Here is a 72,089-nt window from a genome sequence, read left to right as displayed (position 1 = left end):
TCACACATGCTCCTGTCTTTGTGCTTACATAGATCCCAATATGATGTGGCTAGCTCTTTCGTATCATTCCAACTACAGGCTGCTGGTCACATGTCACTTCTTTCAGGGAAAATTTCTGTGAGTGTTGGATCACAGGGAATAAACTCTATCCCATTATTGTGTTTTATTTTTCATACCTGACATTTTATTTTGTTTGCTTACTTAATTTCTTTCGACTTACTAGAATATAGGCTCCATTAGGGTAGAATATAGACTCCATTGGTTACTTCATCATCCTATCTCTAGCATCTAGAACAGAATCTTAAATGTGTACTTGGTGCTTGCTAAATGCATACTGAATAAATGAATTGATGAATGAATGTATAAATGTAAAAAGAGGGATGTCAGGTTAAGGGAGCAATATGAGTAATGGTATGGAAACAAGAACAAGTAGCTAGTTTGGGAGAAGACCACATTTGGATGAAGGATACTTAGAGTGGAGTGGCAAGAGATGGTTCTAGAAAGAAAAATATAACCCGGGATGTGGAGAACCCTTAATGACACATGGAATTATGAAATTAGAAGCCACTGAATATTTTTATGTGGGTTGTTCATTTTATTGAAATAAGGTTAAAAATCAAATGATTTTATAGCTTAATAAATGTAATGGGTAAGGGAATGGAAACAATGAAATATGATTCTCAAATATTAGGCCTGTGTAACTGAAGGACTGTAAATGGCATTAATAAAGATAAAGAAGAGAGAATAGTGGGACATTTTTGTTTTGATACTGCTTATTGTAACTGGTAGATTTGAATTTTGAAAACAAAATCATTTATTACAGATTTTAAATGTAATGTGGTTGTAAAACACTGATGTGGAGATGATGAAGAATCAGCTGCACATGAAGACATGGAACTGGGGAGAGAAGTCAGGGCTAAGCTTTAGGGTTTGAAAATTCTGTCCTGAAGGGATACAATGATATTTTGGGAGTGGATAGGATTATCAAATAGGACACTGTGAGGTAAGAAGTGAGAGCTTATTGTTAAATTTTCAGAACTGCAACTTTAAAGGGTGGTATGGGGACTAAACATGTAGAGAAACCAAGGAGTAGTCAGAGAAATAGGAGGAAATTTCCATGACAGGCAACATTATGAAAGCCAAAGCAATAAAGAGAAAAACAGAGAAGTTAAGCATCAGTTTATGTACTGTAGAGAGTTTGAGGAGAGTGAAGAGATGAGCTCATGATTAATTACTCCACTGGTGTGACTGTGGAGGTCTGGATTGACAGCTTAGCAGAATTTAGGAGAAAGTAGAAAGATAGTATCTTTACAGGGTAGCATGGTTGAGGAAAGGAGAGAAAAAACTGAAGGAGAAAAAAATACTTAAGGAGAGAAAAAACTGAATCATACCTCAAATCAAGCAAAAGAAGTTTTAAAGAGATAGAAAAATCAAGAAGAGAGTGTTGGTTCATCCATAGACTAACACCCTGCACATCTAAGATGGCTATGTTGGCCCTAGAAAGAAGTACAGGTGTATCCTCTTCTGACTCAGGAAAGAAAAGGAAAGAGAAAGAGAGGGAGAGAGATATGAATGGATGAGTAGCTCTGAGAAAGCATATGTTAGTTAGACTCTAAGTTGGAAATAAAATAATCTTTCAAGGTTAGGTCTTGAGTGGTATTGGAGAGGAGTTGGATAACATAGGCGAAAAGATTACGATTAACTGTGTTGATGCCTTTTCATCCTGACCTACCTTTTCCCCCGCATCAGCCCCCCAAGACAGAGCCTTGCTCTGTTGCCCAGAGCTGGAGAGCAATGGCATGATCTTGGCTCACTGCTATCTCCGCCTCCCGGGTTCAAGCGATTCTCTCACCTCAGCCTCCTGAGCAGCTGGGATTACAGGCGCACACCACCACACCTGGCTAATTTTTGTATTTTTTTTTTTTTTTTTTTTGAGATGGAGTTTCGCTTTTGTTACCCAGGCTGGAGTGCAATGGCGCGATCTCGGCTCACCGCAACCTCCGCCTCCTGGGTTCAGGCAATTCTCCTGCCTCAGCCTCCTGAGTAGCTGGGATTACAGGCACACGCCACCATGCCCAGCTAACTTTTTGTATTTTTAGTAGAGATGGGGTTTCACCATGTTGACCAGGATGGTCTCAAACTCCTGACCTCATGTGATCCACCCTCCTTTGCCTCCCAAAGTGCTGGGATTACAGTCGTGAGCCACTGCTCCCAGCTCTGACCTACCTCTTGATAAGTTATGTGGATATAGTTAGATTTATAAAAATGCACAAATAAAAATCACATGTAAATATAAAGTCTACCACTGTTGTAATTTATAAAAATGTTTTTTCTTTGCCATATAAGAGAAATATAATATCAGTTTAGGTATTTCTTGGATAAAAATATTTTTCTGAATGAAAATGAACATTTATCTACTATGATGATATTAATGATCATACCAAGGAGTCTTCAATTCCAGATACAGCTAGCTGTTAAGTATCTGCTCATAAATATTTAATGGTCTTCCTTTCTTGCAAAGGAGCATCGCCATCATTTTCTTAATTGTATATAAGTTAGGCAGAGAATTCTAGAATTATTTCTCATAAATGAGTTGAGTTGCAGAAAGTACCTAGAGTTTAGAACAATTGCTGGAACATAGTAGCTAGTCAGTGTATATGAACTATACTTCATTATCACCATCATCTTCATCATCATCATCTTCTTCATTGTCATCATTGTTATTGTTAGAAAGGGGCATATGAATTTGGATTACTAAATTATATAGAATATTGATATATCCCATGTATACTAATATTATGGGTTTTTAATAATTTGAAACATAATGCGAAGTCTTGTTATCAACTTTTTGATACTTGATTAGAAAACATTTTAAGTGTTTATATTTATGGTCAAGGCACTGATCAGTATTAACATATTTGATATCATGTGACTATCATATTTAGTCAGGAGAATTTCACTATAGTTCATGATTGATTAAACATACTATTAAATTGAGGTTAGCCTTGTGAAGCTAATTAACATTCATCAAAATAATGTCAATCATAATGGAGTCATTTGACATTAATGTAAATGTTATATATATTTCTACAAAAATTTTATTATAGTTGTTACTAATGCATTGTTATAATAAAGAATATAAAAGGCAGAAAGTACATGGTTAATCTATCTAATAACTTTTTATATAATAATTTTATCCTATTAGAAAAGAAAAATTTATTTTTACTTTATATTTAACTTAGAATTCCTTTTATATAATAAAGATAAGATTTGAAGGGTACTCAAATGTGAAAGGGAAAAATAACACAATAAGTGATTCTAGAGTTATCAATTTCTAAACAATCAAAAATCTATTCTAAAAGAGTTCACTTATATGAGTCTGACATTTGTGCTGTGATTTGCTTTAGGCATAAAGTGGGAATGATCATTCTCTGTTGTTAGTAAATGACACCAGCATTTTAATATATAAATACTGACACTTGTACTAAAATGTGAACCTCATAAGTACGTTTCAAATCAGAATAGCTTATGTACCCATTTTAACATCGTTTATTATAAACTTAAAATACAATAGGGCTGACATATTTATTCCCTCCCTCAAGTATCTTACTATACTGAATTGAAAAATATGGACTACCATTTTAATGCAATTTTATTGTTTCTATTTATAATATTTTCTAAAGCCCACACAGATTTTTTGCTGGCTTAATTACTAAAAATTACCTCAAAAACAATGCTGGACTAAAGATGAGCATGAGATGTTAAAAGTTAGTATGTGAGGTTAGCAATAGAGAAGCATGATCTTTTCTCAGTGTGTAGTAGTTTCTGTTAGAGGTATCAGTAGGACACTTGTTAATGTACCATGAAAATATTTAAGTTCTTTTGTTTCTTGCTTTTTTTTGTTTTTCAAACCAGAATCAAAGCCTATCTCCAGGTTTAGCAATAGAACTGGCATACTTAAATAAATAAACAAATATCTTAACACAAGTAAACTCTGAGTATTCAATATAGCTAACTTATCTTCACAATCTAATACACATTTGGCTATCCCAGAATAAAGACTTATGCCTGGAAATAATATTGTCTAATTTTTAATTTACCTTTATCATGTTATATATCAATTTCATGACTTTAAAAAAACGTGACACAGTTATCTATGGGTAATAGAGCTATCATATTTCATTGCTTAGATATATCCTGAATAGACTAGCCCATAATCATTTTTACCAACTGATTCCTTTGGACAACCAAGCACAGACCTAAATTTTATGAGTGGTTGCAAATCATTGGCCATTTTCTTCAAGATAAAGGATACAAAGTGCCACATCAAATTTGGAAAATAATAAACGGATACAGATCTTCATTCCTTGAGGGCAATGGAGCTATAACATGATTCATTTAGATTTAAAACTAATGTGCCTTTATATAGTCAGAGGAGATTTTTAGTAAAAAGGATTTATCTATCCACTAACTAAATTTGCTTTACCTCATAATTGCAAACGATGAAGGATATGACAACTGCAAAGCCTGGGCCCCTAGTTCACGAATTTAAGGACAGGGTGCATAATTTTTACACCAAATTTGATTTTATAGTCCTCCTATGCTATGGGAAGCACATGTTCTTTTCTACCATAAAAAGCCTAGGGTTTTCCAATAAACAGAGACCCACAAGCTAGCACCTAAAAACCGTGGTAGACTAGAAAAACAGAACATCATATAAATATTTCTGAAATAATGCTCGATTCTATTAGTTGTGCCACCTAACTTCTAGACTATATAAGGCCCTTATTCTCATGTACTATACAATACTATACAAGCAAGGGAAAAGTTATATCGGGTTCTCACACGTTTTGTCCACAGAGTGAAAATTAAAATAAAAATTTAACTAGAGTAATTAGCCAAAAACAGTATGTGTCTTAACAGCTGAAACCTTTACTTCTCTCCTTCCTGAAACACAATTCCATATTAAGCTGGCTTTTTGTAAAATGAATACAGTGGTAGATTTATTATTATCATTTTTAAACTATTCAGTGGTATCCACACTTTCATTTTAAACTTAAAGCCTAATTTCCTTTACACTGATACAGAACAATCAATAATGCAACCTAGATTCCCTTAATATGTTTTCTCATTATTATGTCCAGTGAAGTTATTTTACAGTTTACCATAATAGTTCTAAAAACATGACTAAAAGATTCCTGCCTCTTGCCTTTTTCTCTTTGAATTGTCTGTCTGCTTACCTGCATGTTCAGCTATTGTGCACTTTTGCTTCCGTGACAAAAAAAAAAAAAAATGCCTGGAGACAGATAGGGAAAGGAAGGGTCCATTTTAAGAACTAATTTTTCAATTGTCTCCATGTAAACTTCTCTAGTTTACCATCAAGTTACTTTCCTCAATGCAGCACTGCAAAAGTGTCTACTATAGTTCTTTCAAAATATATCATGGCAGCAAAGATATAAATTTTGGGATTTTTCTTCTAGTGTTATGATTTAGATTGTTCCCAGAGCAATAAAATGCACTGTGTGTGAGACTTATAATACAACACAGAGAACAAAGTTTAAACTCTGGAGATGCTAAACTACAGCAGGTCACAGAGAACTACAAAGGGGAGTAGAACATCAGAATATGTTTTCAAAACTGGAATAAGAAAGACTATTATTATTTGCAAACACTGAGTACTTAACAATGTGCAATGTACTTTAGTAAGGTCAGTGGGCCATAGAGAATTCAGAAAGATGCGGTTCCTGTGCTTGAGGAATTTATAATCCACAGACTGGAGTTCATGTCAGAAGCTCTCCCAGACTGGTGTTGCAGTCTATTGGACTGGAGTCTTAGGTGAAACCCTGTCCCCTCGGCTCCAGTAAGCATTGGCCTAGTGAGGGCACTCCATGGTGGTCCTGACCCCACAACTGTGCTGGGCATTGCCCTAGTGGGGGCTCTCTTTGGGAAAACTTTCTGCCTGGGCTCCAAGGCTGTCTGATACACACTTTGAAATCTAGGTAGAGGCAGCTGTGCTTCCACAGCTCTTGCACTCTGTGAGCCTGAAGAATTAGCACAATGTGTATGATGCAAAGGCTCACTGCTTGCACCCTCCAGAGTGCCAGTCTGAGTTACTCCTGGGCTTGCCTAAGCCACAGGTGGTGTATCCAAGGAGCACTGTGCTGGAATGCAGGAAGCAAAGACCTGACATGACCCTGGGTAGTGAGCTCTGAAATCCCACAGGTGTCCTGGGTCCTCCCTTTAGACTGCTTTTCCCTTAAGGGCCTATTACTCTGAGTTTGTGATGTGCATGGTAGCCCCAAAGATCTCTGAAATGTGTTCCTGGTCACTCTCCCAGTGTCTTATTTTAAATTTAATTTCTAATCGGCTCTACTTCTAATTCTAGTTCTCCTGCAATCCACATCTGCAGCTACTTCCTCAACTATAGTCCTGAACCCCTGAAATACATCCACGACAGTTGGAATTAACTTCTTCCAAACTTCAGTACAACTTGATATTTTGACCTCCTCCCATGAATTATAACTTTTCTTAAGGGTATCCATTAATCGAATGGTGACTCCTCTCCAGAAGGTTTTCAGTTTACTTTGCCCAGATCCATCAGAAGAATCACTATCACAGAAATAGCCTCAAAACACATTTGTATCACAAAATACATTTCTTAAGTAGTAAGATTTGAAAGTCAAAATTATTTCTTGATCCACGGGCTGCAGAATGGATGTTATATTAGCAGGCATGAAAACAACATTAACCTCCCTTTACATCCCCTTCAGAGCTCTTGGATGACCAGGTGCATTGTCAATAAACAGTAACATTTTGAATGTAATCTTTTATTCTGAATGGTAGGTCTGAACAGTAGGCTTAAAATATCCACTAAACCATACTGTCAACAGATGTGCTGTCATCTAAGCTTTGTTTTTCCATTTAGAGAGCACAGGCAGAGTAGATTGAGCATAATTCTTAAGAACTCTAGAATTTTCTGAATGGTAAATGAGCATTGGTCTTAACTTAGTCACCAGCTGGATTTGCCCCTTGCAAGAAAGTAAGCCTGCCCTATTAAGCTTTGAAACCAGTCATTGACTTCACCTCTCTAGCTATGAAAGCCGTTGATAGCATCTTCTTCCAATAGAAGATTATTTTGTGTCCACTGAAAATCTATCATTTAGTTTAGCTACTAAATTTCATCAATTATCTTAGCTTGATCTTTTAGATAACTTGCTGCAACTTCTGTTATAGAGACAGCTTATTTCCCTGAACCTCATGAACTGACTTCTGCTAGCTTCAGACTTTTCTTTCGTATCTTCCTCACCTCTCTCAGCCTTCATAGATTGAAGAGAGTTAGAGTCTTGGTCTGGATTATGCTTTGGCTTAAAGTAATGTGGCTGGTTTGACACTCTATCCAAACAAATAAAGCTTTCTTCATTTCAGCAATAAAGCTATTTCACTGTCTTGTAATTCATGTGTTCAGTGGAGTAGCACTTTTAGTTTCCTTCAATATATTTTCCTTTGCATTCACAACTTGGCTAACTGGCACAAGAGGCCTAGCTTTAGCCTATCTCTCCTTTCAACATACCTTACTCACTAAGCTTAATCATTCCTAGCTTTTGATTTGTAGTGATAGATGTGTGCCTCTTTTTTTTTTTTTTTTGAGACAGAGTTTTGCTCTTGTTGCCCAGGCTGGAGCACAACGGCATGATCTCAGCTCACTGCAATCTCCACCTCCCAGGTTCAAGGGATTCTCCTGCTTCAGTCTCCTAAGTAGCTGGGATTACAGGTGTGCACCACCATGATCAGCTAATTTTTTTGTATTTTTAGTAGAGACAGGATTTCACGATGTTCATCAGGCTAGTCTCAAATTCCTGACCTCAAGTGATCCACCTGCCTTGGCCTCCCAAAGTGCTGTGATTACAGGTGTGAACCACCGTGCCTGGCTGTTATGTGCCTCTTTCTTACACTTGAACACTTAGAGGCCATTGTGGTGTTACCAATCGGCCTAATTTCAATATTTTTGTGTCTCAGAGAATAGGGAGGCCCAAAGAGAGAGAGAGAGAGATAGAAGAATAGCTAGTTGGTGAGGCAGTGCGAACACATACATTTATTAATTTTTTCCTCTTACATCGGTGCAGTTTGTGGCACCCCAAGACCATTATAATAGTAACATCAAAGATCATAGATCACTATAACAGATTTAATGATAATGAAAAAGTTTTAAATACTGTGAGAATTACCAAAATGTGACTCAGAGACAAAGAGTGAGCACGTACTGCTGAAAAAATGGTGCCCAAAGTATCTGTAAAGCACAATAAAGACAAACACAAAAAAGTGAAGTATGCTTGTGTCTTGTTCCTCCTTTCCACTTGAAACCTTATCTGAATACTATTTACTGTTCATATTTCCATGAGTATTCTGGTCTTGAACACTTAAGTAATATCTTAGCAGCCAGAGGTTTTCGCTACAGTTATTCTCTTCTTCCAAGTTCTCACCAGAATCATCCTTACTGCTTCATTAATTGTAATGCAAGCTTTATCTAGCATTGACTTCAAAACTCTTCCAACCTCTACCTATTAGCCAATTCCAAAGAAGACTCCACATTTTTAGTTATTTGCTATAGCAGCCACCTTACTCCTCTGGTACTAATTTCTATCTTAGTCAGTGATATGGTTTGGATTTGGGTCCCTGCCCAAATCTCATATTGAATTGTAATACCCAATGTTGGAGGATGGGCCTGGTGAGAGGTCAATGGATCACGGAGGAGCAATTCCCCCTTGCTGTACTGATGACAGTGAGTGAGATCTCACAAGATCTGGTTGTTTAAAAGTGTGTAGCATCACCCACTCCTCTCTCTTCCTCCTGCTCCAGCCATGTAGGATGTACCTGCTTCCCCTTCACCTTCTGTTATGATTGTAAGTTTCCTGAGGGCTCCCCAGCCATGCTTCCAGTACAGCCTGCAGAACTGTAGTCAGTTAAACTGAAGTCAGTTAAACTTCTTGATTTATAAATTACCCAGTCTCAGATAGTTCTTTATAGAAATGCAAGAATGGACTAATACAGTCAGGGTTCTCCAGAGAGATTGAATAAATAGGTAATAGATAGAGATTAGGGGAATTGGCTGACATAATTTTGGAGACTGAGAAGGGACACATTAGGCTGTCTATAACCTGGAGATCCAAGGAAGCTCGTAGTGAGGTTCATTCCAAATTCAAAAGCCTCAAAACCAGTGAAGTCAATGCTGTAACTCTCAGTCAGAAGCTGAAGGCTTGGGAGCCTGAAGCTTCTGCTGGTTCAAGTTCCAGAGTTCAAAAGCCAGAGGATCTGAAGTTCTGGTGTTCAAGGGCAGGAGAAGAAGAGTGTCCCAGCTCCAGAAAAGAGAGTAAGAATTTGCGCTTTCTGTGTCTTTTTGTTTCATCTGGGACCCCAGCCAATTTGGATTATCCCCACCTACATTGAGGGTAGATATTCCCCATTTAGCCCACTGACTCACATGTCAATGTCCTCCAGAAATACCCTCAGAGATGTTTTACCAGCTACCTAGGTAGTCATTAATCCAGTTGTGTTGACATCTAAAATTATCCATCACAGAGCATAAAGGTACAATTTAGAATTTTTAAAAAACACTCAGCACGGAGCTCCCTAAAAATAATGTCACTAATAAGGTCTCATATGAGCAAAAATGTGAAGGACATAAAAGACTTAGTAATGTGTTTATCTGAGAGCAGAGAGTTTCAGAGAGTGAGGTTTGCCAGTGTAAGTGCCCTGAGGTTGAAGCTTTCCTGCAAAATTTCCAAGAATAGCAAGGAATCCATTGAAGTTGGAGTAGACTGAGTGAGGAGAAGATTGAAAAGGTCAGAGAACTAAAATATCAGGGAACTAATGATAGGGATCATGAGGATGGGGTGGGGATGCCTATAGTGTAGGGAGGCACACCATAACTTTCAACATTTTCACAGACCATTGAAGTCTCATTGTTCTCTAGCAGATGTTACTTAAATAATGTGAATTTTTTTGCCCATTATTTGCTAAGGCTTTGCTAAGGACTTGGCATCTTACTCCTAAGGAAATGTGAAGCCAATTGAAGGATTTTGATTGGAGGAAAGAGATAATCTAATTTATGTTGAAGAGGTTTTATACATGTACGTGTGTGTACATATTTGTCATATGCCTTCAAGCTAGTGAAATCACTGAGAAATGCATCTGTGTTTGATTTAATTTTTTGCATTGTCTTCATAACCTAGCCCTCTGCGTTTTATAGCATTGTGGCTGAATAGTTAGCAATTGATTATTAATTGATTTTGAAACATATTTATATATAAGAAATGTATTTTGACATATAAAACTTGACCATGCTCAAAATGTAAGAATTTTAGTTTTAAGTACCAAAGCTACCTATTCACTTTTACAGAGGGAATGACTTTCAATACTTTTATAGACCTTTAAAATGTCTTGTTTTATGGCAGGTGTTACTTAAATAATATGCCTTTTTGGACTTAAAAACAATTATGTATAATCTGATCTGCTGTGCAGACAAAGTCAGGCTGCTGGGTGTCTTAAATGTCCCAATAGCAATTTACTTCCCTTCCATGTGATGACAATTGGAGCGTAATATTCTCCAACTAATGGAGAAAAATAAAATGATTCTTGTTCCTATACAGTGATCAGAACCCCGTAAAACCTGTCATCATATGCCTGAAGAGGAATTAGCTGGTGATGATCTTCCTTACCTCAGGTGTACTCATTTCACTGTTGTCCACTCAGTAGCATGGAGATGTTCACTCAGTAGCAGGTATTCACTGAAATACAAATTTATGCATCATGTAAATTATTTAATATTTATTATTATTTAATATTTAATATTATTTAATTTTAAATTATTTAATATTTAATATTATTTAATATGACAAAACATATTAGTAATCAATGCACATGGCTTCTTTACAATTCTAACTCTGCTTTGGGCTTTGATCTAATGAGAGAGAGATACCATGGTAAGGAAGACTAGATGTTACCTAGGGCACTTGAACCATGTGGGTACTTCCTGAATACATCTGAATGCTTTTGGTCTAAAAATAGTAATCTACAGTTCAAAAATTCAGAATTCACCAGAAAATTAAACTTCTCCTATAAACTAGCTCCACATTCACTTTCAATTTTTCCTCTCTCTATTTTGCATCCTTGCTAGATTGGATTTCTATTTATTTTGCACTTTAGGCCTTCAATGTAGCCCAGTAAATTGGGAAGGACTTTGGAAATCAGGGGTTCCTGCATTCTATATTCAGCCTTGAGACTGAGGAGTTAAAATATTTATGAAAAGGTTTTTGACCCCTTTGAACCTTAGATTGCTTGTCGGTAAAACAAAGATGAAGAAACAGTTGTCAGAAACATAAAATAATATAGCTGTATGTAAATTACATAAACAACATATACATACTTGATATTAAAAGTACAAACATGCATATACCATATGATATAAACCATATATATATATATGTTCTTGTTAAGTGTCAGTTCCATACTTTACCTTTATATCTACTATTTTTAAAATCTCTCCCATATTAATAGGTATTTGTTAAATGACAGTCCCATACTTTGTCTTTAAATCGTGCAAATATATAACTATAGTTACCATATGCTATATGTTGGGAATCTAGTATGCTACTTACAAATTTATGAAGATTTTGACAGATCAATAGGTAAAAATTATTAAGGTAGCAAGTATTTGTAAATGAACATAGTGTTTTAGGACAAGGCCAATATTTTCAAAATATTATCTTATCTGATACTATGTTTTCCTTTTTTTAACCTTTTATTTTAGGTTCAGTGGTACAAGTTCAGGTTTGTTATATAGGTAAATAGCGTGCCATGGGGGCTTGGTGTATAGATTATTTCACCACCAATTAATAAGCATAGTGCCCAGAAGTAGTTTTTCAATCCTCCTCCTCCCTCTTCCTCCCTCAAGTAGGCCCCAGTAACTGCTGTTCCCTTCTTTGTGTCCATATGTACTCAATGTTTAGCTCCCACTAAGAAGTGAGACCACGTGGTATTTGGTTTTCTGTTCCTGCATTAGTTCTCCTAAGATAATGGACTCCAGCTCCATCCATGTTGCTGCAAAGGACAATATCTAACTTTTTTTTTTTTTGACTCTGTACTATTCCATGGTATATATGTACTACATTTTCTTTATCCAGTCTACCAACATTTAGGTTGATTCCATGTTTTTGCTATTGTGAATAGTGCTGTGATAAACATATGCATGTGTCTTTATGACAGAATGATTTATATTCCTTTGGATATATATCCAATAGTGATAAAGTAGTGTTTTTTTTTTAATTTACCCTTTTTCTTCCATATGATTTCTGGGAGAAAGAAGGTAATACAAAATTAGCTGCTTGGTCATAAAACCCTTGGATAGAAACTGCTTATTTATAAAATATTTTCTAGTTAGAAGAGTAGATATCAGTGGGTATATACCCAATAATGGCATTGGTGGGTTGAATGGTAATTCTGCTTTTAGTTTTTGAGAAATTGTCAAACTGCTTTCCACGATGGCTGAACCAATTTACATTCTCACCATCAGTGTACAAGTATTCTTTTTTCTCTGCATATGTTTACCCTTTACCTGGCATTTTTGTCAGATTTTGGAGAAAGGATTAAAGTGGTTAATTTTTATTTTAATATATATTGCTGCAATGTAGGTCACATTTATATTTTCATATTTAAAATTAGCGGTTAGATTTCCACTTTTGAGGTTAAATGAGAACTATCTGAAGCTTACGGGGATGCAGAGTCTGTGTAGTTTATAAATCAAGGTGTCTATATTGTGTCCATATTAGACCATAACAAGAGGCATCACTGTATGCAGAAAGAAAATTTACATAAATAATTTTAATCCTCTAAGTCTAAAGTCTGCAGGAAAAGTGGCAAGTCATTTCATGGGATCAAAGTTTGGGCTCTGGATTTTGAACAAATTGGTCTTGAATTTCAGCTTTTCTGCTTATCATCTGTGTTTCAGGCTAAGCAAATTACTTAACCTTCTGGAACCTTAGTTAACCCATGTGAAAATGAGGTAATAACTGCAATGAGCCCTCAGGTTTGCTGTACTGAGTCATTATGTTCACAGTACATGGCACTGAGACTGGTTCTTAGCAACCCACAGCAAATGATACCTACTCTCCTAACTAGAAAAGTTTAGAAATCAGACTTCATAACCCAGTAGTTTATAGCCAGGAGTTTTATGACCAAGCAGCTAATTTTGTAATACCATCTTTCTCCCAGAAATCATATGGAGGAGAAGTGGGTAAAGTTATTTTAAAAAAAAGAAAGAAACCACAACTTCAAACTATATTTTCAAACTAGGAGACAGAGGTCGGGCATGGTGGCTCAAGCCTGTAATCCTAGAAATTCGGGAGGCCGAGGCAGGCAGGCCACCTGAAGTCAGGAATTCAACACTAGCCTGGCTAACATGGTGAAACCTCATCTCTCCTAAAAATACAAAAATTAGCCAGGTGTGATGGCGCATTCTTGTAATTCCAGCTACCCAGGAGGCTGAGGCAGGAGAATCACTGGAACCCAGGAGGTGGAGGCTGCAGTGAGCTGAGATCATGCCACTGAACTCCAGCCTGGGCAACAGAGCAAGACTCCATCTCAAGAAAAAAAAAAAAAAAGATGAAAACTAGGAGATAAAAAAACCCAGCAGACTCCCAGTTGCATATATGTTTCATCAAAGGTGAAGCCACACAGGAAGCACAGTATTGTGAGGGTGACTACGGGGAAGAACAGGATGGTCAGAGGAGTTCTATGGCTGGTAGGTCTCGTACATCTCCCGTCAACAGTTGCCTTCCAAATGAGAACATCCTACCTGAGAGGGAACCACTGTGAATATAACTAAAATGGAACAGCTCAAGATTGCTGCAGAAGGAATAAAGAAGTAAGGCTCAGAAAGTGCTCAGGAGCCCATAGGTGGCAGACAGCAAAATGTGTCAGTAGGAAACAGTTTCTAAGAATGCATGATGGTATAAGAAAGGGCTGTAAAGGGAACTCAGAGATTCAGGCTAGCAGAGAAAGTGTACCTGAACTAGGCTGAGCTCTATGAGCCAGAGCAGGGCTCTCAACAGAAATGACAGTATCATAAGATATTCACTAAAGTGAAAGAGGAGGGAGCTGGGAGCTGTGAAGCTTAGAATTCTACACTAACATATCCTGTATCCTCCATCCCATCCTCCTATTAGAAGTCTAGGAAAATCCATCACATTTAAATACAAGCAACAGATAGGATAAAGGATGAGTAAGAGCAGCATATATTCCTACAGAATAGGACTAAAACCTATCTGGAAATGGCTTCCTCAAAGCAGATAAAAGTTGTAACTTAACATTATAAAAAGAATTAAAACAACAAACAAAAAACTAACAATCAAATCCTTGAATGAGCAATTACAGTTACGCAAGAATACTACAAAGCTCAAATCTAAGACTCAAGAAAAGGCAACCAGAAAACAAGAAGTGATGGCCTGAAAGTAGAAGGATATACAATGTGAATTGACCTAACTCACTGAATAAATAGAAAAACAAAATTCTAAAATGGAGACTAAATTACAAGGAACACATCGAAGGATGGTCACCACAGAAAACACAAGAAGACACAGGAAACAAATGAAAGCACGGTCTTGGAAACAGAAGCAAAAAGAAAGATTAAAAAACTACAACTAAGGCTTCTTGTAGGAAGGGTTATTACACAGCTAAGGATGGGAATGTAGAATGTGAGCCTATAACATCTGGTCGTACTGGGAAAAGAGGACATTATTACGTAATACTAGAAGCATGCAGTAATGTGCCCAGGCAAAATAGTTGCTTCTTCAGGCTCCCTTGCAATAAGAGGCGGCGTTTGGCCACAGTTCTTGTCAATGAGATACGAATTCTGCTTTACTGGGAAAGTTTTTGCTTTTCTGATACAATTGTCACCCCTTTTTTCCTTCTTTCTGTTTATCTAATGTACATGAGGCTAGTGTCTAAACAGCCATGTCATACTTGTGAGGCAAGTTGTACGGGCTTGAAAGCCAACAAGCTAGGGGAGAGGACAGAAAAATAATACAAAGGATTGAGTTTTCTGTGTTTTTTTTTTTTTTTTCATTTTATTGAATGTTTTACTGACAGACAGTATTGAAGTACTGTCAGATTTAGAGGATACAACCTAAATTAAACACATCAGGAAGTCGCTGGCATTTACTAATTGCACCATTAATCTTAGTTCCTCTTTATACCTCTTCTCATCCTTAAATATATAGCCTAACATTAACAGCTACTTTTCTCCTTATGTTTCACTCTTTGTAAATGAGATTTTTTTTTTTTTTTTCAGAAAGTAAAATGGTTGGTCACCCATAGGGCCTCCTAGAAGGAGTTGCGAACAGAGGCAGTATGGCATAGTAAATGGAGCACAGAATCCTGCATCAAAGAACCCTGTGTTTGAATTCTAATTTAACAAGAAAGACTGTGTATTCTTGGGGGAACTTATTTAATTTAACCCCTGTTAGCATCAATATTCTCAAGATGATTCATGTAGCACCCTTCGTGGTATGGTCTGGCAATGTGTGATGCTCAGATGGACAGTTTGGTGTTCTCTTATAGTCTCGAAAATACTACCTCAATAACACAGGTACTTTGAAGGAAATAAACTCTTTGTGCCCCAGTTCCTTTTTTGTTAAAGGGAAAGGCTAATGATAGGATGTTACAGGCTGTATAATGTATTCAATAATACAATCCATACAAACATAAAACAAATGTGTAATGAATGCTAACTCTTATACACTGAATATAGTATCAATATTATTTCTCCAAAGAACTGACCTAGCCTGGATTTTGATTTGTTTTTTTTTTTTTTTTTTTTAAGAACAAATGGAATCTATTCTCTAAAGAAAACAGACTATACACCATGAGAGCAGGGCCCTACCTTCCTGACATATGTGTGTGCCAGTTAGAGTAGAGCATTCCAGCCTTGCATCAACTTCACTACTGGGAATTCTATGAGGCCTTCCAATGGACTCTTGTGCTGTGGCTAGTACAGATCACATACTGCTCCATACAGAGAGATGCAATGAGGTCACCATCTTCCTTGCTACTAACCGATAACCATCGCTCATGAGATAGAGTCATTTTCTGCTTTCCAGGATATTCTAAATGTCTTGATGCCCAAAACACAGCAATGTTAGGGCCACGATTTGACGAGAAGTATCTTGTGCTAATATTAAAGATGTACACACATGTAAGGTTCCGGGAAATTTAGAAAGTCATAAGGAAAATATCCACCATCTGGGTTTTTTGGACCAGCAGGAGGATTTAGTATTCCAAGTTTTTATGACTAACATCAACATTAATTTTTTAGCACATTTTGTATATATGCTTGCTCTCTCTCTCTCTCTCTGTCTCTCTCCCCCTCCAACTGAGGTTATAAGAGAAATACAAAGTCTTAAACAGAAATAGGTTTCCAAGAGCTGAAGGCTTTTGGATTTAAAGTCATGCTTTTAAGCTGGATTTTTTTGTTGTTCATTAGCACTCTAGTGCCTGAGGACTTATTGGGTTCGTAATGACAAGTTCAAGAAGGAGGCAGCAGTAAAATATGCATTCATTGTAGTGACATATTTCCTTCCCTGGTTTCCTTTTAAATCAGTTCAGAGATTTTCACTGTGAACATCACTTCATCCATCAATAGTTGCTGAAGCGTGATCCTGAATTTCAGCTAATTCCTGGGAAAGTTAAGTGTTGATGGCATAGGGCCAAAATTCTGTTCTCACATCATAAGGAAGCAATGAGTTTTCAAGCCCAAGTTAATCTCAGTCCTGAATATTTTTTTTTGAAAAGCCAGCAGTATCTGAAGTGACTAAAGGATTTAGAGCTTCTTTCAGACCAAACCCACTCTCCACTTCACCCATGAACCCCTTAACTTCTAGGAAGATGTACACATGTTTATTTTTGTTGGAGGAGGCATGCCAAGGTCCTTCATATACTTGGGTCACTTCCAGATAAGAAAAAAAAATTCCTCTTCAACCTACCTGGTAGGAACAGGAATGATTTAATCATCCAGTAAGATACCATTAATAGATGTTCAATGGAGTTTGCAATCTCAGTGCCTATTCGAAAAGTTTAATCTTAATGACAGGGAGGTGAGAGATGCTTTGGAGAATGGTCTAGAAAGCAGGATGATTTTTATTTTAAGATTTGGATATGGCTGAGCCTGAGGAAGTGAAAAACCACTTTTTAATTTCAATAGCACTAACTTTGGGGGATGCATATTATTCAAGGGTAGTCAATTCTGTCACAGATTCTACAACAGTTTGGGAAAACAATTTGGAAGCCTTAATAAGCACAGTCCCCAAACAACAAAGCTTTAGCTAAAGCCCATACATCAAGAAAAGACAATAGATGATGTCTTAAAATAATTTATCATTTTGTATGAAAATAAGAAAATGAGGGAGAATATTATTATATAACAGTAATGGACACTATTTTTTCTTATGCATTCTACGAGGCTGCCCTCAACTCAGCTGTTTGCTATTTCCCCAAGAGGGCAAACATTTCCACTCTGATTCATGGGGAGCAGAGACTGCCTTATTCATCTGTGCTGGATAGTGTCCATTTGCCCCTCAAGACCTATTCTTCTTCCTTCTCCACCATGTGCTGCTGGAGGCTAATCTCAATTAATTACATCAATTGGGCCCTATTAGTCTCTGGTAAAGTGAGACAGCAACAGGCAATTAAGGTATTTATTCTCCTGGCCTTTTCCCTCCTAGGTCAAGATTTGGCAATGGCTATTTTCCTCTCCCAATGACTTTTGTTCCTATTGAGTGACCCTCTCATATAACTATAGGCATTCTTGGGAATCCAGTGGCTGACTCCTCTGAAATCTTCATGATTAGCAGCTATATATGCTCTCTTTTTACTACCACTGTACTCCTTTACCATCCCTTATTGTTTTTCCTTAACTCTGCCCATATATTAGGTTTTTTGTTTTTTGTGTTTTTGTTGTTGTTGTTGAGATAGAGTTTTGCTCTGTCGCCAGGCGCCAGGCTGGAGTGCAGTGGAGCGATCTTGGCTCACTGCAACCTCCACCTCCCGGGTTAAAGCAATTCTCCTGCCTCAGCCTCCAGAGTAGCTGGGACTACAGGCGTGTGCCACCATGCCCAGCTAATTTTTGTATTTTTTTTAGTAGAGACGGGGTTTCACCATGTTGGCCAGGATGGTCGCGATCTCTTGACCTCGTGATCCGCCCGCCTCGGCCTCCCAAAGTGCTGGGATTACCGGTGTGAGCCACAGCGCTCGGCCCCATATATTATGGTTTTTTTTTTGTTGTTTTTTTAATCTATTCAATTAAAACTCTCTGGGTGGCTGCTGCTTCCTGCCAGGAAACTGATACCATTCACTACCTGGCACAATGTCTAGTCCATTATCAGTGCTTAATAAATGCTTTGAGCTATTATTGTTTTATATATGTGCATATATATATATGCACATACACACACACACACACACACACACACACACACAAACAACATGGTTAATACATTTTAATCAGATTTTTTTTCAATTTCAAGCAAGGGGCATTTTCATATTAAGGTAGTTTCAACACTGGAGAAGTTCTAGTCTTTCTTTGCCTTTATAAACTTCAGTTTAAGGATTATGATTCTGAAGATCTGACATCAATCAGTGCATTTCAAAAGTTCAAAGCATAAAACAGAAAAAATCACAAAAATCTCAAATTAACTCAAATAAGTATTACCTTTTTTTTTTTTCACGGTAGCAGAAGTTATCAAAATAAGGATCTATAGCCAGTTGGTTGAGGTCAGAAATTCTTTGCATTTTTATTGTATTAGTTTTGGGGACATATTCACTGTTATAAGATACGACTTTGAGCTTCTAAGACCCACATCTATATAAGCCAAAAAGAGAGTCAGTATTAACATGTACAATTCTATGATGTTATTAAGGACTGTGATGAAAGATGTCTTATTCTCAGATGGAGGTTTCACCAACTAGGAAAATTACCTGACTTTCTCACAATATTTAGGGAGGAAAACTAGTATTTCAAGAATTGTTGCTATGTCATTAAATACTTGTCTCTCAAAATGTTCTCCAGAGATAACTGACATAGTACCATCTGAAGACCTGTTTAAAATGCAGATTTTCAGGCTCTAATCAGGATCTACTGTATGTAAACACCTGGGGATATGACCTTGATAAACTGAAAATTAATTTTATTAGCTGCCCCAGGTTAGAACACTGCGTATCAAATTTGAGAGCCATTGCAATAATAAGCCACATTGAAAGACCCTTTCTATGGGAGGAATAGATCTTAAAATTGATTTATTTAAAAATAGAAGAAAGGCTAATATACAAAATAAAGTTAAAAAACAAATTTGGAATGACAATTTTGATGTAGCTTGCCATAAAATTAGAATAAATTGACAAATTCAAAATCGGCCATTATTTAAATTAGGGGATGTCTAGAATTCTGTAACAAATATAATTATTATGAGGACATTTTAAGAAATTTAAGGAATGACCCTTGACTCTCCACTTATTCATTGTAAAACAGCACTTTCTACATCCTGTCAGTTATTTTTCCGTGTGCCTAATCTTTGCTGATAGCTTGTGATCTCTTTGAAAGCAGGGATCATGCCTCTTATGTTTTATATTATCTATAGTTCTTAGTTTCTAGCACAGTATTTGACTTATGGTAGGATTATAATTGATATTTATTGAAAGAATGAGTGAAGAACATCATATTTTGAGAATATTAAGTGCATTTGTCTGTGTGTGTATAAGATGTTTAAGGAGTAATAAAGGTTTCGCCAGGCGTGGTGGCTCATGCCTGTAATCCCAGCACTTTGGAGGCCAAGGCTGGTGGATCATCTAAGGTTAGGAGTTCAAGACCAGCCTGACCAACATGAAGAAACCCTGTGTCTACTAAAAATACAAAATTAGCTGGGCGTTGGTAGTGCAGGCCTGTAATCCCAGCCACTCGGGAGGCTGAGGCAGGAGAAACGCTTGAACCCGGGAGGTGGAGGTTGTGGTGAGCTGAGATCGCACCATTGCACTCCAGCCAGGGCAACAAGAGCAAAACTCCGTCTCAAAAAAAAAAAAAAGTTTCAATAACAAAATGCTAAACCCTACAGCATAGTGTTCTCAGGGAGAATGCTTCATGGTAGCTAGAATAGTCATATAGCCATTAAAGTATTTATGTAAGTAAAAAGTCAACCTTAAGTTGTATCTTAAAGTTTGTAAGATATCTGACTAAGGGAAGAGGTTCCAGCAGGGAATGACATACAAATGGCTGATGATGATGGTTCCAGATGAGTCAAATGTCACAATAAAAATGTGGAGAACAATAATAATGGCAAATAAAAAGCTGAATACGTGACAGGATGTAGGATTGAAGAGGAGAAAGAGAGTTAAGCAAGTGAAGGTTCTTTGGGTTTGGAGAGTTCAGAGAGCCTAGGAAGTCCTGGCTTGATTCTGTAAGTAACTAGCAAACACTGAAAGCATGCGGGGATGAGGAAAGGGTTGAGATGCAGCTGTCTTTCTTTTTGATGTCAGTGCCATAGGGAATGCAGAGCAGAGAGGAGATAATGAGTTTTAAATTATGTAGGCCTCATGGTGTCTTTCAGATGAGTCCAAATGAATAGGAAAGAAGTAATGTTCCTTTGCATTTTGCTTCTCATCATGAGCCCAGAGCATAAGCAAGGCTGTGGAAAAGCTTGATGTCTAGAAAAGTGTAGGTAAATAGAGGCAATGGCAACTGGCCCTCAGTCTCTACTTCTTTGGATAACTTTACCTTGTAAGTTCTCACAATCCACAACTCTCTATGAGCATAGATTTCTTCAGAGAATGATTTGAAAACAAAAACAAAAACCCTTATTATTTGGAGAGAAGCATGGGGAGATTATCTTTGGCCCAAATAAATATCTCAGTTTTATTTTTATCTAATGGATGAAATGTGTTAAGGTAGTTGCACAGAGTGAAGAGACTGTTAAAATCGTGACATTTTTCCCTCCATAAGTCCAGTCTTATGAGTAAGAGGAGACTCGCTAAATGGTAAACACATCACTTAGCAGGAAAAAAGAAAGAATGTCACATATTCTGAACAGGAGAACAAGTTATAGAGCAAAATATGCCACAGTGAGGGTGGGTGACATTATGAACATAGAAAATATATTATCCAAATGGGTTTTCCACCCTAGAGAGATGTGACTGGATTTCTTTCTATCATGCTTACTCTCAGATTTTCACTCGTGTTCCCAATCCATTTAGCAAGCTGAAGTCCTAAGTCAGACGCAAGATGGCCTATTACTAAACTGCTTTCAGGATAGACAGCATGACCCACCTGCATACTACACTGCTTGCATATTCATCTGACTGATGGGAGCCAATCAAAACACAGGGCACCTGTGGTTTTGCTGTAGTGCAAGAGAAAAATACCAGTTTCCTATGGGAAGAGATTTAAGATTAACGTATCACCAAGTCAAGCTCTGAGTAAACTCCACTCCAGGGAAAGAGCTTTCTAGGGCTGTGCAGACAATACTTCCTAAGTATCTCTGAGGTCACAGAGGTCGTCTAATTCCAATTCCAGTGATGTCTAGTGACAGAAGTTTCTCAGCATTCAGGCAATTTAGGGAACAATCAGCCAGACAATATGGGGGATGCTCATGACGAGACGCCTGCAGCTGAGGTAATATCCAGCTGTGATTATATTTCCCTCTGTTTGGATAACACAATTCGTTCCTATTGCATTCACTGAAATAGACTGCCAAAGAAATGGCCAGTTTGAAAGAACACACACTAAAACAAATAAATAAGGATTCCAGAACTCATATTGAGAACAGTACAGCAAGAACATACTTCCAAATAGCCAGAATAAAACAGCAGTAAGTCGAGAAGAGATTTGATCTTGCTAGGTTGTGGCATCACCTAACATGAACACATAGAACAGTGGGGACAAGGATGGGCGTGAAATTTCCATTGCAAAATTATAAATTTCTGAGTAATGTCAAATGTTAAGCACCATACACTCCCCAAGGCAGCCACCAATCTTTCAGTCACTTCCGTTATTTCTGATTTCCCCCCTCTTTTAAGGTTCTGCTTGCACAAGATAAAAATAAGCCAGATTGGTTTAATTTTTTAAATCTTAACATTATTACATATATTATATATTCCCCTCAGGAAATGGGTTTGGTTGATAAATCGAGAGTTTTGCTCATTTTTCCTCTTAATATGGATGTGATTACAGAAAACGCAGGATGATCCTATTGTCATATTTTTGACAGTTATATTAATGATTATTATTATAGCTGATTTTTGTAACAGGGTTTGCTTTTTTTTTTAACATGCCATTTCTGGCACGTCAGAGGTTATGGCAAGGTGGATGCTGTGTGTGGAACTTAGACAGATAAAAGGATGAAAAATTCAGGTTTTGAAATGATGTTTTACCTCATGAATTTCATCTACTTATAAAGCATATCCAATGGCATTAATGTAAGAGATTCCTATTCCAAAACCTGGCTGCTTATATCTTATCTCTAATATTAGGAAAATGATGGAGGAGCCTGAACTTAGACACCTATCTTTCCTTCTTTGTGTGATTCTCTTAAAATATTCCCATTATTCATGTTTCAGCCATGAGACATAACTTTTAAGTGTTCCACATATGGCAACAATGTCACGCTTTTCCACCTTAGAAAGCCTTCCTCCTTGATTTTTCATATGAAAAAAATCTGGTAGAGAAAATATAAAATGTGAAAAATTTGTAGAAATATTTACAGTCTTTCTGCTGCCACTCATATTTTTTCACACATCCTCAGCTAACCCCATATTTCAATCTATCTGTCAGAAAGTTATAACGTTTTTATGTAAACTGATAGATAGAAAATAAGTTTAGCATTATACCGAGCTGAATTTGAAAATCTAGAATTTGCGTTTATGAATTAATATAATCTACCCACAAAGGAGCTGATTAACAGGTTCATCAAAAACAAAGTAATAACATGAAAAGGGAACTGTAGTGTGATTTATTTCTTACTCTTTTGAAGTATGACTAAAATATGACTCACAGCCTCCTACCCTACATTCTGTAGAGCTGTTAACTCTTGGAGTTAAGATTCAATAGAATCTGAGAGAGAAGGGAAGCGGGTAGAAATGTGACAGGTTCAGGGCCATTTACTTATTCTCTTATGGCATCATTTATTCTTTAGAGGACAATTACAGATCACAGCTGTTTCATTTGCAGCCTTGTTATTAAGGTGGTGGGGGCAGATAGCAGGCCTTCAGAAAGAAAGCTTCTATTGAAGGGATCTGAGACAAGTTTCAGTTTCTTTGATTCTAACCTAGATTTATTCGTTTCTATGAATAACGGCTACACAATTTTGCACAATGACATTTTGAAAAGGGTAAAACCATTTTTTAAAAGCAACACTGATGTGCATTTGGTCACTGAATCTAGCAGCTTCCTACTATTTTTTTTTAAATGATTCCTCTGATTATTTTCTGTCTTTAATGCTTGAGTTGGTGCTTTCAGTCTCTGTCTAGTACTCCAGTGAGGGTGCAGTAGGGCTGAACACTCTGGTTTGTAATCCAAGACTTCATGCTTCAGCTGCTGAGGTTACCAAAAGGAGCATATAGGGATCAAAGAAACTTATTCATGCTTATTAGATGGGAAGGAACAGCTGATTCCCAGAGCCATAGCTGGGCCACTTCAAGCTGGAGTAATTCATCTAAAAAAAGACATGGTTTGTCAGCCAAGATAAGGGTAATTGTAAAGATAAAAGGAATGCTCATGAGCAAGCAGGGAGGGTATCTACAAAGAACTGGGGGAACTCAAAAGATAGATTGGAAACAGAAGGGGCTACATAGCTCCACGATGAACAAGTGAGCTATTCCCCACTGTGTGGGGGGAAATAATGCTGGAGTGAAAAATTCCCCACAGCAAAATACAGTGCTGAAAAGAGGATTGCAGTCACTTATTCTGCTCCTGTATTTCTTCTTATTTTTTAATTTAGAAACTATCATGAAGGTATCATTGCTCTGTCTTTTTTTCTGCCCTTTTTTGGGGGGTGGGTGGGGGGCTATTGACTTTATTTTTCTCAGTAAGAAAGCAAAAACTAGTGAATAGGAATTTGAAAAGCATTTGCTCAGATAGCTTAGAATACTTCACCCACACATAAATATTTTTACATTTTACTCACTCTTAAAATTTATTGGCAGTAGAAATCATCCTTGTTGTGCATTCCCAATAATTTAATAAATGTATATGGTTGAGTAACCACGATAAGAAACAGAATTCAAGAGTTCTGTCAAGCCCACAATTCCCCTTGTGCTGTCCATTTAAATTCAATCTCTATCCAGTCGCCAGCAAACTCTGATTTTTAAAATATTAAAAAATGAAATTATATAATATGTAATTTTTTCAGTTTGGCATCTTTCATTTATCACAATACATTTAAGATTCATCACGTTGTGTTGTGTATATCAAAAGTTCTTTCTTTGTATAATTGAATAGTATTCCATTGTATGAATGCATTACAGTTTATCCATCCATTAGTTGAAAAAATTTGAGCTATTTCATAAATGTCAGAAAATTTTGGCAATTATGAAGCAAGTCATTATAAACATGTACATGTAGGATTTAGTGTGAAAATAAATTTGTATTTATCTTGGATAAATACATGGGAATGAGACTGCTGTATTATATGGTAAGTGTATGGGCACTTTCATAAGAAACTAACAAACAATTATTCCATGTGAATGTACCTTTTAAAAAATTTCTACCAGTAGTGTCTGAGATTTACTGTTGCTCTGCATCTGCTCCAGAACTTGTTATTATATTTGCTGCTGTTCTCGAGGATTTTAATGGGATTATTTGCCATCTATATGTTTTCCTTGTTGAATGATTTAATTTTTTTCAGTTTTATTATTATTGAGTTTGAGAGTTCTTTGTATATTCTAGATACAAATACTTTGTGAAATATGATTTTCCAAATGTGTCTTCTCCTAGTCTGTGGCTTAAAATTTTATTATTTTAAGTGTCTTTCAGAAGCAGATATTCTTAATTTCAATGAAATAGACTTTAATAATATTTTTCTTAATGGATTTTGTTTTGTGTCATATCTAAGAAATCTTTGCCTAGCCCAAGGTAGCAAAACTTTTCTACCTTGCCTTTCCCTAGCAGTTTTACAGTTTCAAGGTTTATATTTAGTCGTATGATCCATTTTGTGTTCATTTGTGCAAGGTATACATTGAGGCTTATTTATTAATTTTTGCATATGGATATCTAAAACATATAAAAATCTAGCACATGGGTTATTTACAGCATATAATACTTGCTAATGATAATAAATGACTATGTTACTAGTTAACATATATACTGCACTATAAATTGTATCATTATTTTACAATATACTCCTTCTACTTATAAAAATATGTTAACTATAAAAGAGCCCCAGGCAGGTCCTTCAGGAGCTATTTTGGAAGAAGGCATTGTTATCACAGGAGATAACAGCTCCACTTGTGTTATCGTCCCTGAAGACCTTTCAGTGAGACAAGACATGGAGGTGAAAGACAGTGACACTGATGATCCTGACCCTGTGTATACCTAGGCTAATATGCATGTTTTTGTCTTAGATTTTAGTAATACAGTTTGAAAGTTAAAAAAAAATAAATAGAAGAAAGCTTATAAAGATAGAAAGAAAATATTTTTGTACAGCTGGAAAATGTTTCTGTTTTAAGCTAATTGTTATTATAAAAAGTCAGAGTTAAAAAACAAGGTATATAAAGTAGAAAATTACAGTAAGCTAATGTTCTTATCAAAGAAAAAATATTTTCTATAAATTTAGTATAGCCTAAGTGTACAATTATTAATAAAGTTCACAGTAGAGTACAGTAATGTCTTAGGCCTTCATATCCACTCACTACTCACTCACCGACTCACCCAGAGCAACATCCAGACCTGCAACCTCCACTGATGGTAAGTGTACTATACATGCCTACCTATTTTTTATCTTTTATATCATATTTTTACTGCCCCTTTTCTATGTTTAGATACACAAATCCTTGCCATTGTGTTGCAGTTGTCTGTAATATTCAGTACAGTAACATCCTGTACATGTTTATAACCTAGGAGCAATAAGCTATATCTTATAGCCTAGGTCTGTAGTAGGCTAAACCATTTAGGTTTGTGTAAGTACAATCTATGACATTTGCACAACAAAAAAGTCTAATAAAACATTTCTCAGAGCATATCCCTGCATTAAGTGATGTACAACTATACTATTTTATAATGTACTTTTACATACCAATCAATGTATTTTGATTATTTTCCATGTCATTACAATTATTGTACCATATATGTTGAGCAGCCCTGATCTGAAAATCCAAAATCTGAAATGCCTTAAAATCTGAACCCTTTCGAGCGCTGATATGACTCCACAAATGGAAAATTCCATATCTGATATATGAGTGGTTACAGTCAAAATGCAGTAAAATCATTGTTTCATGTGTAAAATTATTTTAATATATTGTCTAAAATTACCTTCAAGGTATGTGTATAAAATGTATATGAAAAATAAAGGAATTTCATGTTTAGACTTAGGTTCCATTCTGGTTACTCATTATGTATGTAAAAATATTCAAAAATTCAGAGCTATCCAAAATCTAAACAACTCTAGTCCCAAGCATTTTGATAAGAGATACTCAATCCGTAATTTCAACACTATTTAATCATTTGGATAACCCATCATTTTAAAACTAATCCCCTGTAGTTTGACATTTTTTTCGATTATAAATAAAGTTGCATTGAATATACTTATAGGTATGTATTTATACAGAAAGATTATCTTGTTAGGATAAAGATCTATCAGCGGGGGCCGGACGCGGTGGCTCACGCCTGTAATCCCAGCACTTTGGGAGGCCGAGGCGGGTGGATCACGAGGTCAAGAGATCGAGACCATCCTGGTCAACATGATGAAACCCCGTCTCTACTAAAAATACAAAAAATTAGCTGAGCATGGTGGCGCATGCCTGTAATCCCAGCTACTCAGGAGGCTGAGGCAGGAGAATTGCCTGAACCCAGGAGGTGGAGGTTGTGGTGAGCCGAGATCGTGCCATTGCACTCCAGCCTGGGTAACAAGAGCGAAACTCCGTCTCCAAAAAAAAAAAAAAAAAAAAGATCTATAAGCATGTTTACTGGTTAAAGTATGTAAATGTGTACATATTTAACCAAAGAGCTCTCTCTTCAGGAAAAGTGCACTAATTTATATTTGTAACAGCGACATGTATAAAGGCTTGCAGCAGCTTCCCCTACTAAACAAAATTATTGTATCCTTTAAGCATATTTGTGAATTTGATGATTTAAAAATGATATCTTTTCCTATGGATTATGATGTCATCATATTCAGCCACTAAAATGACACTATCCTTAACATAGTATAAGAGTAGCATTCTAGGAAACATTTTTAAAATATGTCTTTAAGCATTTCACTACATGCATTACTGTGTGGTCACCATATCTAAACATGTTATCTTAATATTTTTATTTGTATTTTATTGACATACCTGACACACACACACACACACACACACACACAGACACACACCTATTTTCTATTCTAGAAAATGCATTGAATCTTTGTCACAATGTAAGTTACTTAGAAGCAAAATTCATTTATATGAAGAAAGAAAATGGTAAACTCCTTTCAAAATTTCATTTTGTGTTCCTAACAATCTGATCTCCCTCAGGTAAAATTTAAGCAAAAGCTTGATGAGCAGTTGTGTCTCTTGTCTAATGCTAGGTTCTCCTACTATCCCCGTTATCCTGTATAGTGTATCAGTAAAAACAAGTATAGCAGTATAAAGTTAAGCCAGTATTTTTTATAGTAATTGTGTGCCCTTACCCTTGTATTTGTTTTCCATGGCTTTTCCTGAATATTTTAACAAATGGAAATGACATTCTGGTTTTACTATTAAAAATGTGCTAAGGAATTTTTGTATAATGAAGTTAGTTACTCATCTTCTTTATACTTATGGTGATCTTGGAGTGTACTGCTTCTGGAAAATAGCTAGGAATGCTTTAGCCTCAGGTAAAATATTAGTTACTCATCTTCCTTATACTTATGGTGATCTTGGAGTGTACTGCTTCTGGAAAATACCTAGGTATACTTTAGCCTAAGCTAAAATATTATCTACTTAACCCTTATCTATGACTCAAGATACTTTTCCTTCTCTATGATCCTACAGGACTTTGTTCACTCCAGTAATATAGCACTTGAAATTGATGGTTCATATGTCTGTTATGATGTTGAGTTCCTCAGTGTAAGGCCTGTGTCACAATCACATATATGCTTTCACTACTTAACATAATGTTTGGTATTAACTGTGAATTCACTATGTGTTTGTAGTCTAATTCTAATTAACCCAGTTTGTAAGAGCCACTTATAAATAAATTATTTCAGGAAGTTGAACTTTGTTTAAAGACCCCTTTCAATAAAAGTTCCTAAAGTTATTTAATACAAATTTAGAGTATTAAGCACATTAATATTTCTGCAGCAAAAGTATATGCATTCTTGCTACACAGTATAAATGAAAACTAAAGATAGATAACAGATAGGGAGCTCGAATTTTCACTACATATGCAAAAGAATATTATAAATTTGCTAAGAATACATGGGGGAAAATCCTCTTCTTTAAGTATTTACAAGGCCTTTTCTATATCTCATTTTATATTCTGATAAGTGAGGGTTGAAATGAGGCAGCAAAACCACATCCTTGCAATAGAGGTAAAGCTAGTTGTTTCTCTGAACCAAATATCACTATTTTCTGATTACTTCTTCCCACCTAAACACTGTATGACAGTAGTCATTTCATGTATTTTTTAAGTTAATACAGTAAATTTCATATTTGGAGAGCTGCTTTCTTCAACCAGCAGACTGACCACAACGTAAGTGAAGACACTGAATGGATTCTATCAACTAGGCCATTGATTTGTTTTTATAATTACTAATTAATCAGTAATCAGCAAGTTGAAACTATAGGTGTTTGGTTCACTGTGTCATATTTTCCTAAAAGGAATTATGAATTTAAAAGTCTGCAGTGGAAAAACTTATTTTCTTTGCATCTAATATGTGCATATTAATTTGAAAAGACAAAATATTGTCAGATTTATGAAATTACCATATAACCCAACTTTCTGCAGAACAGACAGATGATAGACAATGACAAGCCAGAAGGTGACTCTACGATGACCCTTTGACCCTTTCAAAGTGGTAGCTATAATTGAATTTTCACTGATGAACACTCTAATAGTCTATTGCTATTGCTGAGGAAACACCTTCATTAATCTCCTTTCCTTCCATCCTAGTCCTTTCCCTTTCCTGTGAATATATATAAATTGTGGTTAGGTGGTCTAGATAGATCCCAGGAAAGGGCAGAGTAAATGTTCATGAAAATGCAAATTATAGTTATTTAGTAAGTCAAATTGTCTCTGTTTGCAGATGACATAATTGTCTATTTAGAAAACCCCATCATCTCAGCCCAACATCTCCTTAAGCTGATAAGCAACTTCAGCAAAGTCTCAGGATACAAAAATCAATGTGCAAAAATCACAAGCATTCTGTATACCAATAACAGAGTCAAATCATGAGTGAACTCCCATTCACAATTTCTACAAAGAGAATAAAATACCTAGGAATAAAACTAGCAAGGAATGTGAAGAACCTCTTCAAGAAGAATTACAAACCAGTGCTCAAGGAAATAAGAGACGACACAAACAGATGAAAAAACATTCCATGCTCGTGGATAGGAAGAATCAATATCGTGAAAATCGCCATACTACACAAAGTAATTTATAGATTCAATGCTATCCCTATCAAGCTACCATTGACTTTCTTCACAGAATTGGAAAAAAACCACCTTAAATTTCATATGGACCCAAAACAGAGCCCACATAGCTAAGACAATCCTAAGGAAAAAAAAAAAAAAAAAAGCTAGAGGCATCACGCTACCTGACTTCAAAGTATATTACAAGCCTACAGTAATCAAAACAACATGGTACTGGTACCAAAACAGAGATATAGACAAATGGAACAGAACAGAGGCCTCAGAAATAACACCACACATCTATGACCATCTGATCTTTGACAAACCTGACAAAAACAAGCAATGGAGAAAGGATTCCTAATTTAATAAATGGTGTAGGGAAAACTGGCTAGCCATAGGCAGAAAGCTGAAACTGGATCTCTTCCTTACACATTATACAAAAATTAACTCAAGATGGATTAAATATTTAACTGTAAGACCTAAAATCATAAAAACCCTAGAAGAAAACTTAGCCAATATCAGTGAAAATTTTGGATATTGAACCAAAGTCAAATATCATGTTCTCATTCATAAATGAGTGCTAAAAAATGTGTACACGTGGACATAGAGGGTGGAATCATAGATAATGGAGACTAGGAAGGATGAGGGATGAGAGGAAGGTTGATGAGAAATTACTTCATAGTTACAATGTATATTATTTGGTTGATGGAGACAATGAAGCACTGACATGACCACTATACAATCTATGCAAGTAATAAAAGTTACTTATACTTCATAAACAGATACAAAAATGAGTATTATCAGTAAGAGATTAGCAGAAGTTCTCAAAGGGCCAATACTTCTCTGGAAAGATGTTCAGGAATACAGGTAAGACCAGAAATGAAGATTCATATTTACCTGTCACAAATTAATGAGTTTTTAAAGATTGAAAATGTGGCCAAGGGGACAAGGACATGCTGACTCTCATACACTGCTGATTTGAGTAAATGTTGGTATAGCTTCTGATGGGACATTGGTAAAATTTCCTGAGGTTTTACTTTTATTTTTTATGTGTTTACTTTTTTGAGATGGAATCTCACTCTGTCACCCAGGCTGGAATACAGTGGCGCAATCTAGACTCACTGCAACCGCCGCCTCCTGGGTTCAGGCAACTCTTGTGCCTCAGCCTGCTGAGTAGCCGGGAATACAGGCAAGTGCCATCACACCCAGTTAATTTTTACATTTTTAGGAGAGACGGGGTTTTGCCATGTTGGCCAGCTTGGTCATGAACTCCTGACTTCAGGTGATCCTCCCACCTCAACCTCCCAAAGTGCTAGGATTACAAGCGTGAGTCATTGCAACCTGCCAGAATTTCCTGAAGTTTTTTTTTTTTTTTTTTTTTTTTGAGACGGAGTTTCGCTCTTGTTATCCAGGCTGGAGTGCAATGGCATGATCTCGGCTCACCACAACCTCCGCCTCCTGGGTTCAGGCAATTCTCCTGCCTCAGCCTCCTGAGTAGCTGGGATTACAGGCACGCGCCACCATGCCCAGCTAATTTTTTGTATTTTTAGTAGAGACGGGGTTTCACCTTGTTGACCAGGATGGTCTCGATCTCTTGACCTCGTGATCCACCCGCCTCGGCCTCCCAAAGTGCTGGGATTACAGGCGTGAGCCACCGCGCCCGGCCCCCTGAAGTTTTAAATGTTTATACATTGATCCAGTAATTCTAGTTCTGAATAAATACCTTAAAAATCACTAACAGTCTGCTTGGTGATGTGTAGGTTTTTAAAATGATGTTCAACACAAGATTGGTGCAGAAAACATTTTGACTGAAATGCTAAGATTTGTTACTATGAAGAGTAAATGGTGATTTTACATTTTTACTCCATCTTCCTCTGTTCTGTTTGAACTTTTTAAAAGCTTTGCCAAACAATTTGACATTTCAAAATACATCTGAAAATCCTTTATTGTCTTGAGAATTTGTTCAAGCTGGATAAGTGAATTCAGTGGATTTTTATTGGCTTTATTGCTTTTCTGTAATTTGTTGCTGGGAATAGGGAAATAAAAGTAGCTGAAAATATTATCTGGAGTGTCAGATACTGACATTTATTAAAAAGACATTTAAATGATGCTATTTATGGAAGAGTTTTGCAGTTTTGGGAAATGCTTTCTGTGACAGTAAGAACTTCTTGCTTTGTCAAGTTTAAAATCATTTACTTTTGTGGATGTCAGAAGCTGTACACTAGCAGTCTTGCCATGGTATCACACACAGAGAATGACTTTTAGGATGGAAATGAGAAAAAAGCTGAAAATCAGAAGTGGTATCTTTGACAAGTGAATATATCCAATTTATGCACTGTACTCTGGAGCTAAAGGAAAAGTAATGGAAATTTCTTTCATATTCAGATTGGTTTTTCAACCAGGCTTATAAAATTACTACCATCATCAGTGTTGAAAGGCAGAATAATTTCACAGATAGAAAACCGGTTTAAGAACTTATCTTGTAGGACCTGTGTGGTAGCTCATGCCTGTAATACTAGCACTTTAAGAGGCCCAGGCCGGTGGATTGTTTGAGCTTGGGAGTTCAAGACCAGCCTGGGCAACATGGTGAAACCCCATTCCTACAAAAAAAATACAAAAATTAGACAGGCATGGTGGTGCATACCAGTGGTCCCAGCTACTCAGGAGGCTGAGGTAGGTAGATCGCTTGAACCCCAGAGGTCAAGGCTGCAGTGAGCTGAGATCGCACCCCTGCACTCCAGTCAGGGTGACAATGTAAGATCCTTTTTTTTTTTAAAAAAAAGAACTGATCTTATTTTTTGACCTAAGTATATTCTCTTCTGACTTGTATATTATCACTTTAAATTATATGTGTCCACAACATTTAATGGTATTTTGCTTTTGCCACAGTAAAAATATGAATCAGGTGATACAATTTTTAAAAAGAAGTCTAAACAACTCTAGTACTCACATTTACAAGTATAAAATGACTAAAGGGTAAGGACCCTATCAAGAGAAGACTGAAATGCCAGTGCAGGAGTTTTGCCCTGTTACCACCACATCTGGTAATATGCCAAGTTTCACTTGAAACCAGCAAATCCCAGAGGTTCACCAAGGCCCTTGATGGAGTACTTGGGTATCGTTGCTGGCTTTTCAGGGCCCAAAGACTATTCAGCTAGTAGGTGATGAATGCTAGCAGGATTGGGTCTTTTGCTTCAAGGTAGCGGTTCTCCATCTGACCCAGGATGTGTCTATAAATATCTGGGAGCTAGGGCCTGAGATGCGGGCCTCATGAATCTTACTGGTGCCCTAACCTGCTGTGGCTGAGCTGGTATCCTAGATGCAAGACAAAGTCTTCCACACTCTTTACTCTCCTCTCCTCAAGCTTAAAGGAGTCTCTTTTGGAGCTGCAAGCTGTGCAGCCTGAAGTTAAGGGAGGGGTTGGCTGCCCCATCTGGTGTCTCAGTATGTTACATGCACCCTCACCCCACCCAGTCCCCCTGTCTCTTGGCCTTTTTCAGCCCTGGAGCTCACCTAAGAGTTGCACTCATTTTGGCCTAGACTGCCTTTCAAGTTTACTTAGAGACCAAGAGCAATTTGGCCTTTGGTCTGGAGGTGTGCATGCACTCAATCTGGACCACTGGGATCTGTGATTCTCCTCTGACTATGGTTTGGTTAAGTGCTACATCTGTGGGTGGATGTCAGCCAAGTTTGGTCTGGTTTCCATTTTGCTCTAACAGAACAGCACTGAGTTCAATGCCTCACAACTGCTATGTTCTCCCTCCCCTAATACCCACAGATGCCCTTTGCACCACACTCCTGCCAGGGGTGAGGGAGTGGTGATGTTAGTGATTCAGGACTGTTTTTTTCTATGTTTTCACTGTGACTTTTCACAATACAAAAACCAGGTACTATGAGTGTTCACCTGATTGTTGGTTCTTATGAAGGTGTTTTTTTCTGTATAGATAGTTGTTAACTTGGTGTCTTTGCTGGGGGAACCAGTGATGGAGCTTTCTATTTGCCATCCTGCTCCGCCTCCCCTGCATTTCTCTTATGATCAGTGATGTTAAGCATGTTTCATATGCTTATATGTCTTTTTTGAAAAAGTATCTGTTCATATCCTTTGCTCAATTTTTAATGAAGTTGTTTTTTATTTTCGTAAATTGAAGTTCTTTGTACATTATGGATATTAGACCTTTGTTGGGTGCACAGTTTGCAAGTATTTTCTCCAATTGTGTGGGCTGTCTGATAGATTCTTTTGCTGTGCATAAGCTAATTAGTTTAATTAAATCCTATTTCTCAATTTTAATTTCTGTTGTAATTACTTTTGGCATCTTCATTATGAGATCGTTGCCCGGTCCTATGTCCAGAATGCCATTTTCTACTTTATCTTCCAGGGTTTTTATAGTTTTAGGTTTTATATTTAAGTCTTTAATCCATCTTGAGTTGATTTTAGCATATAGTGTAAGGAAGGGGTCCAGTTTCATTATTCTGCATATGGCTAGACAGTTATTTTAGCACCATATACTGAACAGGGAATCTTTTCCTTATTAATTATTTTTTCTCAGCTTTGTGAAAGGTCAAACAGTTTTAGCTGTGTGGCATTATTTCTGGTTATTCTGTTCTTTTGGTGTGTGTTTCTGTATCAGTACCATGCTGTTTTTATTACTGTAGCATTATAGTATAGTTTGAAGTACAATAATGTGATACCTTCAGTTTTGTTCTTTTTCCTTAGGATTTCCTTGGCTATTTATGTGATTTTTGTTCCATATGAATTCTAAAATAGATTATTAAAATTCCGTGAAAAATGTCTTTGGTATTTTGGTAGTAATATCATTGAATCTGTACATTGCTGTGGGCAGTGTGACCATTGTAACAATCATAAGCATGGGATACTTTTCCATTTATTTGATTCATCCCTCATTTCTTTGAGCAGTATTTTGTAATTTTCCTCGTAGAGACTTTTCACCTTCCCTGTTTAGCTGTAATCCTACATATTTTATTCTTGTTGTGGCTATTGTGAATGGGAATTCATACTTGATTTGGCTGGCAGCCTGGATATTGTTGATGTATAGGAATGCTACTGATTTTCTTACACTGAGTCTGTATTCTGAAACTTTGCTGAGGTTGTGTATCAGATTAAGGAACTTTTGGGCAGTGACTATGGAGTTTTCTAGGTATAAAATAATATCACTGGCAAACAAGGATAGTTTGACTTCCTCTCTTTCTATATGGATTCCTTTTATTTTCTTCTCTTGCCTGATTGCTCTGCCCAGAAAATCTTGTACTATATTAAATAGCAGTGTTGAAAGAGGGCATCCTTATCTTGTTTTGGTTTTGAGGAGGAAGGCTTCCAGCTTTTGCCCATGTGGTATAATGTTGGCTGTCAGTTTGTCACAGATGGCTCTTATTATTTTGAAGTACATTCCTTCAATGTCTAGTTTGTTGAAGGGATTTTAACATAAAGGGATATTGAATTTTATCAAAAGCCTTTTCTGCATCTATTGAGATAAGCGTGGTTGTGTTTTTAGTTCTGCTTATGTGATGAATCACATTTGTTGGTTTGCATATGTTGAGCCAACCATTCATCCCAGGGATTAAGCCCACTTAATCATGTTTAATTAGCTTTTTGATGTCCTGCTGAATTCAGTTTGCTATTTTGTTGAGGAATTTTGGATCTATGTTCATTAAGAACATTGGCCTAAAATTTTATTTTATTGTTGTGTCTCTGCCAGTTTCTGTCAGGATGATGCTGTTCTCATAGAATGAGTTAGGGAAGAGTCCTTCTTCCTCAGTTTTTAAAAATAGTTTTAGTAGGAATGCTACCAGCTCTTCTTTATACATCTTGTAGAATACAGCTGTGAATCTCTCTGGTCCTGGGCTATTTTCTGTTAGCAGAATTATGATTACTGATTCAATTTCAGAACTCATTATTGGTCTGTTCAGGAATTAAATTTTTTCCTGATTCTGTTTTGGGAGGATGGATGTGTCTAGGACTTCCTCATTTCTTCTAGGTTTTGCTTCTTGTGTACATAGATGTGTTAATACAAGTCTCTTAGGATTTTTGTATTTTTGTGGGGCGAGTGGTACCATCCTCTTTATCTTTTTTGATTGTATTCATCTGGATCTCTCTTTTTTCTTCTTTATTCTCTAGGTGGTAGTCTGTCTACTGTATTAATGTTTTCAAAAATAAACTCCTATGTTTGTTGATTTTTTTGGATGGGTTTTCACATCTCAATGTCCTTCAGTTCTGGTTAAATTTTGGTTATTTCTATTCTCCTGCATGTCTTGGGGTTACTTTGCTCTTGTTTTGCTAGTTTCTCTATTGTTGATGTTGGGTTGTTATTTGGAGACCTTTCTAATTTTTCCTTGCGGGAGTTTAGTGCTTTAAATATCCCTGTTAATACTGACATCAGCTGTGTTCTAGTGATTCTGTTATATTATGTCTTTGTTCTCATTATTTTAAATGAATTCACTGATTTCTACCTTAATTTTATTATTTACCCAAAAGTCATTCAGGAACAGGGTTTTAATTTCCATGTAACTATATGGTTTTGAGCCATTTTCTTAGTATTTATTTCTATTTTTTGTGCTGTGGTCTGACAGTGTAGTTGGTATGATTTCTGTTTTGTTTTTTTTTTTCAATTTGCTGAGGATTGTTTATGTCTGAGTGTGTGGTTGATGTTAGAGTATGTGCCATGTGCATATGAGAAGGATGTATATTTTGTTTTGGAGGGTTGAGTGTTCTGTATATGTCTATTAAGTCCATTTTGACAAGTGTCAAGTTAAGGTCCTAAATATCTTTGTTAATTTTCCGCTTCTGTGATCTAATGCTGCCAGTGGGGTGTTGAAGTCTCCCATTATTATTGTGTGGTTATCTAAGTGTTTCATAGGTCTCCAAGAACTTACTTTGTAAACTTGGGTGATCTTATGTTGATTGTGTATATATTTAGGATACTTAAGTCTTCTTTTTGAATCAAACTCTTTACCATTATTTAATGCTGTTTTTTTCTTTATTGACTTTTGTTGGTTAAAAGTCTGGTTTGTTTGAAATCAGAAAACCATTTTTTTCCTATTTTCCATTTGATTGGTGGATTATTCTCCATCCCTTTACTTTGAGCCTATGGGTGTCATTGCTTGTGAAGTGCATCTCTGAAGACAGGGAAACACCGAGTCTTCCTTTTTTATTCAATTTGCCACTCTGTGACTTGCATTTAGGGTATTTAGCCCATTCACATTCAAGATTAGTATTGATATGCATGATTTGTTACTGTCTTGTTGCAAGCTGGTTATGATGCAGACTTGTTTGTATGGTTGTTTTATAGTGTCTGTGGTCTATGTACTTAAGTATGTTTTTGTAGTGGCTCATCATTCCTTTCCATGTATACCACTCCTTTCAGGACCTCTTGCTGGGCAGGACTGGTGGTAATAAAATCCCTTAGCATTTGCTTCCCTGCAAATGCTTTCCTTATTTCTCCTTCACTTATTAAGCTTAATATGCCTGGATATGAAATTCTTTTTTATAAAATTATTATACTTTAAGTTCTGGGGTACATGTGCAGAACGTGCAGGTCTGTTACATAGTTATACCCGTGCCATGGTGGTTTGCTGCATCCATCACCCCATCATCTACATTAGGTATTTCTCCTAATACTATCCCATCCCTAGCTCCCCACCCCCTGACTGGTCCCGGTGTGTGATGTTCCCTTCCCTGTGTCCATGTGTTTTCATTGTTCAACTCCCACTTATGAGTGAGAACATGCAGCGTTTGGTTTTCTGTTCCTGTGTTAGTTTGCTGAGAATGATGGTTTCCCAGCTTCATCCATGTCGCTGCAAAGGACATGAGCTCATCCTTTTTTTTTAAGGCTGCATAGTATTCTGGATATGAAATTCTTGTTTGGAAATTCTTTTCTTTAAGAATGCTGAGAATAGGGCCACATTCTCTGCAGGCTTGCAGAGTTTCCGCTGAACTGTCTGCTGTTAGCCTGATCAGGTTCATTTTACAGGTGACCTGCCCCTTCTCTCTACCTGCTTTTAACATTTTTGACCTTGGAGAATCTGATGACTATGTGTCTTAGTGATGGTCTTCTTGTAGAGTATTTCATAAGAGTTTTACTCATTTAGTGAATTTGAATATTGGCCTCTCTAGTGAGGTTGGGGAAATTTTAATGGACAATATTCTGAAATATATTTTCCAAGGTGCTTGCTTTCTCTCTTTCTGTCTTTCTGCACAGGCATAATAGGTCCCTGACAGTGGCAATAGTGGCTGTAGCTGAGACTGGGCCCCTTCAGAGTCTGCTGTGGATTGGAGGCTGGGAGCACATGTCATTGGCTGAGAAAGGTGTCCATCTCCCAGCAGGTCTCAGCAAGGATGTGATAGTTCCCCAACTTGAGGAGAAGAGGCTGGAGTTCAGATTGTGCCCCACAGAGATGCTGTGAGATGGAGGCTGGACACCCAGTGTTTTTGGCTCAAACCAGCTTGGATTTCCCATTAGATCCCTGTACAGACATGATAGAACCCCAAGTGCAGTGGCAGTGGCCAAGCTGAGACTGAATCCCCTTGGAAGCTGCTGTGCAATGGAGGCGTGTGAGCCCTTCTCATTGGCTTAGAGGGTTGTGTTACTTCCAGCAGGTTATTGCACAAATAGGATAATTACCTGATTGTAGTAGGAGGGGCCAGAGCTGAGTCTGGGTCTTATTTCGTAGTGCTATGAGAAGGAGTTTAGTGAGTCCATTAGGGAGGCTCAGACTCCCAAGCTGTGATATATGGGCAAGTCTCCTTCTGGGTCCTTGTGCTAGCAATCCTGAGCTGGGATCTCAACTGAAGGAAACTGGAGCAAAGCCAAATGGGGACTTTCATGTTCACTGCTGAGATTGATGTTAACAGGCCAATGAGCCCTTCTGCCAAGGCACTTGTATGCATCATTTCTCTTGGATCACTTGGCAGATAGTTTTGTTTTCAGGTTCAAGGCCACATGGGACTGTAGCCAAACCCCTTGGGGAATGAGGCAGGTTTGGGGCTTGAACTCAGGAGCATAACTGGCAAATCAACCACTTGGGTGCCATTCCACACTCTCTAAATGACCCTTCTAGGTCTCGGTAAAGTAGGATCCCCTCCAGAGGTGGGGCTCAGACACCAGAACAGATTGAGGACTAGCTAAAACAGGATCAGTGCAGAAGCAGCTTTCAAATAAGACATAACCAGTAATTTATCATTGCCATGGCAACATCCAAGAGTTTCCATTGCTTTCCATGACATTGACCCAATGATTACTACTACTTCCCTAGAAATTTCTAAATAAACTGCCCCTTAATCTGCATGCAATTAAAAATGGGTATAAATATCAGTGGAAAATTGCCCTGAGCTGCTGTTCTCTACCTATGTGGTAGCCCTGCTTTGTTGGAGCAGTCATGGAGCTGTAATATCACTGGAGCTGAAGCACAGCCTATAAAATAAAGCTGTTTTTTTCCACCTCCGGCTTGCTCTTGAATTATTTGCTGGGCAAAGCCAAGAACCCTCATGGGCTAAGCTCCACTTTGGGGCTCGCCTGCTCTGCATCACTGGGCTCCACCAGGATTTTACAACCTCCTACTTGAATCCAAAGACTCACAGAGAGTTTTGTGTGTGGATAAGTGCAGAATTCTTGTTATTGTAGGAAGACATGTGTGAGTGACCACTTATTCCAATATCTTGATGATGTTATCCTTTGTCTTATCTTTTACTACTGCAATGTCATTACCATATTTTATATTTTCCTCTAATATTTTAAAGTTATTTTTCATGCCAGATTTCAATCCATGTTTGATCTGTGCAGTATACACCCTGAAAAAAGAAGGTTTTCCATATGAATTGCCAGGTCTATCAGTGTCCTTTATAAAATAGAATAGCACATTTTCTAACACATTTGTAATATAATGTCTCTTATACTAAAATCTTAGTGTATGCGTATGTATACATGAAAGTTGACATAATTATAGACTGTTCTATTATTACACTAATTACCCTTAAAATACTGTCAATTTTACATTTAAGAAATTACATGCTTTTAATGGCTTGATGTCTGCTACACAGCACTCCTAGAGTTCTTCAAAATTATCTTGCTATTTTTGCCCTTTTAAATCTGCATATGCATTTTTCCCATCCATGCACATAATACACCATATAAAATGTTAGCTATTCTTGTGTATCAAGAATTATTTATTAATATTTTCATTATATGACTTTTAAAATTAGATTTCTTCCTGTGTGTCTTTTAAATATTATCAATGCTGCTTTATTTTTAAAAGTATCTAATTGATTGCATTTATTTACTAGTGTTATGGAAAGGCAATTGATTATTTGCAAAGTTATGAATACGCTTTAGTCCCCCTGTCAAAAATGATAGTATAGGAGGAGAGATCCAAGATGGTCGATTAGGAGGAACTCGCGATTGCAGCTCCGAGAGAAAGCACAGAGGGTGAGTGGACGCTGCATTTCCAGACGGATTTTTACTGCCCACAGACCAGGAGACTCACAGGGGTAAGAGCACCACAGGTGGCCAGTGCTGCTGGTTTGAGCGGCGCAGCCGCTAGGCCTGTACCCTGAGGCAGGGAGCAGCGGCTCCTTCTGCAGAGTGAGTGCAACCGAGTCCCCTGTAAGCCAACAAGGGGAGCTGAAACAGGGAGTCAAGCCAGGAGATTCCCCGGGCAAAAACGCGCCACGAATCTCAGAGCCGCCGCTTCAGCTGACGCAACAGCTCACAGGGCAGCGGATTTTTACTGCCCACAGACCAGGAGATTCACAGGCGGAAGAGCCCCACGGGTCACCAGCGCGGCTGGTTTGACTGGCGCAGCCGCTCTGCCTGCACCCTGAGGCAGGGGCAGTGGATCCTGCTGCAGAGTGAGTGAGACCGAGTCCCCGGTAAGCCAGAAAGGGGAGCTGAAACAGGGAGTCAAGCCAGGAGATTCCAGGGCAAAGAAAGCGCCACAGGACACACAATTGAACCCGGGTCAGTCCAGCTCTGTGGGGGAGGGGCGTCCTCCATTAGGACACACCCTGCAGTTCCCAGGTCAATTTGCCATAACCAAGGCAACCCGCCACTACAGAGACTCCGTCACTACAGGGGCGGGCCACCATAGCGGAAGCAGTTCTAACTACATCCATATAAACAGGACTGCAGGGAAGTTCACAAGGAAGCTGGGCGGAGCCCACAGCAGCTCAGCGAAGCCTCTGCAGGCTGAGTGTGACTAGGCTGCCACCTTGTGGGTAGGGAAAGCAACAAGAAGACAGCGGAAAATCATAAAGCCCTAACTCCCTGGGACAGAACACCGGGAGGGAAGAAAAAGGGGGTTTATGAGTTCTGCTGCAGCAGATGTAAAATTACCAAAATCAGAAAGACAGCAACTACAAAGTCGATAGGCGGATAAATCCACAAAGACGGGAAGAAACCAGCGCAAAAAGGATGAAAACACCCAAAATCAGAACACTTCTCCTCCTACAAGGGAGCACAACTCCCCACCAGCAAGGGAACAAGACTGGATGGAGAATGAGTGTGATGAAATGACAGAATCAGCTTACAGAAAGTGGATAATAAGAAACTTTCATGAGCTAAAAGAACATGTTCTAACCCAATGCAAAGAAACTAAGAACCTTGAAAAAAGACTTCATGAAATGCTAACGAGAATGGACAACTTAGAGAGGAATATGAGTGAATTGATGGAGCTGAAAAACACAACACGAGAACTTCGCGAAGCATGCACAAGTTTCAACAGCCAAACTGACCAAGCAGAAGAAAGGATATCAGAGGTAGAAGATCAACTCAATGAAATAAAATGAGAAGGCAAGATTAGAGAAAACAGGGTAAAAAGGAATGAACAAAGCCAACAAGAAATATGGGACTATGTGAAAAGACCTAATCTACGTTTGATAGGGGTACCTGAATGTGACAAAGAGAATGCATCCAAGATGGAAAATACTCTCCAGGATATTATCCAGGAAAACTTCCCCAACCTAGCAAGGCAGGGCAATATTCAAGTCCAGGAAATACAGAGAACACAACAAAGATATTCCTCAAGAAGAGCAACACCGAGGCACATAATCATCAGATTCACCAGGGTTGAAATGAAGGAGAAAATACTAAGGGCAGCCAGAGAGAAAGGTCGGGTTACCCACAAAGGGAAGCCCATCAGACTCACAGCAGATCTCTCAGCAGAAACCCTACAGGCCAGAAGAGAGTGGGGGCCGATATTCAACATCCTTAGAGAAAAGAACTTTCAACCTAGAATTTCATATCCAGCCAAACTAAGCTTCATAAGTGAAGGAAAAATAAAATCCTTTGTGAACAAGCAAGAACTCAGAGATTTCATCACCACCAGACCAGCTTTACAAGAGCTCCTGAAGGAGGCACTACACATAGAAAAGAACAACCAGAACCAGCCACTCCAAAAACACACGAAATGGTAAAGAGCATCAACACAATGAAGAATCTGCATCAACCAATGGGCAAAACAGCCAGCTAGCATCAAAATGACAGGATCAAATTCACACATAACAATATTAACCCTAAATGTAAACAGACTAAATGCCCCAATCAAAAGACACAGACTGGCAAATTGGATAAAAAGCCAAAACCCATCAGTGTGCTGTATCCAGGAAACCCACCTCACATGCAAGGATACACAAAGACTCAAAATAAAGGGATGGAGAAAGATTTACCAAGCAAACGGAGAGCAAAAAAAAGCAGGAGTTGCAATTCTCATCTCTGATAAAATAGACTTTAAAGCAACAAAGATCAAAAGAGACAAAGAAGGACATTACATAATGGTAAAGGGATCAATGCAACAAGAAAAGCTAACGATCCTAAATATATATGCACCTAATACAGGAGCACCCAAATACATAAGGAAAGTTCTTAAGGAATTACAAAGAGACCTAGACTCCCACACAATAATAGTGGGAGACTTCAACACCCCATTGTCAATATTAGACAGATCAACGAGACAGAAAATTAACAAGGATATCCAGGACTTGAACACGGACCTGGAACAAGCAAACCTAATAGACATTTACAGAACTCTCCACCCCAAATCCACAGAATATACATTCTTCTCAGCACCACATCACACCTACTCTAAAATTGACCACATAATTGGAAGTAAATCACTCCTCAGCGAATGCAAAAAACGGAAACCATAACAAACAGTCTCTCAGACCACAGTGAAATCAAGTTAGAACTCAGAAATCAGAAACCAACCCAGAACCACACAGCTTCATGGAAAATGAACAACCTTCTCCTGAATGTAGACTGGATAAACACTGACATGAAGGCAGAAATAAAGATGTTCTTCGAAACCAACGAGAATGAAGACACCACATACCAGAATCTCAGGGACACATTTAAAGCAGTCTCTAGAGGAAAATATATAGCAATAAGTGCCCACATGAGAAGAAAGGAGAGATCTAAAATTGACACCCTATCATCAAAATTGAAAGAGCTAGAGGGGCAAGATCAGTAAAACTCAAAACCTAGCAGAAGACAAGAAATAACTAAGATCAAAGCAGAAATGAAGGAGATAGAGACACGAAAAATCCTACAAAAAATCAATAAATCCAGGAGCTGGTTTTTTGAAAAGATCAACAAAATAGACAGACCACTAGCCAGACTAATAAAAAAGAAAAGAGAGAATAACCAAATAGATGCAATAAAAAATGATAAAGGGGATATCACCACAGATTCCACAGAAATTCAAACCATCATCAGAGATTATTACAAGCAACTCTATGCACATAAACTAGAAAACCGGGAAGAAATGGATAAATTCCTGGACAGTTGATTCCTCCCAAGCCTAAACCAGGAAGAAGTCGAAACCCTGAAGAGACCAATAACAAGGTCTGAAGTCGAGGCAGCAATTAAGAGCCTACCACCCAAAAAAAGCCCAGGTCCAGATGGATTCACAGCCAAATTCTACCAGACATACAAAGAGGAACTGGTACCATTCCTACTGAAACTATTCCAAATAATCCAAAAAGAGGGAATCCTTCCCAAATCATTTTATGAGACCAACATCATCCTAATACCAAAACCCAGCAGAGACTCAACAAGAAAAGAAAACTACAGACCAATATCCATGATGAACATAGATGCAAAAATCTTCAATAAAATACTGGCAAGCCGATTGCAACAGCACATCAAAAAGCTTATCCACCATGATCAAGTAGGATTCATCCCGGGGATGCAAGGATGGTTCAATATACGCAAGTCTATAAATGTAATTCACCACATAAACAGAACCAAAGACAAAAACCACATGATTATCTCAATTGATGCAGAGAAGGCCTTCGACAAAATTCAACAGCCCTTTATGCTAAAAATTCTCAATAAACTAGGTATCGACGGAACGTATCTCAAAATAATAGAAGCTATTTATGACAAACCAACAGCCAATATCATACTGAATGGGCAAAAACTGGAAGCATTCCCTTTGAAATCTGGCACTAGACAAGGATGCCCTCTCTCACCACTCCTATTCAATATAGTACTGGAAGTACTAGCCAGAGCAATCAGGCAAGAAAAGGAAATAAAGGGTATTCCATTAGGAAAGGAGGAAGTCAAATTGTCTCTATTTGCAGACGACATGATTGTATAACTAGAAGACCCCATCATCTCAGCCGAAAATCTCCTGAAACTAATAAGCAACTTCAGCAAAGTCTCAGGATACAAAATCAATGTGCAAAAATCACAAGCATTTCTATACACCAATAACAGACTTAAAGAGAGCCAAATCAAGAACGAACTGCCATTCACAATTGCTACAAAGAGAATAAAATATCTAGGAATACAACTAACAAGGAACGTAAAGGACCTCTTCAAGGAGAACTACAAACCACTGCTCAACGAAATAAGAGAGGACACAAACAGATGGAGAAACATTCCATGTTCACGGTTAGGAAGAATCAATATCGTGAAAATGGCCATACTGCCCAAAGTAATTTACAGATTCAACGCTATCCCCATCAAGCTACCAATGACCTTCTTCACAGAACTGGAAAAAACCACCTTAAACTTCATACGGAACCAAAAGAGAGCCCGCATAGCCAAGTCAATTCAAAGCAAAAAGAACAAAGCTGGAGGCATCACACTACCGGACATCAAACTATACTACAAGGCTACAGTAATCAAAACAGCATGGTACTGGTACCAAAACAGAGATATAGACCAATGGAACAGAACAGAGGCGTCGGAGGCGACACAACATATCTACAACCACCCGATCTTTGACAAACCCGACAAAAACAAGCAATGGGGAAAGGAATCCCTGTTCAATAAGTGGTGTTGGGAAAACTGGCTAGCCACATACAGAAAGCAGAAACTCGACCCCTTCCTGACACCTTACACTAAAATTGACTCCAGATGGATTAAAGACTTAAACATAAGACCTAACACCATAAAAACCCTAGAAGAAAATCTAGGCAAAACCATTCAGGACATAGGCGTAGGCAAGGACTTTATGACCAAAACACCAAAAGCATTGGCAACAAAAGCTAAAATAGAAAAATGGGACCTGATCAAACTCCACAGCTTCTGCATGGCGAAAGAAACAGTCAGTAGAGTGAATCGGCAACCAACAGAATGGGAAAAAATTTTTGCAGCCTACCCATCTGACAAAGGGCTGATATCCAGAATTTACAACGAGCTAAAACAGATTTACAAGAAAAAAAAAACAAGCCCATTCAAAAATGGGTGAAGGATATTAACAGGTACTTTACAAAAGAAGACATACATGAGGCCAACAAGCATATGAAAAAATGCTCATCATCACTGGTCATTAGGGAAATGCAAATCAAAACTACATTGAGATACCATCTCACGCCAGTTAGAATGGTGATCATTAAAAAATCTGGAGACAACAGATGCTGGAGAGGATGTGGAGAAATAGGAACACTTTTACATTTTTGGTGGGAGTGTAAATTAGTTCAACCATTGTGGAAAACAGTGTGGCGATTCCTCAAGGACCTAGAAATAGAAGTTCCATTTGACCCAGCAATCCCATTACTGGGTATATATCCAAAGGATTATAAATTGTTCTACTATAAGGACACATGCACACGAATGTTCATTGCAGCACAGTTTACAATAGCAAAGACCTGGAACCAACCCAAATGCCCATCAATGATAGACTGGACAGGAAAAATGTGTCACATATACACCATGGAATATTATGCAGCCATCAAAAACGATGAGTTCGTGTCCTTTTTAGGGACATGGATGAACCTGGAAACCATCATTCTCAGCAAACTGACACAAGAACACAAAATCAAACACCACATGTTCTCACTCATAGGTGGGTGTTGAACAATGAGAACACATGGACACAGGGAGGGGAGCACTATACACTGGGGTCTGTTGGGGGCCAGTGAGGGGGACAGAGCGGGGTGGGGAGTTGGGGAGGGATAGCATGGGGAGAAATGCCAGATATAGGTGAAGGGGAGGAAGGCAGCAAATCAGACTGCCACGTATGCACCTATGCAACAACCTTGCATGATTTTCACATGTACCCCAAAACCTAAAATGCAATAAAAAAAAAAAGATAGTATAGTACCTCTGTGCTAGAAACAGTGTCAAGCTCATACTGCTTCAAGCCTGAATGATATGGATACATCTACTTGAGAGGATTTGCAGATTATCATCAAGGAAACAATAAATCTACAGGAACATTTTTGGGATGGGAGTTGAGGGGAATGAGCCTGGAAAATCTGTCCTCTGTCCTCCTGTTTCTTCTGCTTTTCAGTCTCTTGCTAGTACCTGTCATTTAATGAACCTAAATAAAAGCCTGAGGGATAGAGAGGCTGTGCAGGTAGTCCATAAAGAATAGCCTCCTGGAACACAGAGCAGGGTAGAGAAGGATACAAAATAGACTCCCCAGGCAAAATATATCTCTATCTATCTATCTATCTATCTATCTATCTATCTATCTATCTATCTATCTATCTGATAGCATACTTCTAATAATTTACATGTATTAATTCAGCCTTTACAAAAATTCTATGAGATAAAATACTTTCTATTTATTTTATAAATGAAGAAATTGAGGTATAGAAAAGTGAAGTAAATTTACTGAAGTCTCAGTAAGTGGTGGAACAGGTCCTTTGACCCTGCCTGATTAATTGACAAATATCTACACTTAAAAACATATTTTCCTTATACTTTATCTGGCAACAGTGAAATAATGTTAATAAAATAAACAAATATTGCACCATTCTTTCATATCAGATAAAATTTTGATTGGCATTAAATAAAAAGTACAAAATAATATGGGTATAATTGACATATTCACAGTACGTTCATTTAGGTACCTTTAATAAAAAGCTTTGTAATTACCCCTAAAAATCTTTTGAAGAACTTTTGTTAAATTTATTTCTAGCAATTTTTGTTGCTTTTGTAGTTTTTAAAACTACATGATTTATCTGTCTAGACTGAATTGTACTCAAATTTGTATATTAATTTATCCAACAAACTTGCTAAAATCACACAAATAATTATGTAATTTAAGAATTTACTTTTACATTTCTTGATAGATGATTATTTTGATTAAATAACAGCAATTTTTTATATTCCCTTGGAATTCTTCTAATTTTATTTTATTTTTCCTCATGCAGTTAGCCTTCTAGATCCATAGGCTCAGCATCTGTGGAACCATCAAACCATGAATCAAAAATATTTGGGAAAAAACAATAAAAAATCATACAAATAAAAAATATAACCACTATTTACATAGTATTTACATTATATTAAATATTATAAGAAATCTAGAGATGGTTTAAACTGTACGGGAGGATATACATAAGTTATATTCAAATTCTACACTATTTTATATAAGAGACTTGAATATCCCTGAATTTTGGTATTGGCAGGGGTCCTGGAATCAATCCCCCATGGATACTGAGGGAAAATTGCATATATTTCTAGCTAAGTTCTCCATTGCAATGCTAAACAGAAGTGGTGACAGCAGGCATTCTTCTCTTACTCATTATCTTAAAAGGAATAGTTCTTTCATTTCACCATTGAGTTTGATGTTTGCTATTTAAGAAGTTCCTTTATATACCAAATTCGCTAGTAGATATTTTTTAATTAAATGAATTTACATTGAAATTCATATGATTTTCTCTTTAATTCTGTCACTGGGGTGAATTACATACTTCAACACAAAATGTAACTATATTTTATGCTTTTTCACATTGCTTGATTCAATTTGTGTTTTAGTTCAGGAAACTAAAATCCGACAGATGTTTGATTGCAAATGAATTTTTGAGAGAGTACTCTACAGGAAAAATCTATAAAGGAGTAAAGAAAGCAGAATGGAGAAGGAAACAAAACGAAGCAAAGATGTGGTCTCGGGTAAAATCTGATTTTAGAATACTACCTTTGTTAGGCTGTTCTTGCATTGCTATGAAGAAATATGTGATACTTGGTAATTTTTTTCCTTTTTTTTTCTTTCTTTCTTTTTTGCTTTAAGTTCTGGGATATATGGGCTGAACATGCAGGTTTGTTACATAGGTATATGTGTGCCATGGTGGTTTGCTGTACCTATGAATCCGTCATCTAGGTTTTAAGCTGTGCATGTATTAGGTATTTGTCCTAATGCTCTCCCTCCACCATCGCTGACAGGCCCCAGTGTGTGTTGCTCCCCTTCTGTGTCCATGTGTTCTGATTGTTCAACTCCCACTTATGATTGAGAACATGTAGTATTTGGTTTTCTGTTCCTGTGTTAGTTTGCTGAGGATGATGGTTGCCAGCTTCATCCATGTCCCTGCAAAGGACATGAACTCATTTTTTTATAGCTGCATAGTATTCCATGGTGTATATATGCCACATTTTCTTTACCCAGTCTATCATTGATGGGCATTTAGGTTGGTTCCAAGTCTTTGCTATTGTAAATAGTGCTGCAATAAACATATGTGTGCATGTATCTTTAGAGCAGAATGATTTACATTCCTTTGGGTATATACCCAGTAATGGGATTGCTGAGTCATGAATAAAACACCAGAAGCAATTGCAACAAAAGCCAAAATTGACAAATGGGATACAATTAAACTAAAGAGCTTCTTTCCGCTCAGCAAAAGAAACTATCATCAAAGTGAACAGGCATCATACAGAATGGGAGAAAATTTTTTGCAATCTATCCATCTGACAAAGATCTAATATCCAGAATCTAAAAGGAACACATAAAAGGAAGTAGTAAGGAAGAAAGTGAAAATTATTAGTAGTTAGGAAAAATTTTTAAAGCATAGACACATCTCTGTCATAAAAGAGAGAGCTATTCCTAACAACAGAAAACACCCACAAAGCACATAGAAATGTTACTGTGAGGTGCTTTTTTCTAGTAAACATTTATATGAAAAGGAAATCTGGATATTAGCCCTTTGTCAGATGAATAGATTGCAAAAATTTTCCCCCATCCTGTAGGTTGCCTGTTCATTCTGATGATAGTTTTTTTTGCTATGCAGAAGGGCTAATATCAAGAATCTACAAGAAACTTAAACATATTCACAAGAAAAAAAAAATCCCCATCAGAAAGTGGGGAAAGGATATGAACAGACACTTTCAAAAGAAGACATTTACACAACCAACAAACATAAGAAAAAAAGCTCATCATCTCTGGTCATTAGAGAAATGCAAATCAAAACCACAATGAGATACAATCTCACACCAATCACAATGGCTATTATTAAAAAGTCAGGCAACAACAGATGCTGATGAGGCTGTGGAGAAATAGGAATGCTTTTACACTGTTGGGGGGACTGTACCCAAAGGATTATAAATCTTTCTACTACAAAGACACATGCACACATATGTTTATTGCAGCACTATTTACAATAGCAAAGACTCAGAACCAACCCAAATGCCCGTGAATGATAGACTGAATAAAGAAAATGTGGCACATATACGCCATGGAATACTATAAGCCATAAAAAAGAATGAGATCATGCCCTTTGCAGGGACCTGGATGAAACTGGAAGCCATCGTTCTCAGCAAACTAACACAAGAACAGAAAACCAAACACTGCATGTTCTCACTCATAAGTGGGAGTTGAACAATGAGAACACATGGACACAGGTAGGGGAACATTACACACCAGGGCCTGTTCAGGGGCTTGGGAGCAAGGGAAGGGAGAGCATTAGGACAAATACCTAATGCATGTGGAGCTTAAAACCTGGATGACAGGTTGATAGGTGCAGCAAACCACCACAGCACATGTATACCTTTGTAGCAAACCTGCACATTTAGCACATGTATCCCAGAACTAAAGTAACATTAAAAAAAGAAAGAAAAGAAAAGAAATTCCATGGGAAAAATTTTCTTTATCTAAGAAGCACAAATTCAGGAAAGGCCCTTCAATTTACATGTTTCTACTTTTTAAAGGAAAAGGAATTTATTCTCTCATAATTCTGGTAGCCAGATGTTACAAGGTGTCAGCAGAGCCCTGCTTTCTTTGAAGTCTCTAGAAAATAATATTTCTTTGCCTCATCTTAGTTTCTGGTGGTTTCTGGCAATCTTTGAGTTGTAGCTACACCATTCCAACATCTACTTCCATCATCACATACCCTTTTTGTACTCATCCTAATCTAGTGTGACCTCATCTTAACTAATTACATCAAGGAAGACCGTTTGTGAATGAAATCATGTTCTGAGGCTCCATGTACATATTAATTTTTGGAAGATTACAATATTAAATATGTTTGATTTTGTAAAATGCCTTTTCTCCATTTACAGAAAATATCACGTGTGGTTTTTCTCATTTTTATCAATATGATGGGTTATATAAACGTTTTTCTTAATAATGAATGATTTCTGCATTTCTGCAATGAGCTCCACTTGGACACCTTATATTATTATTTGTAATGTTCTACTGGATTCTATTTGCTGTTAATTTTATTTAAAATTTTGGCAATAAATTTTATACATTTCATATGTAAAACTTCCTGGTAGTTTTCATCTTTGGTGCAAACTAAAGATGTTTGTGATCAATGTTATACAGTTTTCTCTCAGTATCCATGGGAACTTGGTTCCAGGAAACGCCATGGATACCAAAATCTATGGATGCTCAAGTCCCTTCTATAAAATGGCATGTATTTGCATATAACCTATGCATATCCTCCTATATACTTTAAGCCATATCCAGATTACTCATAATATATAATAAAATGTAAATGCTATGTAAACATTTGCTACACTGCATTGTTTTTATTTGCATTTTTATCATTGTATTATTTTTAATTGTTTTTTTAAATTTTTTTGATCTGTAGTTGGTTGAATCTGCAAATACAAAATCATTGGATACTGAGGGTTTATTGTATAAATAATACATTTCCTTAAAAGATAAGAATTATACAATCATTTGAATAGATGAAGAAAAAGTGTTTGACAAAATTCAACATTCTTTTATGTGGATTATAAATATCTCAACCAAATCGGTATGGAAGAAATGTAAGTCAAGACAATAAAGTCTACATGTGAGAAGGCTACAGCTACCATACTCAATGATGAAATATTGGAAGATTTTTCAGTATAATCAGAGAAAAAGACAAGGATGTCAATTCTCATCACTTCTATTAAACACAGCACTGAAAGTCTTAGCCAATGTAATTAGAAAAAAAATAAATAAAATGCATTGAAATAGAAAAAAAAGAAGAAATGAAATTGTCTCTGTATATTGATGACATGATCTTACATATAGAAGATGCTAAAAAATTGTTAGAACTGTTAAATGGTTTCAGTAAAGTTGAAGGATACAAAATCAATAAACAAAAATTAGCAAAGTTTCTTAACAACAATAAACTATCCAAGAAAAAAGTAAGAAAACAATCCCATTTACAATCGCATAAAAACAGGAATAAATTTAACCAAGGTGATGAAAAATATGTATACAGAAAACTACAAAGCATTGATAAAAAGCCCGTCTGAGTGTAGTGGATTTTACAACTAATCGATCACAACCAGTTACAGATTTCTTTGTTCCTTCTTCACTACCTCTACTTCACTGACTAGCCCAAAAAGAGGAAAAAAAATTGATAAAAGAAATTGAAGAGGACACATATAAATGGGAAGATATTCCATGTTCATTAATTGGAAGAACAAATATTGTTAAAATAGTCACACTACCCAAAGCAACCTATAGATTCAGTGCAATCCATATCAAAATTCAAATGACATTTTTTATAGAAACAAAAAAGTCCAAAACTTGTATAGAACTGCAAAAGACCTAAAATAGCCAAAGCAATCTTAAGCAAAAAGAACAAAGTTGGAGGTAGTACGTTCCCTGATTTTGAAATACACTATAAGCCTATTTTAATGAAAACAGCATGATTATGGTATAAAAACAGACACATGACCAGTGGAACAGGGAAAACAGCCCAGAAATAAACACATAGACAGTCCACTGATTATTGACAAAGGTGTAAAGAACACACAATGTGGAAAGAACAGTCTCTTCAATAAGCACTGTTGGGAAAACTGGATGTTCACATGTAGAAGAATGAAATTGTACCCTTATCTCACACTGTATACAAACATCAACTAAAAGTGGATTAAAGGCTTAAATATAAGGCCCGAAACTGCAAAACTATTAGAAGAGATAAGGGAAAAGTTCCACAACACTGCTCTGGATGAAAGGTAATAACTATTGGTGAGGATGTGGAAGAAAGGAAACCCTGGCACACTATTGGTGGAGATGTACAGTACTTCAGCCAATCTGAAAAATAGTAGGGAGTTTCACTGAAAAAATTAAAACAAAAGTCCCTTATGATCCGGCCATCCCACTTCTGGGTATATATTCAAAGGAATTGAAATCAGTATCAGACACAAGACTAAATCCTCTTTCCTTTTGTGAGCATTAGAACCACAATCTCATACTATCTAGGCCTATTTTCAGGCCTGATACCAGCCTGAAGCAACATGGCTTTAAGCTTCACAGTTAACGCTGTGGTTTTGACTTGTGTATCTGCTTCTGAAAACTAGGGATATCCTTTTCTCTATATAAAGCTAATCTGTGAATTAACACTTTATGTCAAGGATTTTCCTGTTCCTAGAGTTAGAGGGGCATCCATGCTATTCATTATTCTGTGCTACCTGTAACACTCTACCTCACATTTTCTACTAGTAGAATCAAGGTTGTTGAAATGCTGCCCAAAACTTTTCATCAATGATATAAAATAACATACTTTTATTTGACTGTATAGCATCATATGGAAGAACAGCCTAAATCATTAAAAAATTATACTTTTCTATGAATACTGTTCTAAATGGATGTCAAAGGCATTGACACCTTAATATTCTCTTTTATTTTTTTTTCTATGATGTCTACTTTTTAAACTCTGGCTTAATGTCTATGAATGTAATGTTTTTCACTTGTCATTTCCTGATTGTTGCATTTCTTTATTCTCAAGCGAGTGGAAATTTTAACACAAGGCTGCATTCCAATAATAACCACATAAACCTGTTTGAAAAGTAATGTGACGTCTATTCTAATTGTTTTGTAACTATAGTTTACAGTCCCAAGGGGGTTTTGGGGTTTGTTCTTCACTTATAAAGTAAATCAATTTTATGAATATATGTAAATTTATATATATCTAAATACAAATACCTACATGTATAAATATTTACCATTTTCTAAATATTGAAATGGAAATCTCACAATCATGATAAAATTGTGCTAATGGAATATTATCTATATTATGATGACAGCATTATCTCAGCCTGTGCTTACTACTTTCCTAAGGACATTTTGTATTTCATTGTTGCTGATCCAGGCTCTGACTTCTCGCAAACAAAAATCATGGGGAAAGATTTCTATATTCATTGACTTTTAAAATATGTTGACATGTTTAAAAAGAAACCACTATTTACCCAAAGTAAATTCAGTGAGATTGTTGAACAAGAATAAACATTGATACAAAAAAATCTTTGCTTGGTTGATTAGATCTTTGCCAGTATAACTTATGAGCTACTTTTGGGCACTATTCAATTGTTTTAATAACCATTGCACAACCTATGGTATATGGGTGTTTATGGGAATAAAACATACCCTCAAGAGATGTACAGTCATAGATTTAAACATTTTAATAATGATTCATGATAGTATAACTATTTGAGTGACCTTAGCAAGGTGAATTGGAAGCAGGTAGATATTTAAATATCAAGTCAGTCTGCATTCTTTGTTAAAAGAAAAAAAAAGTTATGTAGTACACTTTGAGTGTCATTGACAAATGCTTCTTCATATGAACTACATCTGTTGAGAGAAAGCATTAGTGATGGAAGACCAATAAATCAGTGATTTTTCAGCATGTATTTCATTATTTGTTGCATTTATAGAAGCATCATGTCCACATAAACTGATAATTCCAGGGTATTTGGTATTTGTCAGGCCACATGTGGCATGCTGGGTTCAGTTCTGGGTCCATATCTTAAGAGACTCTTTGTAAGACTGGAATATGTTCAAAGGAAGCTGAGTGGGAAGTTGAAATGGTGATATAAGAGGAATTAGTGAAAATTGTGAAAATGTTTAGCTTGGAGATCAGAACACATAGTAAACACATAAAAGTTATCTTTAAAAATTGAAATTGTTTCCAGTCATTCAGTACACAATTTTTCAACAAATATCCCGCAACAGATATTGAGTTTGGGGCCCTGAAGTGAGCAACAGTGAATATGGAGGGGATGCTTTTTACCAAAAGTACACAGAATAATTATAATTCATGGTATAATTGTAAAAATTCAATAAAAAATGTAGCCCTGAAAAGTGACAGGGAATTATATGAGGAATGAAGTACTAAAATATATTTTAGTTGATTCAAATTTCAGAACTAGGGACAATGGGTTCAAGGAACATGACATACATTTTTTAAAACAGTATAATGAAGATATTTCTGATAATTATATTATTTTTATAGAGATTTCACACTGAGCTAAGCCCTATATTAACTCATGGAATTATCACAATAATCCTTTTAGTTGATACTATTATTATCAGTTTTTACAAATTTCTTCTAAAAAAACCCGGGATACACATGCAGAATGTGTACGTTTGTTACATAGGTATATGTGCGTCATGGTGGTTTGCTGTACCTATTTACCCATCCTATAAGTTCCGTCCCCTCACCCCCCACCCCCAAAAGGCCTTGGTGTGTGTTGTTCTCCTCTGTGTGTCCATGTGTTTTTATTGTTCAACTCCTACTTATGAGTGAGAACATGCGGTATTTGGTTTTCTGTTTCTGTGTTAGTTAGCTGAAGATGATCGCTTCCAGCTTCATCCATGTCCCTGCAAAGGATATGATATCATTCCTTTTAATGGCTGCATAGTATTCCATGGTGTAAATGTACCACTTTTTTTTTTATCCAGTCTATCACTGATGGGCATTTGGATTGGTTCCATGGTTTTGCTATTGCAAATAGTGCTGCAATAACCATACATGGGCATGTGTCTTTATAGCAGAATGATTTATATTCCTTTGGGTATATACCCAGTAATGGGATTGCTGGGTCAAATGGTATTTCTGGTTCTAGATCCTTGAGGAATTGTCATACTGTCTTTTACAATGGTTAAATTAATTTATATTCCATCAACAGTATGAAAGCATTCTGATTTCTCCACAGTCTCACCAGCATCTATTGTTTCCTGACTTTTTAATAATGGCCATTCTGACTGATGTGAGATGGTATCTCATTGTGGTTTTGATTTGCATTTCTCTGATGATCAGTGATGTTGTTGTTTTTTTTTTTTTTTCCATATGTTTGGTGGCCACATAAACGTCTTCTTTTGACAAATGTCTATTTGTATTCTTGGGCCACTTTTTGATGGGGTTGTTTGCAAAAATTTTCTCCCATTCTATAGGTTGCCCATTCACTCGGATGACAGTTTCTTTTGCTGTGCAGAGCTGTTTTGTTTAATTAGATTAAATTTGTCAATTTTGGCTTTTGTTGCAATTGCTTTTGGCATTTTTGTAATGAAGTCTTTGCCCATGATAGGTCCTGAATGGTATTGCCTAGGTTTTCTTCCAGGATTTTTATGGGTTTGGGTTTTATATTTAAGTCTTTAATTCATCTTAATTTTTGCATGAGGTGTAAGGAAGGGGTTCAGTTTCAGGGTTTTCTGCATATGGCTAGGCAGTTTTCCCAGCACCATTTACTGAATAGGAGATAATTTCCCCATTGCTTGCTTTTGGCAAGTTTGTTGAAAATCAGGTGGCTGCCAATGTGTGGTGTTATTCTGAGAATGTCTGTTCTGCTCCATTGGTCTATATATCTGTTTCAGTACCCATACCATGCTGTTTTGGTTACTATAGCCTTGTAGTATAGTTGGAAGCAAAGTAGTGTGATGCCTCCAGCTTTGTTCTTTTTGCTTAGGATTGTCTTGGCTATACAGAATCTCTTATTACACCAATAACAAGTTCTGAAATTGAGGCAGTAATTAATAGCTTACTAACCAAAAAAAAAAAAAAAAAAAAAAAAGCCCAGATAGATTCATAGCTGAATTCTACCAGAAATAAAAAGCCCAAAACTCCTTAAGCTGATAAGTAACTACAGCAAAGTCTCAGTACACAAAATCAATGTGCAAAAATCACAAGCATTCCTTTACACCAACAACAGACAAGCAGAGACCCAAATCATGAATCAACTCCCATTCACAATTGCAATAAAAAGAACAAAGTACCTAGAAATACAGCTAACAATAAATGCGAAGAACCTCTTCAGGCAGAACTACAAATCACTGCTCAAGGAAATAAAAGAGGATGCAAACAAATGGAAAAACATTCCATCCTCATGGATACGAAGAATCAACATTGTGAAAATGGCCATACTGCCTAAAGTAATTTATAGATTCATTGCTTTTCCCATCAAACTACCATTGACATTCTTCACAGAATTAGAAAAAACTATTCTAAATTTCATATGGTACTATTATCATTTTTACAGATGAGGAGCATGGCTCACAGAGATTTTAAGCAACTTCCCATGATCACACAGCTAGCACATAAGAGAATACAGCTTGACTCTAGACAATATAGCTCAAAAAAACAATTCTTTTCCACCTCTAAGCAACATTGTCTCTTTAGTTAGATTATCAGTCCTCAATGCAGGAAATTTTATTGCACAATGTCCATGGCTATTTGTCAAATGGGACACTGCCCAGGTTGAGAAGATATTATAAATGACATTTGAGAATTTTGTCTGATTATTATGAGTCTATGACAATACTGAGATAAGCTTGTGAGCAATCAGTAATCATTAGTTTACAAGCTAAGAGTAATACACTGGACATTTATTTTAAGCTAGATCAGAATCCCTATCTTTTGGTTAGTCAGGATAGATATTCGTATACCTCTACTGCCCGGCAATTGGTATTTTATTTTCTAGACGGCAAAGCCTTTTCTTTGCTAAATGAAAATATTACCCATCTTAATATTCCACTCCCTTAGAATCCATTCCTTATGACTCAACAGTATTGCACTCCTCATTGTTTGCCTTTGTCCCCCACACTTTAACTGAGGTTTACAATATCAGCTGTTCAGCTACATTTCTAACATTCATCTCCTGAAAAAGAGTATGTTTGAATCTCACTGCAACAAAACTTTTTCTTGTATATTGATGGATTAACACTCTTCTAAAGGTAAACCACTGAAAGGTTTTAGTTTTAAAAGAGTACTGTATTTTACCTCTATTTTGAGGTTTACAAAATATTCCACATTATGGGTAACAGTGGTCGATCTATGTCTCTTCTCAGAAAGGATATTCAATCACTACATGGAAGTTCACTGGTTTGAACTGGAGCTCAGTGGGATTTTGGTGCCATGCTCAACTGTTCGTCCATACTCATTCTCAACTGAAGGTTTTGCATCCCATTTTAGTGAATGAGAAAGAAGATAATTTCCACAAACCCTCACTACCAGTATCTTCATCTGTACTCACATGCCCTGCTTTCTTTCTGGTCACTATGAAGGGACTGTTCTAATGATGAAGATGAGCACTTCCAATTGTGTACTTTGTAATCTCTTTCTGTCTACTAAAATATTTGGATGCAATAATATATCTCCTTTCCTGAATAGTAAGCTTATTTATTAAGATTTAAAAGTATTAGGGAGAAGCAGATATGATAAAGGGCAACATCAAGAACTCTTTTTTGAAGTGTCCTATGAAATGCCTACCTAATGCAATATCCAAGAGGAGATATTAAATTGGTGGATATGTAAATTAGTTTAATGTACCAAGTAGTTCTCAAGCACAGGCAGATAATTTTGGAATTTAAAAGTATCTAAGTGTTATTTAAAGCCATGAGAAGTCACCAGGTAGACAAAAAACCCAGAAGGGCACTGATTGAGTCTTGGAGACCTCATTAAAAAGTGAGCAAAATAGTGTGAATGGGCATGTTTCACAGGACAGGAAGAAGCACACTGTAATGAAGAACAGACAAAGAAAGTGTTTCAAGGAGGGAGCATCAACCATGCTGACTCCTGCTAAGAAATACATAAAAAATGAACGTGAATGTTGGATTTTGCAACAAAGAAGTCATTTTCGTTAGACAATTGAGTTACTGATGAGTAACAGAGGCAGAAAGTCCAAAATTTTTCTAAAAATATTTTCTGTGAAGAGGAAAAGAGAAATTGGCTTGTACATGGAGTGGGATGTCTTATTTTCAAAAGGTATGTCAAGAAATGAGTGTGTTCAGAAAATGCTACAGAATTCCCAAACCAGTTAAGTTATATGATACTAAGGTGGCAAATATAGAGGACATTGTTAAGGTACTGAAAGGGATAAAATATAGCAGAGAAAGATGAAGACTACATCTAGATTAAGATTGCTTAATAAGTCAATCATTATAAAAAATAACAAAAATTTTTTACAACTATGGACAGAGAAGACCTCTCAGTAGTGCTCCCTGGGATAAGTAAAGACAGACTGGTTTTCTACAAAACAGTAGAATAAGATTCAGAAAATCAATATTATTGATACTTCTAAAATCTATCTTTAGTGCACTTATTATTAAGAAATATTACGTTATTTAACTTTGGGAAATCATTTATACCTTTTTAGATCAGACACTTGTTTCCAAAATTTCCAAAAAAATGCATTGAGAGTTTATTATGAAAAATTCATAGAGTGGATTCTTTCATCACTATTTGCCTTAATAGAATTTCACGTACTAATAATTTAGTAAAACTCTCACTGGTTCATACGTAAGGCTATAAAATTTGCTATGATCAACTGAAACTATGTAGGTTACTGTGTTCTTTTTTCACTAAATTTGCATTATCAGCTGACAAAAAAAATAAGAATTTTTCCTGTTTTGGATCCACAAATTAAAGCCGTATCAAACATCACAAGAAAAATTAAGATTCAGTAGATTTCAAGGTTAAATGATAAATCTTAACTTTATTCCAGTTTAGCTAATTATAAACTTTGATTTAGTAATCAGGAATGTACACTGTTTCTATTATTAACATTGCTGAAAACTCACAATGATTATAATTATTATTGTGCAAAGGACAGTTCTTTGTACATAATAGAGGAGCAACAAAGATCTGTCATTTCATTTCAAAAGAATATTTAGAACTCATTACAAGACTTTTTTTTATGTTCACTTACTAGAAAACTCAATTATTTTTTGCAAGTTAGGTCTTTGTAACTAAATAGTGAGTAACTCAGGCTAATCTAAATACTGTATTAGGAAGCATTTGTCCTAGATTACATATGAGATAGAGTGAAACCTATTTTCTTCTCGAACTTGGAGACTCAACTGGGTTACATAGTTAAAGATAAAAGTTGATTAGTGAGGTAGTTATACAATGTAATTAAAAGACTCTCCATTATACTAATCCTAATCCTCCTGTTATCATCATCTATTCTCTGTTTGGTAATATAGTCACCCTACCTGGAAAACAAGGCCAGTTTGAGAGCCACACCCTTCCTTCTCATCTCTCATCCTCACTTCCAGAGCATAGATGAGAATAATTCACTCTTTATCATACAAAGACTACACCTGAATTTTTAGCTATCTCAGTCTTCAAGCATCTGCTGGGCCTCTGTCTGCATTTAAGATGAATATCTAGGAGATGAATACCTATTGAAATATTGGCCAATTTTTAATCAGATTATTAGATATTTTCCTATGAAGTTATTTGAGCTCCTTATATATGCTGGTTATTAATTCCTTCTAAAATGAATAGTTTGCAGATATTTTATCCCATTCTGTGGGTTTCTTCTAAACACATTAATTTGGGGAGACAACTGTCCATCTTTGCAGTAATATAAACTATCACAGTGAATTATATGTATTTATACTTCCTTTTTAACAGTGATGTGAATGCAAGTGAGCTTATTTGCAAATAATTTCTAATATATATATATAGGAAGATATACTATTACAAAATACCTTTAAGTTTTGTCCGAATTTCCCCTGGGAAAGGATAAAACAGGTTGATATAATTTACTTCTTAAATTCCTTTGTGTTTCTTGTGGGTACATATTAGGTGTATATATTCATGGAGTTCATGGAGATATTTTGGTCCAGGCATGTAATGCATACTAATCACATCATGGAAAATTGGGTATTTATTCCCTCAAGCATTTATCCTTTGTGTTACAAACAATCAAATTATACCCTTTTAGTTCATTTAATTTTAATAGTTTTAAATGTACCCTTAAATTATTATTGATAACATTCCCCTTGTTGTGCTAACAAATACTAGGACTTATTCATTCTTTCTATTTTTTATAATCATTAACTATCTCCAATTCCCCTACCATTCCTACCCTCTGGTAACCATACTTGTATTCTCCATGTCCGTGAATTCAGTTCTTTTGATTTTTAGATTCCACAAGTAAGTGAGAACATAAAATGTTTGTCTTTCTGTGCCTGGCTTACTTCATGTTAAGACCCCCAGTTCTATCCATGTTGTCGCAAATGACAGATAAAGACCCCCAGTTTTATCCATCTTGTTGCAAATGACAGAATCCCCTTCAATGTGTATAATTTTCTTTATCCCATCTATCACCTTTTCTTTATCCATTCGTCTATTGATGGACACTTAGGTTGCTTTCAAATTTTGGCTATTGTGAACACTGCTGCAACAAACATGGAGTGCAGATATACATTTAATATACTGATTTCCTTTAATTTGGGTATACACCCAGCAGTGGGATTGGTGGATCATATGGTACCTTGATTTTTAGTTTTTTTGAGGAACCTCCAAACTGCTCCTCATAGTGCTTGTACTAATTTGCATTCCCAACAACAGTGTATGAGGGTACCCTTTTCTCCACATCCCCACCAGCACTTGTCATTGTCTGACTTTTGGATAAAAACCATTTTAACTGGGGTGAGATAATATCTCACTCTCGTTTTGATTTGCATTTCTCTGATGATCAGTAACGTTGAGCACCTTTTCATACGCCTGTTGGCCATTTTCATGTCTTCTTTTAGGAAGTGTTCATTGAAATATTTGACCATTTTTAAATTAGATTATTAGATTTTTTTTTCCTGTAGAGTTGTTTGAGTTCCTGATATATTCTGGTAATTAATCCCTTGTAAAATGGGTAGTTTGACTGGGTAAATTTGAAAGGCAGTCTAGGACACAAGGACTGTAATCCCTAGGCAACTTCTAGTGCTAGGCTGGGCTTAGAGCCAGTGAATAGGGTGGCACATGACCTAGGGAGAAACCAACTGGCATGGCTAAGGGAGTGTTTGCACCATCCCTCTCCAAACCCCAGGCTGTACAGATCACAGCAAGAAAAGTGACTCCTTCCTTTTATTAAAGGAGAGGAGTGCAAAGAGCAAAGATGACTTTCTCTTGCATCTTGGATACCAGCTAAGCCACAGTAGGATAGGGCACCAGGCAGAGTCATAAAGCACACATTCCAGGCCCGATCTCCCAGATGACGTTTCTAGACATACCCTGGGACAAAAGGGGACAAGGCATGTCTTACATGGTGGAAGGAAAGAACGAGAGGGAGAGACTGTGTGTAAGAGTGCATGCAAACCTACCATTTATAAAACTATCACATCTCATAAGAATTCACTCACTATGACGAGAACAGCATAGAGGAAACAGCCCCCATAATCCATTCACTTCCCTCTCTCAACAGGTGGGGATTACAATTTACGATGAGATTTGGGTGGGAACACAGAGCCAACCCATATCATCACCTAAATGTCACCTGGGATAGGCTTAGATTACAGACAAATTGCAAAGATAGTTAAAGATAGCTCCTAAATACCCCATACCCAGTTTTTTCCATTGTTAACATCTTACATCTGTTACAACAAAAAATTAAACACTGGTACATTACTATCATGCAAACCCCACATGTTATTTGTATTTCATTATTTTTTCTCCTAATGTCCTTTGCCTGGTCCAGGATCCTATCTAGGATACCAAATGACATTTTGTCATGTCTCTGTAGCCTCCTCTGATTTGTGACATTTTCTCAGACTTTCTTTGTTTTGTATAATCTTGACAGTTTTGAAAAATGCTCTTTAGATATTTCACAGAATGTCTTTCGATTTGAGTTTGTCTGGTATTTTTCTCATGGTTAGATAGGGGTTATGGGTTTACTGCATCATATCAAGAGAAGATACTGCTGATGTGATTTATTGTTGTTGATGTATACCTTAATCACTGAGGTGCAGATAATGTTTGTCAGGTTTTGCTACTGTAAAGTTAATTTTTTTCTCCCTTCTTATACTGTACTTCTTGGGAGGAAGTCACTATGTATGGCTCAAACTTAAGGAGCAGGGAGTTATGCTCCACCTCTTTAAGAGTGGAGTATCTACATAAATCATTTGGAAGTCTTCTGCATAGGAGATTTGTGTATTTTCCCCATTTACTTATCTATTCAATCATTTATTTATGTCAGTATGTTCTTTTGGATATTTAATACTTTGAGTATAATCCAGTATCACTCTTTTTCTTTTGCTCCAGTTTATTTCAGTCTTAGTCATGATGAACTCTTTCAGTTAGGTTCTGTGTCTCTTTGGAACACCTCATAATTTTGATTTACAAGCACTTTCTTACTTTCTGGTGTGACAAGATGCTCCAGTCTCATCTTGTATGTTATTTGCCTCTGTCTATAATCAGCAACTTATTTTAAAAACCCTCAAGATTTGGATTCTAGTTAGTTTTTTTTTTTTTTTTTGAGACAGAGTCTCAATCTGTCGCCAGGCTAGAGTGCAGTGGCACGATCTTGGCTCACTGCAACCTCCGCCTCCTGGGTTCAAGCGATTCTCCTGCCTCAACCTCCCAAGTAGCTGAGACTTTAGGTGCACACCACCATGCCCAGCTAATTTTCATATTTTTAGTAGAGACATGGTTTTACCGTGTTGGCCAAGATGTTCTCAATCTCTTGATCTCGTGATCCACCCACCTTACCCTCACAAAGTGCTGGGATTACAGGCGTGAGCCACCGCACCCAGCCTCTAGTTAAATTTATTGCTACTTGGTTGTCATTTACTTATAGGCTCTGTCAGTGAACAAAGCTAAGAATATATGTATGTACATTAGCCTATGTCTATACACATAACTAAAAGTAATTCTGTATCTATGCATCTGTATCTATGTCAAGCCTAAACATAAGTTAATACTGATTTCTCCATAACTAATCCAGCACAACATGGTCCATTCTGGCTTTCCTGCTTTGCTTATCTGTAACCTCCCACTCCAACATTGGGAAACTTGGCTTCTACTCTCTACCTCCATTTACTTGTTTGTTCAATCCCAGGAAACATGTACAGCAGCTTCAGAATTGTTAATCCGTATCTCCATGAGACTTTAAAATATAGTCTTTATGTATCTTTCTTTTTATCCAAAGTAAAAAGATCAGTACCATTATTCTCTTCACCTTCAGTGAGATTATGGCATATAAATAGAATTAGATTTTTTTGTTTGTTTTTGTTTTTGTTTTGTTTTGCTTTTGTTTTTTGAGACAGAGTCTTGCTCTGTCACCCAGGCTAGAGTGCAGTGGCATGATCTCAGCTAACTGCAACCTCTGCCTCCTGGGTTCAAGCGATTCTCCTGCCTCAGCCTCCTGAGTAGCTGGGATTACAGGTGCCTGCCACCAAGCCCAGCTAAATTTTTGTATTTTTAGTAGAGACAGGGTTTCTCCATGTTGGGCTGGCCTCGAACTCCTGACCTCAGGTGATCCACCTGCCTCGGCCTCCCAAAATGCTGAGATTATAGAGTTAGATGGTTTCATTGTAGTCTGAATTCCATTCTCGTATCCCTCAATGTCCGGGTTGATTTTTTAAATTGCACATATTGAAGTTCATTGTGTTATGTATCGAAACAAATGCATAGCATAATGTCCATTAACACAGTATGATACAGATTAGTTCCACTACCCTAAAATATCCCCTTTGTTTCCATTACTCAAACAGTACCACTTTTGCAAGCCCTTGCAATCCACTGGATCAGTTTTTATTCTTATAGTTTTGCATTTTATCAGTATGTCACATAAATAAAATCATGCAGTATGTGGCCTTGTCAATCTACTTTCTTTTGCTTAGCAAAATGCATTTAAGAATCATTGATATTGCTGTGTGTAGATTAAGAGCCTATTATCTTTATCTCAGAAGAGTACAGAGGTATCACAGTTTGTTTATCCATTCACCTATTGTTTCTATTTCTTGGTGATAACGAATAAAGCTGCTATAAACGTTCTTGTGCAGGTTTTGTATGAACAAAAATTTTCAAGTCAGTTGGGTAAATACCTAGGGATATGATTGCTGAATTGTATAGTAAGTTTATATTTAATGTTATAAGTCACTGCAAAACTGTCTTCCAAAGTTACTACATTCCCACTATTTATATTCGCTAAAGCAAAGAATTAGTTTCTTAAGTCTATTCCATTGATCGAGGTATCTATGCTTTTACCATTGCTACCCTTTTACGATTATTGTAGCTTTGCAGTAAGTTTTCAAATTGAATAGTGCAAGCCTTCTAACTTTATTCTTATTTTTCAGTATCATGTTGGCTATTTTAGGTTTTTTACCTTTCCATATAAAGGTTAGGATCAGTTTTCCAATAGCAAAATGAATGGTTTGCTGGAATATTGACTGGGATTTTGTTGAATGAATAGATGAAGCTGGAATATTTGATATCTTAACAATTTTGAGTTTTCCTATCCATCAGCATAGACATTCCATTTACTTAAATCTTTGATTATTTAGAAATCAGTATTTTGTATTGTTCACATACATATGCTATATATATTTTGTTGATTGTAAATCTATGGATTGCTGAATTGCATAGTAAGTATATTATAAATTTTAAAAGTATGCTAAAGTATAGTATACTTCAAAAAAGATTCCTGAAGTTAGTTTGCTATAGTATACTTTAGCATACCTTAATATGTATCATTTAATAATAACATAGAAAAATAAATATACATATATTTTAATTTTAAATTTTATTCATTCATTGCTGGTATAAGGGGAAGTTATTGTTTTGCACATTACCTTGTAACCTGTGCCCTTGACTGATAAGTTTGCATATTAGTTCCAGGAGGTATTTTGTTAGTTTGCCCACCCCAACTCCTAGCACAGGTTCCTTGGGGTTTCTCTATAGACATTTATGTCATCAGCAAATAATAACAACTTTGTTCAATCCTTTCCAATTTGTGTAACTTTTAGTTATTTATCTTAACTTATTACACTAGCTAGTACTTCCAGTGCAGTGTTTCATAGGAGTGGTAAGAGAAGATAACCTTGCCTTGGGCTGGATCTAAGGGAGGAAGCATTTTGTCTCTCACCATTAAGTATGACATTAGCTGTAATTTTTTTTTCTTGTTGTTTGTTTCATAAACTGATTAAATTTGTGAAAGTTAAACCAGTTTTGTATTACTGAATAGACCCCATGGGTCACGGTGTATAATTATTTTTATACATTGCTGGATTTAATTTGCTAATACTTTTTGAAGATTTTTATGGCGATGTTCCTGAGCAATAATTGTCTGTTTCTTTTTGTTCCATATCCTTTTTGTTTGTTTGTTTTAGTATATGGTTAATACTGGCCTTATAAAATGTTTAGGAAGTATTCTTTCCCCTATATTTTGTGAAAAAAAAATGTGTAGTATTAGAATTATTTATTTCTTAAATGTTTGGCAGATTTCTGTCTTAGTCCATTTTGTACTACCATAACAAAATACCTGGGACTAAGAAATTTATAAAATATAAAAAATTATATTCTCACAGTTCTGGAGGCTGGGAAGTCCACGATCAAGGTACCCGCAGGTTTATTTGTCTGCTGAGTGGTCTCTGCTTGCAGGATGGTGCCTTAAATGCACTCTGGATGGGGCAATGTTGTGTCCTCACATGGCAGAATGTTAAAGGGCAAAAGGGACAAACTCTCTCCATCAGGTCCTTGGTAAGGGCACCTAATCCCATTCTGAAGGGTTTCACCCTCATGACTTTCACCTTCTGAAGGTCACATCTTTTAATACTGCTACATTGGTTATTACATTTCTACATGAATTTTAGAAGGGGAACAAGCACTAAAATCAGATTAAATTCACCTGTTAAATAATCTAGGCCTGGTATTTCTTTTTGGAATATTTTTAGTTACTAATTCAATTTGTTTGATAGGTGTAGGTTTGTTCAGGTTATCTACTTCTCTGTTGGTAAATTTTGGTGGTAAGTGTCTTTCAAGGAATTTGTCTATTTTATCTAAGTTTCTAAATTTATGAGCATAGTGTTGTTTGTGGTATTCTTTCATTATCCTTAATATTCTAGGATCCGTAGTGATGACCCTCCTCTTTTATTTCTGATACTGACACTTCATATCTTTGCTCTCTCTTTTTTATTGGTTGGCTCTGATTGCTAGAGTTTTATCTTTTCTCTTTTTTGAGATGAAGTCTCGCTCTGTTTCCCAGGCTGGAGTGCAGTGGCACGATCTTGGCTCACTGCAACCTCCGCCTCCTGGGTTCAAGCAATTCTCCTGCCTTAACCTCCCAAGTAGCTGGGACTACAGGTGCATGCCACCATGCCTAGCTAGTTTTTTGTATTTATAGTACAGATGGGCTTTCACCGTGTTAGTCAGGATGGTCTCGACCTCCTGACCTCGGCCTCCCAAAGTGCTGGGATTACAGGTGTGAGCCACTGAGCTCAGCCAGTTTTATCAATTTTATTGATCTTTTCTCTGGCTGCTTCATATATTTTCTCTTTGTATTTAGGTTTTTGCAGTTTGAAAATGATATGGCTAGAGGTGTGTGGGTGTGTGTGTTTGTGTGTGTGTGTGTACCCATGTGCATTTGTGTGTGTATTTATCTTGCTTGGTGTTCTCTGCGCTGCTTTGATCTATGGTTTGGTGTTTGTAACCAGTTTTAGAAAATTTTCTATTATTTCTTCAAATATATCTTTTGACAAATTCTCTTTCTTCTTCTAGTATTCCAATTTTTTCCGTGTCATACCATTTCATATTGTCCCACAAATCTTGGATGTCTCTTTTTTCCATTTATTTCTCTTTGCATTTTAGTTTTGGAAGTTTAGATAAACCTATCTTTAGGGTTACTGATTTCTTCCTCAGCCTTGTCAAGTCTACTCAAGGAATTCCTCAAAGGAGTTTTTGTTTTCTGTGTTTTTGTTTGTTTGGTTTCTAGAATATTTCTTTGATACTTTCCAATGTTAACCATCTTGTTCTGATATTATCCACTTGATTTTGCATCCTGCCCTCCTTTTTCATTAGAACCTTAACATATTAACCATAGTTATTTTAAATTCTGTCTGATAATTTCAACATTGTGTCATATTTGAGTTTGTATCTGCCAATTACTTTCTCTGTTTACACTGTATTATTTTTGCCTTTTTGAATGCCTTTTAATTTTTTCCTGGAAGCCAGACATGTTACACAGGGTGGCTGTGAGTTAAACAGATCTTTAGTGTGAGGATTCATTGTAATATGGCCAAGAGGTGGATTGTATTTGGTATTTGTTGTGACTATAAGCACAAGAAGTTTCAAATTCCTCCAGTGGCTTTTTTTTTTTTGTCTTCCCTTTTGACTTTAGGGTTTCCCTTTGTACTATTTCTCACAGAGAGTCTGTCTCTTGCTGCTGTCCCAACTGGAATTCACTGTTTCTGTTCCTGGAGGCTCATTATTATGGTAGTGATGCTATGTGGGGGAGGAAAAGCTTTCTATAATCCTCTGACTAAATCCTAGTCTTTGGAGTGCACTGTGAACCTGTGCCTAGGAGCTGTGGCCCTCACACGTGTTTCTGTTCCTTCTCTAGTGGTAGAGCTTTCTCTGCTTTCTTACTTCTAATCCTTCACCCACTGCAGTGATCCTCTAGTACCTCTGGTCTGTTTCTTTAAGTTCTTCTCCCCTGTACATTTATTCTTTTAAATTTTTCTTCAAGTGGTAAATGAAGGCTGTGGCAGAAAAATTTTCCCTTCATCAAGCTTGAATGGGATTTCTTTGGTGCATGCTGATGACATCAGACCTCCTGGAGATTAAGCCTTTTGTTTCCTGAGAAAGGATTTGACAGTGGCTACTCTTCCCCTCCTCAAGCTAGAGTCTTGTGAGTATGGAAGGTATCTGGAGTGAGGGGCTTTCTTAGGATTCTTAAACCTTTGAATCAAGCCTCCAGTAATTCATCAAACTTTCTAATTTAATGTTTCTTATGTCTTATATGGCATCTTCCCAGTGACTTCTACTCCAGATAAGTAAGTGCCTGGTTTGTGTCCCTGGAGAAGCCTCTTTCTCCACATTTGGGATAGTGGTCTAGCCCTGCAATCTCAGTTCTCTGAGGTGTCCAAAAAAGGTGTTAATACTCAGCTTGTCCAGCTTTTTCTTGATGTAAGGATAGTAATGACAGATTTCAAGGTCTTTATAAGTCTGAGCTGAAACTAAAGTCCCTGCAATGCAGTTTTAATAAATTATGGCATCTTATTTTTAAATTATGAGTCAGCGGTACCTTGTCTCTTTATTCAGATTCTACTTTCCTCTAAGATTCAAATATTCATTATCCTCAACTACAGTATATAACATCCACCAAATATTTACCCAAGTCATTGTATTAGTTACTTCTTATTGTTTAGGTTGAGAATTAAAATGGGTTTAGAGATTACTGCTCCATTTCCTTTCATGTTAGAGACTAGGATATTGATATTGATTGTATGACCCACTAAAGTTCATTCAGAATTTCTGATATATCTGGGGATTCTTGCTCATTTCTTGGTCTACAAAATGTAGGAATTAGCAATAAACACATTATCTAACATTTATATTTATCCCCAGCAGCTGTAATTTTAATCAAATTTATGTTTTACTCCTTTATCAGCTTTTTATTGAACATAGAAATTATTTTAATAATGTCTTACATTCAGATCAAAACACTTTATATCTTATATTTTTGACCCCTATTGTAACCTAAATAATTATTATTTTCAATTAGTTTCTAGTCTTATTTCAGTGAATTTTGAATTCCTACCATAGTTCAAAGAAGGTACATGATTTGTCCAAGCATATGAGGCTTAAATGGAGGGAAAATAAGGACAAAAATGCAGTTCTTACAGTTTTAAACCTCAAATAGACTGCTTTCCACTTGAGAAGCCAGCTGCTTTCAGCATGATGCTGACCACTTGATGTAACTGCCTGCACTATTTTTAGTACAAAGAATGCACACCTGCTTTGCAGCTTTGTAAAGCATGCTTCTCAGGGTAGTTTTCTTCACAAAGTGAGTGCTCAAAAATGTTACCCACCAATCAAGAATTCCCTTCATTTCCAGTTACTTTTGTTAAAGGCTACCACTACTAAAGGCAAAGCAACAGAAACAAACAAGAATATATTTTGTAATATTGAAAATTATTTCATCTTCTTTGAGTAGTAGGTGAATACTTATTGGAATCAAACGTGTATTACATTTTTGTTACTCAGTTTGTACGTAATTACATGTCTTTGCTCTCCTTATGTACCATCTGCTCTTCTACTATAAGTTTTCTAGCTCTATTGTGAATTATGGTTAATTGTGAAGAGAGATAATGACTTGCCTTGACTGGAAACACTTTAAGGAAAGATATTATTTTGCATGCTTCATTGTAGCTACAGAGTTTAACAAAGTGGCTCACTCAGCATAGATACTTACTAGTGCTGTGACTTTGAGAAAATGTGCTGCTTTGTATTATGCTTAACAGATTCTGAGGATGGGTTTTAATCCTCAAAAAGGTTATTACAACAGTGTGAGACCCTTTCAAACTTCAATGTTACATTTGTTTTCTGCTCAGGTAAGTCCTGGTGAGTAGGGGTAAAAAAACTATGAAAATTTAAACATTCCAGTTTCTTACATACTTAGTGCAAAGAATTAAGGCAGTTAGGATAAACTTACCAGAGCACATAGTCAAAGAACTCTGATTAGGTTTTCTTTATTCTGCATCAGATTTTCCCCCTCCAACTCCAACTATCCCTTTCTTTATCTGCTGTCATCTGATAAAATAGTATAAATAAGTAATATTATTAATCTAATTTCCCCGCTTTGCTCTTCAAATTATGTATGTGACCACTTTAGCTGCACGCTCCAACCACTGGCCTGGCATGGAATGGGATTTTGTAGAACTGAGGTTTTCATAGCAGTTCAGAGGGTAAGAACACCAGAAGTCACAGTGTCATCTGTAGAACGCTGTGGAATATTCCTTTGCTAAATTCTATTATAGGAATTAAAATAATTTCACTTGCTTCAATATTATTTGCATGCACATGTAAAAAGAGTTAAAATTATATTCCCAAAGTTTTGCCATTAACATGTAATTATTACTTATTTATTCAGGGTTTTTTTGGCCACTTTTGTAATATGTTGTATATTTTGACCAAACTATATAATAGTCATGTAAGTCTACTCATTTTGAAGATCTTTATGTAAGAATACCTGCAACTGGCCGAGTGCTATGACTCATGCCTATAATCCCAGCACTTTGGGAGGCCGAGGCAGGTGGATAGCTTGAGACCAGTTTGAGACCAGCATGGACAACACGGCTAAACCTTGTCTCTACCAAAAAATACAAAAACAAACAAACAAACAACAAAAAAAAAACAGTTAGTTGGGCATGGTGGTGCATGCCTGTGGTCTAAGCTACTTTGGAGTCTGAGGTGGGAGGGTGGGAGGACTGCTTGAGCCCAGGAAGTCAAGGCTGCTGTGAGCTGAGACTGCACCCCTGCACTCCAGCCTGTGCAATAAACCAAGACCTTATCTAAAAAGAAAATACCTAGAACAGTTCTCTAACTCAATATTTATTTATTTAGCACAGGAGGGTAATTTTTATACATACACATAAACAAAATGTGAGTGATATATTCTTGTAAGGATTTTTAAAGCAGGCTTTTCATTTTTATTCTTTTCTGTTTGTTTCCCTTTTTCTCCTCTTAAATTCTTATCCTTGTTATAGAAAGTAACCCACGTTAATAACTTTGAATATTTGATTTTGCCTCACACTAATCCTAGCACATATTAGATTACATACACTGCTATAGGAATTATGTTTCATTGTTTTAGAAAATTAGTATTATACTTTGCAAAGTTTTCTGAGTCTTGTATTTCTCACTTATTATCATCCACCTTGTAGAGTACCTCCATGCCAACTGGTCCAACTCTAATTCATTATTTTAAAACATTTTAATTCTTGAATGTAGTAGTAGATGGTTGGGATATACCACAATTCCTCAATTCATGCCATTCAGTTTGTCAAAATAAGCATTACATAAAATATAATATACACACAGTTGTGTGTCTGTGTCTGTCTGTGTGTGTGTGTATGTGTGTGTAAAAATAGGGCTTTCATTTTGATGGGAGAGATTTCCAGGAGTGGGATTGCTGTATCAAAGTTAATGTATTTTTAACTTTCAATAGATTGTTATGGGTTGGAGTGTGTCCCCTAAAACATACGTTGAAGTTGTAACACTGGCAACCTGTGAATGTGACTTTATCTGGAAACACAGTCTTTGTTAATGCAATCAAATTAAGATACAGTCAAACCGGATTAGTGTGAGGCCTAATACAATGACTGGAGCCCTTATAAGAAAATGGAAACTTGGACACAGACACATGGGCCATGTGAAGCTGGAGGTAGAGAACAGAGTGATGCATCTACTGAAAGTAATGGCAAAACCCGCCATTACTATTGCACCAACGTACTACAAGCCAAGGAACAAAGATTGCCAGCAACCACCAGAATCAAGGAAGAGGCAAGGAAGAATTTTTCCCTAGAGCATTGTAAGAGAGCATTACCTTGCCAGAACTATGGTTTCAGACTTTCCACCATCATAA

This window comes from Aotus nancymaae, unplaced genomic scaffold (assembly GCF_030222135.1).
Source record: "Aotus nancymaae isolate 86718 unplaced genomic scaffold, 86718_ANA_hifiasm-v0.15.2.pri h1tg000058l, whole genome shotgun sequence".
Lineage (NCBI taxonomy): Eukaryota > Metazoa > Chordata > Mammalia > Primates > Aotidae > Aotus > Aotus nancymaae.
Note: the sequence above shows the minus strand (reverse complement) of the source record.